The sequence below is a fragment of the Electrophorus electricus genome, chromosome 26, assembly GCF_041902795.1.
Source record: "Electrophorus electricus isolate QZ-2024a chromosome 26, ASM4190279v1, whole genome shotgun sequence".
NCBI classification, from domain to species: Eukaryota; Metazoa; Chordata; class Actinopteri; order Gymnotiformes; family Gymnotidae; genus Electrophorus; species Electrophorus electricus.
This window is the reverse complement of record NC_137522.1, coordinates 8,737,369-8,797,500: the sequence shown is the minus strand read 5'-3', so window position 1 is coordinate 8,797,500 and position 60,132 is coordinate 8,737,369. Positions and strand designations below refer to the sequence as shown.

Sequence of the window (60,132 nt, the reverse complement as noted above, 5' to 3'; positions counted from 1 at the left end):
CGCCCTGGGCACACCACATTGCGGACCGAAGCAACGCTTCAAACCTCATCAGTTGCTGCTACTGCTGCTGTCACAGCCTCTACAGATGTGTGTGTGTGTGTGTGTGTATGTGTGTCTCTGTCTCGGGGAGAGGGCAGTTCTCTTCACTGGCCTCAGCAGGACTTCCTCACTCCTGAGGACGAATGCCAGGCTGATTAAGCACCCAGGTGAGGCTCTCAGTGTTCCATGCCCACCTCACCTCGGGACAGCTGCTCGCCCACTTTGACTCCGATGTACAGGTTCAGGATGTCAGTCTCTTCCTTTCTGAGGACTAAACAGACACTTGGAATCAACCCGTTTTGTGAACTTTTTTTTTTATTGCTACATCTAACATGAGTTAATCTGTAAATAAATCTGCAGAACTCAGTCCTTGTCAGAATGTATATACACATCTTACACCACACATAATAAAGTCTGTATTTTTTGGGCTTGGTCCGAGCCGTGTTCTGTGCTTGACCCGGGCTGAGATCTGGCTGCTTGTCCACGCCTCGCTGCTGTCCTCCGCGTTCCTGCTTGCTTTCAGAACTCCCAGGTACGTGCGGTCCTCCTTCCCCGGCCTACGCACGCTGGTATAGCGCTGCCTCAGGTGTGACCCCCACTCAGAGCCACCGGCGGTCGAGAACGCCGGCGTTAGCGTCTCCGCGGCTCTCGCGTGCCATCGTGTCGGAGTCACGCGAGTCCCAGTTCCGCGCCAACGAGCTCTGACACCGGGGCACTATCTCCTGGCTCGAGCCCACTGAGCACTGTCAGTGCAGCTCCTGTCAGAGATTAGTGAGTGGACACGGTATCAGTGGCTATCTCCCTGCCCAGTGCTCGGAGAGTGGCCCCCTCTCAGCAGGGGCCGGCTGACCTCGCGAGCAGCAGCGGAGGGTTTGCCGGGTGGCAGTAGCCCGGAGCCCGTCACGGGGCCGCCCCCTCGTCCCCGGCACATGCCACTGGGACACCTCACCGTCGGCGCCACTCAACACTGGAGCTGAGAGCCCCGCAGGGAGCCAGACAAGGATGTGGGGGCCCCAGAGCCCAGGCAAGCAGGGAGAGAAAAGGGAGGAATTAGGGCTTCACGCTGGAACCTTTTACTGGTCTGAGGACCCAGGGGAGGGACCCGGGGAAGCTGCTCGAGCACTGAAATACCTCTGGCCATCCGAGCACTGCTGCTGTGGAAACATGGGTCCAGGCTTGTCTCAGCTCAATGCTCAGCTCAATGCTCAGTGCACACTCAGCAGGGTTAGGTCTGCTAACAGTGAGCTCGCTGGCCCCCACTAGCTTTTTACGTTAGCCACATAATCGTTTATGGAAAAATTATTCCTTTTATGAATTCAGATTGAAAACAAAGTAAAAGAGACCCAAGTACTTAGTTTGAGAAGAATCATAGTGCCTAGTACTTGCTTTTAATGCACTCAGATTATTGATTTCTAGCTGATTATAGGACATCTGACCGGGATTCCAGTGTCCCTGAATCTATTGATTACATGTGGCAAAAAATGTAATGAAAACTCAATCCTAACTTGCTTCTGAGGTAAAGAAGGGCCAAGCAATAACTGATGTCATGTTATCTGCAGAAGATAAAAACCACAATCATTGTATGAAACATACTTAATGTTTAAACTGGATGTCTCCGTGTTTGGGCTCATACACTCACCCAGAGATGCCACTAGATATATTGTTGCAGGACTGCAACTTGACACAATACAGACCTAATTCATTTAAACTGCTTTTTAGTAGTATTCAAATATTAATAAGATGTATGCTGAACTATGAATGCATATTAGTTCTTTAAAGATGTCCCTTATCTGCGGAAAGTATTGTGACGCCACAGTTTGAATTTTCAGTTTAAGCAAAATTAATGTCAAAATCAGATCATAAAATAGATATTCAGTTTGAATTCAATCAATCAAACAAGAGATTTTTAAAATTCAGATTCACACCATGGTGGAACATTCACCAATGGAAGGTTCAATAGCATTTTTGGATTGTAAAGTCCTAAAGTACTTTATGAAGAAGTTGTAATTCCATGTACTTCCAAGCTGCTACTTCAACTACACCTGCTACAACTAAAAATGATACATTCAGAACAATGATCGTGTATCGGTGTTTAAAAGCTGTATGGACTAAGTAGGAAGGGTCTTCTGTGGCTGAGAAACTGCACAAGTGTCAGAGGTGTGTTCACTAATCAAACATCTGACTTGGTGTGACTTGGTTGCTCTGGATAAGAGCGTCTGCTAAATGCCGTAAATGTAAACGTGTGACAACACTCACTAACACCCCGTGTGAAGAAGAATGAGCCTCTCTGGCCATCACTCAACATCCACACAAGCATAACATTTTAAGTGTTTTTCATTACGCATGTTCTCACTGTCTCTGAGTCTAATTTACCATTAATGAATACACTGATTTGAAGGCCAGTGCTCCCTCTGATTGTCTGGTGTCAGGTGATCCTATGTCTCGTGTTGTACTGTAGCAAGACAATACATGCAAAGATGTTTCAAATATTAAACATTTAGAGTAAGCACGAAAAACTCTAATTAGAAAGACGCAAACATTAAAAATCAGTATTTTTAAGTGTAACTAGGTAGCTGTTGTCAAGGTCCAGAATGAAAAAACAAACAAACTTGAAGCTCTCAACAAGCTTGTTCTTTCTTTATTCAAAGATGAACTCAAAGTACAGAACAGAAGATATCCCCAGCCTGAATGCATAGCAAAACGTGTGGCACACATTCTTTACAATAACAACTCAGACAATCACCTTTGCCTCCCTTGGGTAAAATGCTCAATGATCATTTTTTATTGCTTCATATATTACTTTGAATTTGGCAAAGTGTAACACTAGATAAGAGCTGAGGACGTAAGTCTCCTAAAGCAGATGTTCTTGTTCTCCTGCAGATTAAGATCATTTGGCCTCTGTGAGATTTTGGGTGCCTGTCACCACAGACTGAAGTAGAAGATACCGGCAAAACTATTTGAGTCTTAACCTTTAACCTTTGCACACAAGGGGGGCACATTGGAATTATTTTAAAAGGTTTGAGTAATAGGACCTCTTAGCCTAATTAAAATCATCCTGTAAAAATAGTACAAATAACCTAAAGCTGATTTTAGCCACGTCTCAGATATTGGCCATTCTCAGAGGTCGCAAGCGAGGAAAAATTGTTCGTCAGGACACCCCCACAATGCTTTGAAAGTATTACATGTCATAGGCTTTCGCCAGCAGTGTAATTACTGATAGTTTGCCTGGTTGAACAACACATTGCAAAAGCAGTAGGGGGGAACGGGGCTACAGAAGAGATTACAGTCAGCCATCGTAAAACAGGGCAGGGATTAAGAAGATCGTGGAGAATCAATGAGGGCTTTTTCGTGGAGTAAGCGACCAAGTCTCCTCATTACGTAGCTACGGCGGATTGGTTAATCGCTGAACCCGCCTGATGGACAGCAGATGCGTGCGTGTGCACTTGCGCATCCTGGTGCGTTTCGTAGAAAATATGTATTTGCCGGGAGCCGATTCCCTCGTACGTGGTTCACGATGTGTATCCCCGCGCGCCCTGTTGAGATACGATGTACTCACTGGGCACAGAGCCATTTCCCAACGTTTTGGAGCACAGGAGGTTTGGGGTTAATGTAGGGACTCAATCTGGACGCTGCTACGTTCTCTTCACATTAGGATGGAAAGTATATGAGTGAATGAGAGTTAGCCAGCGAGAACCACTGAAAATCCACTAGGGGAGTCTGAAACACTTGGAAGCTGCAGACACTGCTAGTGTTGATTAAGTGTTACAGCCACTAATATGTATAAATAAAAATGTATTTACAGTATTCTTCAGTTTCACAAACCATTATTAGCAATAGTCTTCCCTTATATAATTTGTTTCCACTGTAGCTAACCCCAGGGTGTTTTAATATTATTTTTTCCATATATAATAATTTATAATAACTTGGGGTATAAATTCATCATTATGGGTTGTAAATATGGGTGAATAGTTAATTGAATATTTAAAACACACACACAGACACACACAGGCCTGCACAAAGTATATGGCTTCTTAGGAGAAGTCAAGGCAATAAAACTGTATTTGCTGCTGGCTTGTCGTTTCATTTGTTTAGATCCAGCACAGCACTGTTTCGGGCCCAACTTTGGTAAGGAGGGTATAAAAAAAAACAAAGCTCTTCTTATCAGTGAAAATGTGCATATTGTCAATTACACTACCAGCTCTGCCCTCACTTTCTGTAGCAGTTTTAATATTGCTGATGTTATAACATGGTCAGGTTATAAAGAGTAAAGATGTTCATTTTCTTTTTTGTGAAGACTCACCACCCCACCCAACCCTACGGTGCATTGTTCGAACTACAGTATACGATGGGGAGAGTTTCAGCCCCAGTGTTTGAGAGTACAACCACAATAAAGAAAGCAATTATAAAGAGGATAAACTGTGTGGAAAGAAGCTACATTGATGTTTATGGTTGTGGGTACAACAGAAACATCTCAGTGATGTTTAAATCGTCAATTTTACAGACTTTGTATGATTATTAGGATGCTGTCCGGTGGTGCTAGTCACGCCCTCATGTCACCAGGCATTACAAACGTTCTCGGCGTGAGATCCACGTTTTGTCAAAAAGGGGCCAAATGCTGTGGAACAACGGAATCACTCTAAAACCCGGCCGGCATCTCCGCAACCTGCCCAGCTTCATCAAGATCACAAATTAGAAGATAATCTAGATCTGATGTGATGGTCCGTGTCCGGAAGGCTAATTACGGAATCCTTCTTGGGTAGTCCCGAGTCCGGGATGGGCCTCATCTGTGGGAGGGAGGCTGGCGGGAATGCTCCAACTGACATCTGGTGCTGAAGCGTCATCCTGGGAGGAAGCGTGGGTCTCAAGGCTGCGGGAGGGAGGTTCTGAGCAGGTCCAATGGAGGTGGAGGAGACTCGCGTGGAAGGGGCCGGGCTCAGAGCAGCTGGCTGTACCCCCTCTTGGGGCAAAGAGGGCTGGGAGACAGAGAGGGCTCGGGCGTCCTGGGTCATGGCGCTCTTGGGCCCTGCGGCTCTGTAAGTGGGGCTGGGGATGTGCTGCTGCACCAGGGAGAGCTGGGATCCCGAGGGCGCCCCCAAGGAGCTGGAGTTGTACTGGAATGTCCGGCTGCCGGCGGCCAAGGGGCTCTGCATGGGCGTGCCGGCGAGAGCCGAGGCCAGAGCCGCCGTGGAGAACTGGGAGCCTGGAGGAATCTGCTGCGTGCCAGGACTTGACACGTTCTGCACCACCTGAAAGCGGCGCACCATCTGGGGAGACTGGAGACCTCCATGGACCGTCAGAGGATTCGCCATCTGGGGACAGAAGCTCATGGCCACAGCCTGCTGGAGACTGGCAATGGCCGAGCTGGTCGGTGGCTGGCAGGACGCTGGGACCATGGTCCCGTGGACGGAGGGAGTCATGGACATGGCCCGGGGCCTTTGGAGGTCCACCAGCTTCACCATCTCCCGGTCGTACTTCACGATCTCCTGGATCAACTCATTCTCACGGTTGTTGAACACTCCAGAGTTTAGGTCATGTTGGACTTTGTGCATCAGAATGGAGTTCTTTTTGCCTGCAAGAGAGAGAGAAAAGAAGCACAGGGATCATTTTATTACCAATCTTTGCCTTTAGCGGTACACTTATTATATACCACAGATTGGCCATGGCACAGCGTGTAATTATGAAATTGTGTTATTTCAGTTTATGGGAAGCATTGCAAGAGTGTTACCTATTATCACTGCTAGTAACAACTGCTTGAGGTCTTTACCCCACTATTATTACAATTTTACTGGAATCGTTCAATTGCGGTGAATGATCAAACCTATTCTATCCATGGCATTTAAGTTCCAAACACACTGTGTGTACAACAACTAAATTCAAACCTGGTCTTTCTTGAAGTTCGGGGCTTTTTAGCTGTGTGCTCATTACTCTGCAGTACAAATATCACGGATATTCAGGCCTCGACCACCTGCTACATGGTTTCCATCAGCAGCCCGTCCCTGGGCAGCAGGAGAAAACTGAACCCATATTTTCCTATTTTTGGCGGAGTCATTGTGCTGCAGAAATGAAGTGGCAGAGGGCATGTACCCATAGCCTGTCCGTGACTTCTGCTGTTGGTAGAGAGCGTGGCTACCACCCACAGTGAGGGGCCTGACTGTCTCCCTCCTGCCTCGCTCATCTGCCCCGTCTTCCGACTCACCCGGCTGCCTCTCCCCTCCACTGGTGACACTGTCCCGCCACACGTCCACCTTCCTGTCTTGCTAAAGTAAACTTGAACATGTAGTGGCACATTCTGTAGCAAGTGTGTGGCTCCAAGTTGCTGCTTTTTAAAGCGACAGGGCAAACGGTACCTATGGAATACGACCGCTTGTTCGCCTCTCCGAATATCGCCTTACTGTTGGGACCAGTGGGAACGCTGGTGTCCCGTCGTCATTGCTGAGAAAGCTTGAAGACAGCTAACCTTTATTTAGCTCAGTTTATCAACATCTCGCTAACACCTCCACTAGAGTCTAATGCCAAATGTCCAAAGGCAGGTCTAACATGGCAGTGAGCTGTTGCAGTGTCTGGAATCCAAACCCATCCGCTGGCTGAGCTGATCATGTATGGAATGTGGCTGCCATGGCAACAGTGGTGAGGGAAGCTGCTGTGTGGGCCCTGTGTAAACATCTGAGGTGGTCATGTGACAGAGTGACATCAGCAAGCAGCACACTGACCTTGGGAGAGCAACAACGGATGCAGGGAGTACAGTATGGAGGCCCGTAGCGTTCAGCAAATTGAATGTTTGCATACTGTCGCTACTGGAGTTCCATTGTAAAAAAAAAAAAAAAACAAGCAATGCCACAGATGTAACTGAATTAAATCTTATCACTGATTAACAATCAAAGGTCTAATAATAATCGCCTCCCATGTGACCTTTTGCGGTGTGTTGGCTACGCCTCTTGAGTCACGTGTAAACACACATAAATGGGTGGATGCGAGGAAGCAAAGGAATACAGAAGGAAGAAAGACAGAACCCCACCCGTCCTTACCGATCCTGTCTAGTCTGTCGATAGCAACTGTCTCGAAGGCCCTCCTCATCATGGGGTACTCCTCCAGCACCTCGTTGAAGTTGTCCACCGACAGCGAGTAGAGGCGACAGTAGGTGTCTGCTCGCACGCTAGCGGTGCGTCTCCCGCGCGTCAGGAGGCAAATCTCTGACAGACACAGAGGGGCAGGACATGTGCTCCTGATAATCAATGACTGGAGGTAAGTACAGATCACCCATGCCTGCAGGCGATCCGAAACACTTTATTATAGTCCCCTTTTATGCCGTAAACTGGATGGCCAAATCCGCTGCAAATAACATGGGGTCATTTCTCCAGCATGGTAAGACGGCAGAGCAGGAATCGCTTTGAACATTCTGTAGTTTCAGACGAGCTGAACACGAGACGACGTTTCACGACTAGGCTGGACAGCCCGCTCTGCACAGGCACTGGCATCGAACAGCTTGACCGCTCTTACTGCCGTGCATTAATGAAAACGTCCTCTTCTGCCCACCTCAGTGGTGGCCCCAAAGCCCCAGGGAGGAGATCCAGAACTCTGGTGGTGCTGTTGACCTGCTCCGACCGGCTCCTTTTCCCTCTCTGCGCTCCCGGAGAGGAGCCGAGGTCAGTGAGGTGACAGCCTGGTGCTGGGAGGGGCCAGTACAATTATCGCACAGTCAAGAAAGCACTTTACAAGTGGGATCTGGACAGAAAGATACGGGGTCAGGCTTCAAAGCGTGTGCCGGCTCAGCTGCTCTCCACTAGAACTGATACCGATACTGTTACTGTTACTAACAAAGATCTTTGTGCTAGGGAAGAAAAGCTGATGGTGGTGCAGGCTGTCGGGCTCAATAAATGTTTGGTTTCCAACTGCCTTTGAATAAAACCCTCCTGAAATGGTCTGTGTGTATGGGTTTATAATGTTTTCTCATTTAATGCATAGCAGGAAACATCCACTGTTATTACCTGGAAGGTTCACATACTGCAAAGGATTTTATGAACGTAAGGGGGGCATTTCACATGTAACGTCAAGTCGAGGACCGTGTGCCATCAAAACACTTAAGCCTGCTCAAAGCATATATGTAGCACCTTGTGTGAAGTATTATGTCTACATAGAGCCAGAGAGCTCGCTAAAGTGCTTTACACTGCCGCAAACCCCTTTATTCTGTTGAAAGAAATCTAAATGTTGGTTGAGGGGGAGTATTAACGTAGATCCCTGAACATCTGCTTCAGGTAGAGATTAATGTGTGCGTGAGGCACTCCAGCTAGCTTTGGCTTTCCCGTCCTAACCAGAGCATGGTGAAGTGAGGCTGTTCTGGTGCAGGACGCACGTGTGGCTTGTCCCTGAGTTAAATAATGCATTTTAAATTCATGCGTCACCTTAGTTAAATCTATTTTATATTGCTGTTTTGACTTTCAGGATGGGCCACGAGAAAATGATGCCATCAGATGGCTTTGTTTAAAAGCCTCTCTATGGGCTAGTCAGTGTCATTAAGGGAAAACCACGGAATACTGTGCTAGCAATCTTGATAAAGCCCTGCGCAGTCATGCATTGAAAAAGTCGACTACCTAATACTCGAATGGTGTTTGAAATGGGAACCTCCACGGCCGGCGATACAAATTGCACTGTCATCGCCTTGCAACTCAACTAATTAGATGTTATTAATTGACCTTATTAACGCGTGGCACTAGTGCCTTCTTTTGGCTCCTAGCATGTGCACATCTATGGTGAACTCTGCCCCTCCTCCTCAGACTGTGCCGTATGGGTTCAGCTGTTTTCTGAATCACCAACACCAGTTCTGGCAAGCAGGCTCTTGAAGCAGCACAGAGCTAAATGTCAGCGTCATTTTCTCTGAGAGCGTTCGTTAGAAAACAGAGGTGGGAGCCGTGCATTGTTGTGAAAATATTTAGTGTCATTCGAGGTTTTATCAACGCTCTATTTTTACTTGGCCAAGAACATCCACCTTCCTCTGCAAATGTGTTTGACTTAAAACCACAAGCACTAAACGTACAGCCTTCCAGTCATTTTCCCTTCCTTTCTCTTTCCCCTCAAGCTATCCAACTGGACAGTCTGACCATTTCAGTTATTTCAAGAATTAAACAAAAATAATAATAATAATAATAATAAAAATATGAAATCCTGCAAATTTATGCCAACAGTATTCTGTCCTTACCTCCAAAGTAGGATCCATCAGATAGCTTCATGCCAATGTTGCCTTTGGTAAGAACACTCACAACTCCATGCTGAATGAAGTACATCTTCTTGCCAATAGTTCCTTCCCGAATAATGTAATCCCCTGGCTGGAAGACCTCAAATCGGAGCTTTGTCAACATGGCTGTCACAAAGTTCGGGTCAGCATTTGCGAATAGTGGCATGGAGGCTACCAGCTTACGGCAGTTGAAGTTGACGATCTCCTGTGGTGAAGAATCTTTGTTGAGCCAGACGTGCTGCCTAAGGCCATGCTTTGACTAAAGACATGACTTATAGTAGTGAATTAGATTTCCTGATTAGTTTATCATGATTCTTGTAGAGCTTTACCTCTCTCAGTGGTTCATTTAGCTCTTCCAAAATACTCTCTTCGTCAAACATCTTGCCCTGGTACCTGTGCTCGTAGTAATCATGGATCTTTTGTCTGAAGTCGGCTGGAAGTTTGTGGAAGGACATGTACTGCTCCACTTGCTTGTACTTAGGAGATCAAAAGAAAGCGAGACACCACATAAAGGTCAGTCGGCTTGTTTGGAATGGAATGGAATGGAATGGAATGGTGAAATCCCAATTTTCTATTATCATCGGTATCCTGCTAAATAGTTAACCTTGTGACTGAAATTTTCCATTTAACATTTATTATCTGTCATGCACATTAACACATCATACATAGCCAGTGTTTTTAGGCAAATTCTGAGATCCCAAACCACATATGAAATAGTGTCCACATGCTTAAGACAAGTTATACAAGAAGTCTCTCACCTTCAAGTTTATGACAATGTTTAAACGTAAACGTGTCCTAACCTAGCCAAGTTTTGGTGCCCAAATCCTCCCTGCACCCACACGCACAGCGAAGCAGTGGCTTATATAAGCATGCTCCTTCTTCATTGTAGCTAAGCAAAGATGTGTGTCTTTAATATATATATATATATTCACAAACATATATATATATATATATTCACAAACATATATATGTGTGTGTGTGTGTGTGTGGTCAATTATAGCATTATAGACAGAAACATACATGTACACGCATGTACACACACACACACACACACACACTGAGTATTACATCATTCCCTCTGGCGGAGAAGGCGGATGATGGAAGTTGAAGTGATGGAAATCCCTTTTATAAAACAATTCCATGAAACCTTTTGTTACTATAATCCGCATGCAATTCTAATCTAATTTAATCTTAATTAATTACAACTGGATAAGAGCTTTGTTTGACCCAAATAAGCCAAGTCTTCCAAATGCCCTTCTTCCTTATCCACGCGTCAGGATTTGCCCGGGCAGTGATCCAAAGTGGGAAACCCTTTACTTTTTTCCTCCTAAGCATTTCAATTAATGCTTAGTATCACAGGGAAGTGACTTTAATAAGGACAATTTAACCAGAGTCAGTCTGCTCCATTGACACGGAGTCCCAGCACAAGCGGATCCAGGCTAGTTCATTAAGTTGGACAGAGTCTCAGTAATTTACGGTTTGTCTCTCTCAATCAGAAGAACATGTTTTTGCCTCATTTGCTGTGGCTCATTTAATCAGGCCTGAGATAACAAGGGTGGTTTAGACCAAAGAGTCAAACTCAATTATCTAGATTTAGTCACTGCTTTTCTGAGCCTCTTTTAGGAGCCTTCCTGACAAAGTACATGTCAGGATTCGCTTCACGTGGGGCATGCATGAACCTTTCATTCCTGATGGGCCAGACTCCTATCAAACCGAGTCCTCAGATAGCTCAGCGGTTCTGTCCCTTGTGGTGGAATAGCAGTTTAATTTCCTTATAACAGAGAATTTCTGTGAAGCAACTTACAATTATGACTGAATATAACTTAAGTAATTGAGGGTTAAGGGTCTTGCTCAGGGGCCCAACAGTGGTAACCTGGCAGAGGTAGAAATTTAATTGACAACCTTCTGATTACTAGTACAGTACCTTAACCACTGAGCTTATTCTGATTATTAGAGAATAAGGTCATAAAGTGCTGCATTTTGTAGCTTTACTGATGTAAAAATGTTTTAAGCAGGTCTTTAAATTTAAAGAATCTTCATACACATCTCAGTATCACTCCTTATCACAAATATATACTTTAGTTCTGGAATTCTGCCTAGTGAGAACCACATAATTCTCTAGCTAGCACTGCTCACTCTGATACTCAGTGTATGTGAGTTTCAAATCAGGCCAGTCCTAATTCTCAACATCACTCCACATCGTCTCTGGCATGAAACCCATGCCTAAGCACATCAGATTACGCAGTGTGTTATTTGAAATCTCACCAACTAAAATCATCATGGGTGTGTTGCACACAATCCTCTCCACCCTTCCTATCAAGCATCCTATAGCTACGGTTCATCATTCTAGCTACAGCTTTTACTTGTATAACGGTAACACGACTGCCTGCATTAAAGCACACAAAGTTGACTTTTGACAGGGTTCAGGGTTTATGGATGTCATGACTATCTTCGTCTGAAGGGCAGGAAGTGTAATTGCCCTTCATCTAGTGACAATCACACGGGCTTCCACACTGGAAGACAACCGGAGCAAGGCTTTCACAAGGCAGAGCACGGCATTCACCAGGCGGAGCATGGCTTCACCAGCAAAGCGCAGTTTTACCATGCGGAGCACGGCTTTACCAGGTGTAGCACGGCTTTACCAGGTGGAGCACGGCTTCACCAGGCAGAGTACAGCTTTACCAGGCAGAGCACGGCTTTCACCATGTGGGGCACGGCATTCACCAAGTGGAGCATGACTTTCACCAGGTGGAGAGAATTCTGTAGCTCTCTAATGTAGTATCGCTCCATTTCATAGTGGACTGTTCAAATGCGGTATCCGTGTTCCTCGTAGGTCAAGGTAGGTGAGCTAAGATGTAGCTCTGTGGTCTTACTGTATGTCCCTTATGGCTGCTTGAGAGTCCAGTAAATATTATTTTGACTATTATTTGACTTTGGTTAAAATGTTTGTTTTTTTCCTAATACTTGGTATTGATATACAATTAATCACTTTCACATTTATTAGAATAGTTATATACCCTATATCTGTAAGGTTTTTATGACTGCATTTAATATTTTTGCCATATTAAATAACTGCGGTCTATGGAAATTCTGTATACAACAAGAATCACAGGCAGGTTCTTGTCTTGTTCTGGAACACTTGTGCAAGACATCCAAATCTAAATACCTCATTGTATGTCTAAGGGTTGACCGTAATTCCACATGGCTGTTTGATACAGAATCAATAGATCTCAGCCAGATTGCTCAGAGACCTGCACATCCCCTGGGTGCTAGCAGTTGATTGGCCTGATATGAGTCAAGCTAATTTACCTCTAACTAGTAGTATTGTGCAGAGGACACTGTTCCGGTATCACTGTCAGCAGTATGATAGAATAATGCTATTACATAATGGCTGATGTCCCAACCCTGTGACGCCTTCTGGCAGGGCAGGGCAGGGCAGGGGTCAGTCTTCACAAAGACATGGAGGACTCTGGTGTGGCTGGGCAGGAGAGGGGATCTTCTGTGTCATTACACTGCAGTGGCATGCAAAAACAAGGTCTCAAAGATACACTCACATATAGAAGCATGCATGCACACACACGCACGCACGCACGCACGCACGCACGCACGCACGCACGCACGCACGCACACACACACACACACACACTCGCACGCACGCACGCACACACACACACACACACACACACACACACACACTCACACACACACACACACTCACACACACACACACACACACACTCACACACACACACACACACACACACACACACACACACACACACTCACACACTCACACACACACACACTCACACACACACACACACACACTCACACACACACACACACACACACCCTCTCACGCGGAAAATGGTGCCGGCAAGCCAAGAAGAGGCTATAGTGTGTGTGTGTATGTGTGTGTGTGTGTGTGTGCGTGCGTGCGTGCGTGCGTGCGTGCGTGCGTGCGTATGTGTGTGTGTGTGTGTGTGTGTGTGCGTGCGTGCGTGCGTGCGTGCGTGCGTGCGTGCGTGCGTGCGTGTGTGCGTGCGTGCGTGCGTGCGCGCGCGTGCGTGCGTGCGTGCGTGCGTGCGTGCGTGTGTGTGCGTGCGTGCGTGCGTGCGTGCGTGCGTGCGTGCGTGTGTGTGTAGTTTCATAGTGTGGAACATGCGAGTATTAGAACTAGTGTAGAACTTTCTGTTGCTGCTGAACACACTGTTCTTCTGATAAAGCGCAATGGAAATATAAACACTCATGCCCAGTGTCTGTGCCCACACCATCCACTGTGTGTGTGTGTGTGTGTGTGTGTGTGTGTGTGTGTGTGAGACAGCGCACGGTCCACAAGGTCTAAAGTGCTTCTCATCTACTACAGGCTACTACTACTACTTATCAACAATAAGCTTCAACCTTCTACACCTGAGTTCAAGTTGTACTCAGACTTCTTCTACCAGCATGCACTCGTGGTATATTGATATCCAGGTCCCGATATTGATGAATAACGGTGCACCTCCAGCGCTGGCCTAACCGTGAGTCGTCCATGATCTGCCCCTAAACCGGCATGTCCAGCACACTTCTTCTATCCCATTCCTCCTTGGAAACAAAACCATATTTAGTTCAATGAACGCCTCTTGTCCGAGTCCTTACGGCCATTCTGTGGCTGTGCCGCGATAGCCATCCAGGTATCAGATGGATGGCTACATCCTGTTATCAGCTGGCTGGGTATCAGACAGCTGGCCGACAGAGTCCAGGTATCAGACTGCCGGGTATCAGATGGATGGCTGGCGGCGTCCTGGTATCAGCCCATGACGTATCAGACAGTTGCCTGGCTACATGTGTGATGTTTCAGACGGTTGCCTGGCTACACGCGTGAGGTATCAGACGATTGCCTGGCTACATGCGTGAGGTATCAGACGGTTGCCTAGCTGCATGCGTGAGGTATCAGACGGTTGCCTGGCTACACGCGTGACGTATCAGACGATTGCCTAGCTGTATGCGTGAGGTATCAGACGGTTGACTGGTTACACGCGTGTCCAGTTATCAGCCTTCTAGGTCTCATGTGGCTGGCTGTCTTAGAGAAGGGCGTGTGGCCTGGGCAGGTACATCGCTCTGATGAGCTCAGGCGATAAACCCTTCACAGCACACATTTACTCTGTTGGTGAAGATGTTGGGTGGGATTATGGCAGATACTGGGATTATGGGAGCTGGGATTACAGGAAAGGACCTCTTATTTTGTTTATTACACCACAAAGAAACCGAAGGTCGTGTTACTGATTAAGCCTTAAATATAATAATAAATCCAAGGATTTGCACTAGGGAATTCCTGTTAAAAAAAAAAAAAAAAAAAAAAAAAAAAAAAAGAAACCAAGCAAATTCAGGAATCTGGTCTTCAACAAGACTTAATCTGTGACCAGAAAACAACCGTGCTCTGTTGAATATTCATTTAGAAGTGCAAGTTGATTCATTACACCCTTTGTATATTGTACAGTCAAAGCTCACCACCAGTCAGAGTGGCTCATCATATTTGAACACACTTTAATTTCTGATCAAATTAACTATAATTTGTTTACATGGCGACCTGGTTCGACTGTTGTTGTGAAGTATTGCAGCGGGAGATCAGTGATTTGCTAGGGTTGTGCTGGCAACCTCTGGCACAGAGCAATCCCTCCAAATGTATACCATGTCAATTTATCCACTTCAATATTACGCATAGTAATCATAATCTGTTAGTTTAAGAATAATCTATTAGTCACTCTAAAACAGCTGGCTAGCCAATAGTTTACCAAGCAGCACAGATTGGAAGGTCAGTCGTGTAATATTTCCAAACTAAAGTTGTAGCTCCACCTAACACGGGACATATGGGCATGTTTCAGAGAGGTGAAATCTGTGGCTTTGTTTTCTCTGATGGTTAACACATGTGTCTCATTTCCTGGTATTAGGGAAGTGAGAACAGAATCTCTAATATCCGTGCTGTCCGTATCACTGTCCCTTCCCTGGCAGACTCGGAAATGCAGCGTCTTTCTCTGAGGCCACTCTGTGACCCAGAAAGCACAATGATTATATCTCTGCAGGAAAATAGCGGAGTTGGGAGTCCATGCCTGTAAAGAAGCAGGAACCAAACAAACGCAGCAGAGGCCTGACGGGAAGCCAAATCGCAGCTGACGCGAAAAGAGGTGCGGCAAAGCGACCACGCCGCGGTAAACAAACGCCAGGTGCCACCATCAGCATCAAAGGTGCCGCCAATTAGCACGGGAGGAGGAGCTAGCGATGGATCAGACGAGCGGGGCGACAGATTGGAGAGGGGAACCCAGAGTTCTCGGCTGCGCCAGAGGCTGATCCGAACGCGCGTTCCGTGCTAAACAGGCCATGGCCGTCGCCTTTGATCTGCCGAGATCGATTGGACGGCGGGCAACGAAGCGGGAGGCGGGCGGAGACGGCGCAGCAACGCGGGTGCAGGGAGGTGCCCACCTTCTCCTGGTACTGGCGACGGGAGGAGTCCAGCGACTGGATGAGCGCGGTGGCGTGGCCGATGAACATGGCGTAGCAGGTGGCCCCCACGATCATGCTGAGCATGGTGAGCCAGATATCGGACATGCTCTCCGGCGCCTGCCGCCCGTAGCCGATGCACAGCATGTGGCTCATGGCCTTGAAGAGGGCGAAGGAGTACAGCTCACTCCATGAGTCGTTCTAGACACACACACACACAGAGAGAGAGAGAGAGAGAGAGAGAGAGAGAGAGAGAGAGAGAGAAACACAGACAGAGGCAGAAAAGGTGTAGGGGGTATTACTCCATCTGAATCTGCACAAGCTCCACACCAAGCCTTCATCTAAGATGCGAACCCCCACGCATCGTCTTTGTAGGCACTCTACTTGTTTTAATAAAACAAAACAAACCAAAAAAAAAAAAAAAAAGGCTCCGTGGCTAAGAGTCCTAAAGCCTGTGCTTGGATCCTGTGCTCACCTGACTGACGTATTACTCACATTCTTTCGTAGTCTTAAACAGGCAGCCAAACCTTCGGCTCCCACCTTCTCTCATAGACATCTGCATGTTACCTCAGCTGCCACTCCAACACGCTCCCTCGCTGAGAGTGACTCACTTCTCCTGGATCCGCCTGATGAGCTCAGCTCCAAATTTCCTCATCAGAATTTGCATTTAGCGCAAGTGAGGGGGGTTTTAGTAGAGATGATGAGGACACTGTACTGGAAGGACAAAGTCAAGGAGGCAATCGACTTTAAACGGGAACTAGGGATTGGAAGACTGGATGAAGGGCTGATGGGTAATTAGGGGAGCTGCCAGAGTAGGAGGGGGATGCTGAGGTTTGCAGTGAAATTGTCCTCCCGCGCTGCTCGCGTGACTACGCTGGCACACACTAACCCTCTGCAGGGGGCAGGCGTGGGCACACGTCTGAACAAAAGAGTGTTCGCAGCCATTTGGCACGAACCCATAGAGACAACTTCACATTTGCGAAAGACATGCATGAAGAATGAAGGGGAGGAAAAACGTGGAATATTTCACCCGGCTAATGTAGCCGTTAAGACAGACGCCGCAATCAGGAGCAAGAAGGTGGTTTGTTCTTGTCCTTTGTTGAGAGGCTGTTAAGGGTTTAAATGAGGGTTCGCTGAGAAAACACAGAAAGGGACAGAGTGTTCTCTGTCTGTAGCACTTCTTCCTCAGACACAACACTTGTGTAGACACCTTGCTGCTTTAATGTTGCACAAGGCTTTACAGGAAACGCAAAACAAACCGGCATAGATCTGAAGAGGGGAAAAAAAACACCCAAACCAGGCATGTGAGCAAAGCTAATGTAGCTAATGTAATGTATCTGAAACCTCCTTTATTTGTTAAATTCTGAAATTGATCTCAGAAGATTCGTGGCGCTCGGATCCGCTGACCTCATCAATAGGCCAGGTCGATGGGACCGGTACAATTCCCTGGAGCTGTGCGAGAGGCACGGATCGCTCCGCAACCGGACGCGGCCCGCGACACACACATTCAGCCAGTGGTCAGAAGACATTTGAATTTCCTCTTGAGAGCGCAGGAATAAGCGAGTATCTAATAACCACATAAACCGTTCAAGCAGGCAAGGGCCCTGGTGCAGTGTAGCTTCTAGTGGAAATTGTTAAATGGACTATTAGCGCATATTGAAGAGATTATTAGACATAAGGGCTAAAGCGAGTGAAGAACCGAAGTTGTTACTCCAGCTGCTTAACTGTCCCTCAGCAAACCATAACCCCCAGCAGAAACACGACGAGACCCGCGTAGCTGTTCGGAGATGTTCAGCTCTACTGGACTGACACCATACACGAGTTCACTGAAGGTCCTTGAAGGTCTGGCTGGATTGTACAGGAGCTAAAGACAGAAGAAAAGACCGACTATTTTCGGCCAATAACTCTTGTGTTCGAAAGACTCTAATGAAAGGCACGGCAATGGATCCTGTAATCGAATAAATAATTAAGCCTAATTAGTTGTAATGCGGGATGGTTTTTCCGCTGTGCTGTTTGACTGCTAGCTTGTGGGGGGGCATCCATAGTGTACGGAGAACGTACAGTCTTGGTGAATTTGTGTGTGTGTGCATCTGTGTGTATGAAGGAGAGAGAAGGAAGACAGACACAGAAGGGGGTGGGGTGACGAATATTGTGAAACTGCATTTAGGGAGAATAGAATATTTAACCTTTCCTTTATGTTTGGTCCTACAGTGAGTATAGTTAATCAACACCGAGTGGCATTAGCCCTTTAGAGTACTAGACTGTTTATGTTGGATTCTCTACAGATGTATCTCTCTGGATGTATTAGAAAATGCTATGCCAAAGATCACAGGGTACAGATGGATCACAGAGGATCAAAGGGTTTTATCTGATCTGCACTGATTGATCTAAAAGTAAAGTGCCATGCAAATTACACCCAGACCATCACATCATCTAGATTACACTTGAAAATAAATGTGTCTATTTTATGAATGTATTAAATGTATTAATCTCATAGTATTAGATATGAAAAGGCAATCACTTATACTGTTATACAGTCTCACTGTTAGACTTAAATATAATTCTGAATTTAATGAATTAAAAATTATATGCTTTTTTCAGCTTTTTTATGGCTTTTTTATTGTTGTTTAGCAATCATGCTTTCCACTCACTGTAGACGGTAGTGACAACAGTCATCTGTAAATTTACAGATCTTTTCCAGTTTCATAACACCAAACTGCTGAATTTGGCAAAAAATATTATATATGCATCTCCCCTCATTACCACAAATCAACCACTATAACATCTTCATTTAAAACACTACTGGAACCACCTGTCATTTTTATCAACCCGGTATGTCTCTGGCCGTTTCTAGCGGGAGTTAATGTGCGTAAAAACCCTCTGTTCCCCTGCAGTGAAGAGCCAGTGCTGAGAGTAGCCAGGCTCTTGAAACAAGGAAGCAGTGAGAGGCAGAGAGCTGGATCATTTAACGCGGCATCGATGTTCGAGGCGGCTACCACGGGCAGAGTTGCTGGCTGTGACAGCCGCACGATGCCGGAACACGGCACAGCTGTGAAAGGAAGCGGTGAGAGGAGATGGGAATAGCAAGCCGTGTGGGCTCTGAACCCAGCTACCACGCAGAGAACAGCTCCACAGAGTTCGGCACAGACTAGAGGGTTCCAGAGGCAGCTGGGACTGCCAGAGAGAAACGTATAACACACCTGCATGTGAGGCACCTGTCCACGCGAGTGGAAGAGCTCGGTGTTCCACAAGAGGGCAAAGCATTGGCCAACGCTCCGGGGGCGGTGTAGCGGCGGAGACAGCACGAGCTGGAGATTTAGCAGGCAATGATTGTGAGCTGGGAATTGAGCTGGGAATTTGTGCTAATCTGCATAAACCTTCCTGAATTCTAAAGTACTTAAATTAGAAACTACAACTGTCCAACTGCATCCGAGTCTTACTTATAGGGTTTAGGTCCAGCCTCGCAAGAGTGCAATACTGCCAGTGTTGTTTTGTGGGACTGGGAGGAGGTGCAGCAGATGGAGGTTAGCAGCAGGGGTGAGGTTGGTGTGGATGTGTGGGTGGTGGATAGGGGAACTGGCAGGATGAAGTAGGTGAGAGGAGCAGGTGATCATCCCCACCCCACCCAACCACACCACGCGATTAACACTGTCAAGCACAGGTGACATTAGCAACGGGAGGAAAGAGCCTTTGATATTCAGCTAAACTTGCTCTTACATTTTAGTTATTTTCCCTGCATAACTTATACCTGAGTGAAAACTGTAAAAACGAAACAAATATGAATATGTCGGTTCTAACAAGTTCTAGAAAGATGCTCTTTCTACATTTAGGACATTTGTTATCTTTCTTTGTATAATGACGTTTAATTTGAGGCTAAATGATGTCCTGGTGGTGTTTCTCTGTTCACATCAGCAGGAGTGTTAACACAGTCTGGGTTAGACTGCACACAGCGCTTCACTCCCTCCCCACGGAGTGACGGGGGCTTTGAGGTTGAGCCGAGTGTTCTCTACACGAGTGTCAAAGCTCTCATTTCCTGAGATGACAGGGAGGTACGGAGACTAATAAAAACCCAGGTGGGTGAATAAACAAGATTCAAGTAAAAATCACTGTTAGTAAAAAACAAAACCAAACAAAAAAAAACACTGACTCAACTTGACCTAGAGGCATCTCAATCAATCAATTAATCAATAAATCAGTCTATTTAAAAAGGTTGCTGCTTATCTGCAAATAAATATTTAAAGTCACAATTTATGTACTGGTTTGAAAATAGGATTGTATAACTATTTAGTGCAGATATTCCTATAGAAATACTCACAGGATCAACCCAAAACCAGCATAACCCAACAAAAAAAAGTGTGCAGATATCTGCCGTGTGTGCAGTGTGTTAGAGACTGACCATTGTGTTACAGTGTGTCAGAGTCTGTGCAGTGTGTTACAGCATGTTAGAGACTGTGCAGTGTGTTACAGCAGGTTAGAGACTGTGCAGTGTTACAGTGTGTTAGAGACTGTGCAGCGTGTTACAGTGTGTTAGAGCCTCTCAGTGTGTGACAATGTGTTAGAGACTGTGCAGTGTGTTACAGCTTTAGAGACTGTGCAGTGTGTTAAAGCATGTCAGAGACTGTGTAGTGTTACAGCTTGTTAGAGACTGTGTAGTGTGTTACAATGTGTTAGAGACTGTGCAGTGTGTTACAGCTTTAGAGACTGTGCAGTGTGTTACAGCTTGTTAGAGACTGTGCAGTGTGTTACAGTGTGTTAGAGACTGTACCACATGTTACAGCGTGTCAGAGACTGTGTAGCATGTTACAGCGTGTCAGAGACTGCGCAGTGTGTGACTGTGTTAGAGACTGTGCAGCATGTTACAGCGTGTCAGAGACTGTGCAGCATGTTACAGCGTGTCAGAGACTGTACAGCGTGTTACAGCGTGTCAGAGACTGTACAGCGTGTTACAGCGTGTCAGAGACTGCAGCGTGTTACAGCGTGTCAGAGACTGTGCAGCGTGTTACAGCGTGTCAGAGACTGTGCAGTGTGTGACTGTGTTAGAGACTGTGCAGCATGTTACAGCGTGTCAGAGACTGTGCAGTGTGTGACAGTGTATCAGAGACTGTGCAGCGTGTTACAGCGTGTCAGAGACTGTACAGCGTGTTACAGCGTGTCAGAGACTGTGCAGCGTGTTACAGCGTGTCAGAGACTGTGCAGCGTGTTACAGCGTGTCAGAGACTGTGCAGTGTGTGACTGTGTCAGAGACTGTGCAGTGTGTGACAGTGTATCAGAGACTGTGCAGCATGTTACAGCGTGTCAGAGACTGTGCAGTGTGTGACAGTGTATCAGACTACACCTACCACCATCCTGTTGAGGGAGACCCAGCAATCCGAGGGGAAGTCCTGCAGCATGGGCACCAGGAACTGCAGGCAGCCGTCCCAGTGACACAACAGCAGCATCATGCCAATCAGATTGAAGATCCGCATCACGGCACTCGCCAGGTCATAGGTCATGTGGAAGATCTGCCGACGAACCATGACACACCACAATCAAGGCACTGAAGAATTCCCAGGGAAATCTATGAGCTGGAAACCCAAACGGAGGGAACAAATGGAAGCTGGGATGTGGCTATACAGCTGTAGGGATTTTCAGCATATGGAGCCCACAAGTGCAGTGATATCTCAAGCCTGAAAAACCTGTTTTATAAAAGCTGCTTTTATTATTTTGCCTTTTTGTTGTTGTTTGTGGTTGTTTTTATTGCTTTTTAAATTGTTATTATGTTATTATTCATTGTGAGCTAGCCATAGTTTATTTTAGCATAACCTATATAACCTCAATATTTGATGTCACAATTTGATGAAACTCTGATGACTGATTTTAACATGAGTGTGAAGGATCATGGAGTTTCTCAGCAGCCAGTGTTCAGTGTTCAGGCAGTCCATGTTAGACCACTGCTGAGGCCAGACTGAAAGAGAAGGGTGTCCAGGAGACAACAGTGTGTGCGGTTTGTTTGTGGTTACAAAGTGGAGAAGGCTCCTATCTCCTAGACCTCTGGCAACAATCCAGTGTCATGCCTTAGGAGAGTGTTCAAAGTAGTGGAGACCGTTCTCCAGCAAAAGGCTTCGTCACACCTGAGAAAAGTCAAGTGCCCTACATAGCAACCGGGCTAGAAAGTTCTCAGATGGAGAAGAGGTCAAAGTTTTACTGTAAATGGTAAAAGGCTGCACAGCTGTCTGCTGACTCGAGCCCGAGGTCTTTGGTAGAACGGATATGAGATATAGATGGAAACCACAACGGACTGATTGCAGAAGGTAAATAAACACCAGCCAAGCATTTCACTCTATGGGTCCTGAAGAGTTTGTGGTAAAACAGAATCCTGGTCTTCTCCAGTCCTGCACATTTAAAACGACAGTTCCAGCAGGATATAACTAGCACCTCACTGTATAGATGGTGCTGCCATATTACTAATATTAACAGACTGAGGGGCAACAGATTAAACAGACTGTTTTTATTCTGCACTGTAAACTCCCAGTGAGACGTTTCTTCTCCAACAGACTGTTTAACTGTTTATCTGTTGCTGTGTAAGGCCAATTTCCTGATTGTCACTAAAGCAAACACACAGCCTAACATACACCATTAAGAGTTGGGAGGGTTTATGTAGCCACGTCATCTCAACAGTCACTCTCTGCCTGAGCTTCCATGACGGGCTACACCCTGACTGCACTACGCACGCATTCCCAGCCTGCAAAACGTTAGCACCAGCGTGCCATAGCAATCATCGGCACATAGCGGATCCTGGAATATTCTCTGGAGCCAAACACGACATGGATGAACACAGTCACTGGCCAGGTTTGCTGGATTAAAAATAATAAATAAATAAACATTAAAAAAAAAAATTATAATCATTTTTGAATAACATAGAAATAAACAAAAAATAGACCACATCAAAGGAGTAGAGTTTTCCACAGTGTTGTCTAATGGCGGCGGCAGCGCCAAGGCGACTCTGGGGGAATGGGGGAATAGTCATCACTGGGCATGCTCGGACCACGGTGGCACTGTGCAATCAGGAGAGGAACTGTGAAACTATAAGGAATGTTTAAAGGTGAGTCAGCACAACTGGGTCTTCACTGACCCTGCATTCAAATCAAAGGTTGCCATTCGGAGTGGGTATTACATTTATAATAAACATGTTCGTGTTCCAAAAGGTTACCATCTGTTACAAGAGTCTGTGCGACCAACACTGGTGCATTGAGAAGATGTACTCGTGTTTTCAGTGTTTAAGACAAGTCATTATTTCAAGCTATATTAATTAACCCCTAACGCCTAATTAACCACCCGAATCCAGTGTCCAATTAAACCACAACAGAGCCCACTGAATGCCATTACTGATCAAACAGGCAGTCCTTTGAGGGATGTCCACAGAGGAGGAAAGAGAGCTTTAACACAGGTGGCTTTAAATCACCTGCGGATTTAACAAATAGAAACGCGTCTCTGTGAAACTGGTCAATGAGTTTTCATCAATGAAACAGCACAAAGCTTCATAATAAAAATAAGACCCTTACTGGGACTTCAGTGCCGACAGTGGTAATATTAAGAACATTAATCCCACCATCATCTTCCTGAGAGCAAGTATTCTTAATTATCTTTTGTTTCATTTGCTTTCGTTAGGTTTCTCATTTTCATGTGCAGTGGGTATTTTGCCTGGTCCCCATTTTGGAGTGTTTTATACCACACAGCAGAGGAGAGGGAGACGACCTTCTCTGCTCATCTGTCGCTAGCACTGTGGGTGTGGAGTTGACACAATAAGTAGAACTTTCCAGAAAAACTGTTCCACAGAACGTTACATGGCGGTAGAGTTTCACAGCGGAACACAGTCCTAAGAAAGATCTTCCTTTCTTTTGCTGTTTTAGCGTAGTACACAAAACTCTGCTGTGATGTGCTGACTTCACAGAACGGGGCTAAGCGGAATCTCGAGAGAAGTGAACGGAGTTGATCGTTCAGCCATTTTACATGCTGGCATCAGTTTGTGCACACACTGCTGTACTGCTGCTGCGGCCTACCATCAAAACTTTCGCTTTAAAAGAATCAGAGCACGCAGTAGGACAAGTGCTGTCAGTTGTCAAATAATGCAGAGAGGTCTTTATAACTGCTTCAAAAGAAAAAAAAAAAAGATGCCTAAATTTGGTTTTACTGTCAGACTGTTGAATAAGAGCAGGAAGAGTTAAAAACTATGGCAATTTTTTATTGCCAACCTTCACACCGAGCCCCTTTATGCTCTAAAGGTGTGGAAATCGCATTCACTTTGCATTGTGGGTTTACTAAGTGAAAACACCACATTCATTGATTCTGTAAGACAATTGTGATAAAGAACACTTGTCAACAGTGAGTTTGCTTCCTGTATAAAAATACCTGTTTATTGTGTATTTTTGCACAATGAATCCAAATATGTTTTCAGAATGTCTCTATCACCCGTATTTTTATACTCATATGTCATTATGTATAGGAAGTATAGTGGAAAGATGGTACAGAGGAAAGTGGAGCCCCTCTGTGTTCGCAGACTACTGCTGGACACCGAAGAGGGATGTTCCCGAGGCCAAAGACAGGCAAAAATCAGATACTGTATAAGTACAATAAGTTCATTGTATGCATTTTAAGCATAATAACTTATTATGTTTAAGTAATGTATAATTAAGGTATTTTTACACACTTAAAAATCATAAAAACAGATTCAAATTCAGCGCAAAACATATAATATGGTCAAACTATTTTAGTCTGAAAAGCAAAAAAATAAAGTTTTTGTTGCCCAGTGCAGTTTGCCTACTCAGTATTCATTGCAAATCATTTTATCTGTAAAGTAAAAGTCATTTTGTGTGTGTGTGTGTGTGTTTGTGTTTGTTTTTTATTCTACATGGTGACCAAAGAGGAATATTTAGTTGGCTGAGGTATAACAAATAGCATAGATACACCATGGGAATGATGTCACCCCATCTTAGGTTTCTGGATTGGCAGTGGTGTAAAAAGAGCAGGAGACTGAGAAGAATCACTTTAACACCTCTCAGCTTCTGAATGGTAAGTTTGACAACTAACATTAATGTCCTGCTATGAGCAGCAAGCACCGTTTATTAGTCTCATTTGAAAAATGAGATTTCCTCTGACTTTGTGGTTGTTTGCGGCACCCACTTAAACTAGCGCTATGTATTTAAACTGGATTTCACTTTTATGCCTTCCACGCATGTCAAGCTCTTAAGCATTTAAAAAAAAAACAGTTAGCAAATCAAATAAGATGAAAACAACTAGAATTAAATGGAAATACAATGCCCGGTAGTCATGTAGCCGTGGAATGAAGTAGCTAATGTTCTCCATCATACCATAATGCTGGACAAAGCATGAGTTAATACAGACGCCAGACATTATGTGACCAGCCACGCGACTAACATCCAGTGACATTTAAACCATCAAAATGCTGCACACTGCATCTTCGTGTGCGTTAGCAAGGTAGAGGCAACGCTCGAATCCACTCACCTCCTCCCACTGATGGATGTAACGAATGAGTCTGGAAAGTCTCAGAAGTCGCAAAAGGCTGAGGATTTTGGTGAAGCGCACGATGCGCAGCGCCCTGGCCGTCTTGTAAACCTCGGAGTCCATCCCCTTCTCCACGATGAGAAAAATATAATCCACTGGTATAGACGAGATGAAGTCCACTACAAACCAAGTCCGCAAGTACTTCTTCTTGATCTTTTTGGGGTCGAGAATGATCTCGGTGTTGTCCTCGAAGACGATGCCTGTGCGAAAGTTGAGCACCAGGTCCATGAGGAAAAAGGTATCTGACACCACGTTGAAGATGATCCAAGCTGGTGTGGTCTCGTCTTTGAAGAACGTGATGCCCACAGGAATGATAATCAAGTTACCCACCATGAACATCAGCATTGTAAAGTCCCAGTAGAACCTGCAGAGTACAGAGGGAATCAAAAAGGCCTACAAGTGAGTAACAGCCTGAGTAGCTTTACAGTGGCAACCAGAATGCAGCGAGATGGCAAAAAATGAAATGGAGGTCATAATACTCACCTGCTATATAAGGTATATTTGGTATCTTAGTATAGTATAGTATAGTATCTTAGTATAGTATTTCAGTATAGTATAGTATCATAGTATAGTATCTTAGTATAGTATAGTATCTTAGTATCTGAGTATAGTATAGTATCGTATCTTAGTATAGTATAGTATCTTAGTGTAGTATCATAGTATAGTATAGTATAGTATCTTAGTATAGTATTTCAGTATAGTATAGTATCATAGTATAGTATAGTATCTTAGTATCTGAGTATAGTATAGTATCGTATCTTAGTATAGTATAGTATCTTAGTATAGTATAGTATCTTAGTATAGTATAGTATCATAGTATAGTATAGTATCTTAGTATCTGAGTATAGTATAGTATCGTATCTTAGTATAGTACAGTATCTTAGTATAGTATAGTATAGTATAGTATAGTATCTTAGTATAGTATAGTATAGCATAGTATAGTATAGTATCTTAGTATAGTATAGTATCTTAGTATAGTATAGTATAGTATCTTAGTATAGCATCTTACTTGCTGTAGAAGGTATTTTAAAAACATCACTTTCACATCTGAGTTGTTAAATGAGGGGATGTATTCTTGGGTGCAGGAAACAGTTACAGATGCTGCACCCATGGAAGCAGCAAGAAATAAAAAATAAAAAATAAAATGTGCCAAGAAATACCGTGCAAAATGTTAACAGCATGGTTTAAATAAGGAAAGGCGTTGTGACAGGGAAGCGAATGAAAGGTTAAAGTCAGTGGCAGAGACAGGAAGGCAGACAACAGAATAGATTACAAAAATGATCACCCTAAAATCAAAAACTCCGTTTTTGGATTTTTCCCTTAATTTTCTCAACATTCTGTGTGACCTGTGCTTGTCAACGTCGCATGCAGTGAAAAGACATACATGTATTACTATAAAATACATATAAAGACTAAATACTGTCAAATATGCCGGTTTACACGAAGTAGTAAATAATGGGATGAACGTCACAACAACACTGGGCCGCATTCATCACAGCCAGAATAACAAAACGATAATTAACGTTGATAACGTTAAGCGCTTACTGACTGTTCTAATGAAAACGTCAAATTATTTGTCATAGATAAATAGCAATCATTACTTCAGATTTGATGTATGATGGTCATTTTAAGTTATTTTGCGTCACGGTTTAACATAAAAAGCGTTAAAGAACTATATTCTGTCATTGCTAGACAGTCCGCTGTGATTTATGCCAGTTCTGCTCGCCCAGTGTTTTGTTTTCGTTGTTTGGCGGACGTTTATGGTTTTGTTCTGGTCTCTTGGCATTCGGTGCGACTCCAGGGTTACACCCTATAAATAACCCAAACCTTGAAAACACGGACACGCACACCGAAGGCGAGGCGTCACGGAACGTACACCAAAGGCTTCGGGGGCGGAGAGGGGGGTTCATATATATACCAAGTATAGGTCCCGTAATGTGTTATCGCTGTGTGCAAGGTCATCGCAAGGACGCACAGCGACTCGAACGTGAAGAAACGAAGACACTGAGTAGAACAGCCTGGATAGCTGTGATTTCTTTGAAGGGGCGTTCGGTGTTAATCGAGGACGATGGAGCTGTCCCTGGTACTGAAACCCCAAACTTACACACCTTCCTCGGTTACCGTTCATGCGCAATAACAGTCAACACGGTATGTTTTATCATCAGTGGCCACGTCCTCATCATAATACGCTAATTCAAGCACTAGCAGAACGCGAAGTAAAAAGACCAAAGCACAAGTCTCAAACTCCTTGCTTCTGCTATACCTGTATTGCACTTTGATTTATCAAGAGAGTTCAGTTGTGGGTGAAACATATATTAGAAAGCCGCAATCCGTATGCATAGAAGTGATGCAAGTGCGTTTCCTTTGGTCGTAAAGAATAAACTTCATTTTCCAAAATAGCCTGCACCAAAACACATTCCAAAAAGAAATAAATACTACGAGCACTCGACGGGAGATGCTTTAGGGGATCGTACCAAGCTATCTACGGTGTGATGGGTTTTGGATGTTTTGTGTACGACTCAGCTCCCGTTTGGCACGGGCGGCTGAGGAACGCCCTCCTCGCTCCGCGCGCCGAGAGACCAGCACGAGCCTCTAGGCCACGGAGGAGAACTGAACAGAACGCGCGCGCTGTTGGAAAACAAGCGAACCCAACAGAGCGAAACAAACTTCACACGTGTCGTTAAATGGCCTGGTACACTGGCGTGACACCTAGTAAAATAAGGCCCACAATTACACTGGAATGAGAAATACGCAATGTGTACAATAAATATTATGGCGGAGAAAAGGATGCAATCACACGAAACAACTTTTGATGGCTGATATGCTGCCGACTTTGTAGTCTCGTGTGTAATTTTCCAGGTTTTACGGATCTTTCCCAACTTCCGATAGTCTACGCGTGTGGCTAAGATCAAAAAAGTTTAGGTGATGTGTCCTTTAAATTAGGCCAATTCACTCGCAACATCTTTCCAAATCCATTCGAAGCTACAATATTACACTATAGTTGTTACATGAATCTTCTATATAGCCCAAGGCTATTCGGAAAAGAATGGGTTTTAACGCAAACGCCAAAGTACGGAACATTACGCAAATTAACTAACAGTCCGCAAACCTGATGCATAATTCAACACTGGCGAACGTAATCATAGCACGTCTCACATCATGATTTATTTGGCTTCTGCATTCAGCACTAAACTTCTGATAGAGGTCGGACGGAGGTGTAATGACAATGGTAGGCGACGTGGCGTTTTCGACTCTTCATCTGAGCAGCCCGTGTTTTCTTCCGCAGACTGTGCTTATTCACATCTGTAGCACCCACCTGAAGTCACTATAAGGGTGGATAATCCAGTTGCCTGCCGACTTCACGCGCTCTTGCTCCTTTTCCACCGCTTTTTGACTCCCGAACATGCGCAGGGAGAATTTATTAACTCCCGGCTGAAGCATCGAACTAAACTGCTTCTGCATATAAGTTTGACTGTCTCTGGGTTCCCCGTCATCCCCCACGATCTGGCCATCTTCAGATTTGGTAATCGTGACAGGCTGCTGGTTTGGGTTGCACGCGCTGCTCTGCTCAGGCCCGGACGGCTTTCTGCTCGGGGCATTTGAAAAGGAAACTCGAGAGTCCTTTTTCTCCGAGGCGGCGGTGACCCCGGCAGTTGTAGCTCCTATGCTCGCGGTCTCGGCCCCTTGTCCACGGACCGAGGAGCCGACTGAAGTAATCGATCCGTCCATGCTGGCGGCTGTGGAGTGACGTGTAGTTGTTTTTTTTTCGTCGTCAGGTGCGAGCATCCCACCTGTCTGCTTCTCCTGTTTAGACAGAGTTGAAGGCAAGCTCATCGCCGTGTCTCTCCTGCAATCTCCGTTTACTGCACATTTCATGCCGATGTCATCCTCACCTTCCACCCCAGCCGCCGAGGTCCTCAAGCTTGTACCCGCGGTCCTATCTCCCCTGCCCCTGCTAATTGAGTCGCCAAAGCCCTGGGCATCTCCTTGGCAAAGCGGAGCTGCTACTGGGGCGCCTCCACACGAGACAGGCGCGGATTCCTTGTCGTGTGAGAGAGGGAGATCATTGTTGTTGGAGTTCTTGCACACTGCTGCTCCCCCTCCTGGTGTTACGTTCTTCATCTTGGAACAGTCACGGGAGCCTCCGCTGTCGACTCCCCTAACCTGTCCCGCGCCCTGCTGTTGGAAATTGTGGTCCTCGTCGCCGTCCTCCGCTTCGTCCATGACGGTAACTGCTTTCCACTGGCGGAGATGAATCCTGTAGCAGCCAGACTGCGAAGGCGGAGACGTGGGCTGTAGCTTACAGTCCTTGCTAGTCCACCCAATGTCACCAACACGAGCAGACACCACACCAGGCGCGTTGCTATGGCTTCAGTCGCAGCTGCTCTCTGCCTCGCCCGGTAACAGCCCCGTGCAGCCCAGCTCCACTGAACACAGGGCTCGTTTGAAATTAAGAGGTATTTTTGTAATAAAGAAGCAGTGCAAGAGAGTGAGCAGTTGGAATGAATATAGAGTTACAGTAACAGGCTGCATTTTGTTAAGGCAAAGATCGATGATGGTTATAAAGAGCTATTGTTAAAGCCACAGCCTATATTCACTCGAAGGCAGTACAACATTTTATATATATGTGTGTGTGTATGTATTTATATATATATATATATATATATATATATATATATATATATATATATATATATATATATATATATGTACAGAGAGAGAGAGAGAGAGAGAGAGAGAGAGAGAGAAAGAAGCACTTTGCTTGCATATACTTCACTACAATTCTGATTTTATATATATATATATATATATATATGAGGCTGTACTGTAGAATAGTACCTTAGATTTGTACAGTATCATGAGCGTTATAAGTTCTGCATGCCCGTGTGTTCCAGGGAGCAGTAGGCCAGCGGTATATACGCGACATCGAACGGTTGTCCCTCGGGGGAATCTCGCCGCTCCGCCCATTAGGCTTACATGGTGTTAGGGCGCCCCCTTGTGCCGTAGCTGTAGAATGATCGCGCACAACCTTAGCCTAACGCTCTTAAACACACAGAACACGGTGGTTATAGATGACAAAGCACACAGAACACGTTTGATTTTGTCAGAGCTTTGATAAATAATTCGCGTTTATGGGATTTAAAAGATAGTGCATAAATAAGTGTATAAATAAATAGTGTATAAGCGCTGTGATCCTATTTATAAAGGGTAGGTTGTTTAGTTTATTTGGCTAGTGGTCCTTTGGCCAGTAACAGACAAGAGGTGAGGAGAACGACTATGCCTCGCAAAAGCTTGCCTATAGTCTGAAATTGTATACATATAAGCCTATGCATAACTGGAACCCATGTAAAGTAAGCATATCTAATAAACTGGTCAGTGAAAGCAAGCTCACTTGACTGCAAATATGGACTGTTACGGGAAAAGGGACGTAGAAGCATTCGTTCTAGGTCTTCTGTGATTAACACTAAAATCTCAATTCTCTTGCGGAAATAAATCGTAATTCACGTGTGCAATATGCATTTATGTTGTAATTACACACTGTCCTTTATTTGTAAATATATTTCATCTGAAAATGACGGCGTCATAAGTAAGCGGCAGTTCTGGCAAAGCACCGCATGGGATGGCACACAAGCTACTGTGCTGCTGTAGTGTGGCAGGGCTACAACAAAATCGTATCACTTGTCACCACTAGAGGCCGCTGTTAATGCAAGCGAGCATGTTCATGCTGACATGAGTCACTACAGTTGCACAACCCTTATTGGAGTCTAAATGACTGGTTCGTTTTAGCTTTTTGCATGTTCGGAGATGTAGCATAGGATGTGTGCTTGCTGAAGCCTTCTATTCTTGTTCTCATCTCTTGTATCCAGGGCAGAAGTAAACGAGAAATGACCAAAATCAGTAGTTACTGAAATGTCCTCTTGTGAACTACAGGCTGACCTACAATCCACATTCTATTTAACAACTATATTAATGTTACCCTGCTGTATGCATGGATTAGAGCCCAGCATCTTAACTCACCATGTCCCATCCCATCAATACTGGAAAGAATCCCGTCACTATTGGCAACAAACTACTGTTACAAGTTCCTTTATAGTACATGGACAAAATTGAAGAGGATAGCCATACCACAAATGTACAATAAAGAACTTTCATATAGATAAGGTAACCTTGCCAACGGTTGCCTAAATAGAAGAAAGCTTCCTCTAGGTTAGGCAACCACCAAGCTTTGGTCCACAGCTACAGAAGTTTTTCTGGTGATTTTTGTTCGAAGTTAGCTCTCTGGTTTTCCACTTAGATGAGATCACGGTCATTTCCTGTGGGCACAGTGAAGTCTGAGAAGTGGGCGAACATGTCGAATGTAGGTTGGAGGAAAACCTTTAAATATACTCACCGCATGAGGGCAGCAGGTTCTGGCGAGTATATTGTTCGTCTTCTATTTTTTTTTTAAAAAAAGGCCAGTTAAAGTCCAAAAAGAGATACACCACTTGGCTACTGTGCACATCACTGAAACACCTTTACAAGAAAGGACTTGAATAGTCATTAGACAGGATCATTAAGGCTGGGTAGTGGATTCTACTCAGCTAATATACAAGAGCATTAAAGAAAGAAAAAAAAAAAAACCCCACCCGTTTGGAGATCAAACATACACACACACACCCCATTTCCCGTCATCTTAATTAGCAACTGCTTTACCACCAACCTAGTTGTGTTCAAAACAGCAGCACTGTTCTTCTGAACAATGTCTGGAATGGCCCGTTTTACTTTTTTTTTTTTAATAGAGAAATGCACCATAACCAGTATGCACAACATCTGCTGCCTTCATCCTAAGGGCCACCTGTTTGACACCCGTTTTCACAGAATGAACGACCTCGCTAATTGAACATCACACTGCTGTTATTTCGAACATGCCCCTTTTTGTTAATTATTCAGTTACACAGAATAAGCAGCATACATGTGACTGCTGGGTCTGTTGGTTTATTACTCTACCACACCTTCTAGATTTTTTGCCAGTGACTGATCTAGTTAGTGATGTTGGACTGAATTTCGAACAACTGTACAGAATTTATTTTTTCTTTGCAGCAATGTGCTAGAAAATGAGGACTTCAAGGACACCAGCATTACAGGACAGACCAAAAGGTGGAGTTTTACCCCGTCTCTCCAGCACCATGCACCTTAACTTACATGACCAAATCAAAAGATCGTCTATAAATGCAAGTCATGGTTTTAAAAACTGCATAACTGACAACACAGACCAACCTGATGTTAAAATCAAACCAAACTTTATTCAGAGTGTGCAAGTCAGTAGTTAACAGCGTCTGATTTAATATGTTGATCAGGAAAATAATTTATACAAGTCTATCAAGGTTTAATATAACATGCCTCTTAAAGAAATGGCACACACCATCACAATACTAAATAACTGCGTAAAATATGGCGGAAAGTATGGATTCAGAAACAATTTAAATGAGCACTGAGCAAAACAAACCTCCATTAAATGTCACCTTTATTTAACATTAGTCAAATATTTGGGCAATTGCGTGAGTGCCATTTGCTCCTTGGACACGTGTCTCATACTTGGTCTTTTTAAAATGGCCTTATGCCATGTGTGTTAGAAGCTTGATAGCTAATATTACCCCTTAATTGAAAGCATGGCATCAGAACAGCCACATGAACCAACTCTCTGATTTAAGCCTGGTCTTATACTAAGCCTTAGTCAGGAACAAGACTATGTCCAGAAAAAAAAAAAAAGGAAAACAAAACAGAATTGGCATTTTAAAATCTTAATTAAGAGTGCAATTTAATTGGCTGCAAAATGGCATGTGTTCATGTGTAAGCTGCATTAATAATTAACTTAATCTTTCTACAACTAAAATTAAGCACAACAGTGAAGATAATCAACATTAAGGCTTACAGAAAAAGAACTGCCAAAGTGAATGAGTAAATTAACGGCACTGGGAGTCCGACTACTACGCAAAAAAAAAAAAAAATTGAGCGGTTGGCTGAAATTTGAGCAGTTGCACACATCGAGAACACCCAGAGAAACTGAGCTTCAGCAAATCCCACATCATTACACAGTGAACAGATTATAGAGACTTTTGAATACTTCAGAATAGATGCAGAACTACACCAGTCTGGGAACAAAGTTGTTAATAAAACTGCTCCAACTGCCTTTTCAAAAATATAAAAAGGTGAACCTGGACGGAAAAGATGCGTGGTTCCAGACTAGAAAGCAGGTAGTAAAACTGACCAGTACAAACAGTTTAGTACCCAGGCTGGAGTAATGAGGGACTGGAGGAAGCAAAAACCAAAAGCACCAATTGTTCATTCCCACATTATAATGGTTTCACTAAACACTTCTACATCAAGAACAGTCATGCATCCCCCTTACCCCACCCACCCACAAACCCACTTTAAAATATGTTTGCTGGCAGCACAATACAGATTAATTTTGGGAGAAAGGGGGGGGGGGGGGGAAATCAATACTTCAAGACATTTACTCTCAAACAAAGTTATTTGTAAATTGCAGGGCACACCATGTAATGTGCTACTCTGCAACTTTATGCTTTTCTTGTAGCTTGATTAGTAGTCATCAGGATACCTAAAGGTGGAGTTTAAAAGAAAATATGAAATCAGGATTTGTTTTAACAGAGACCTTCTGAGAACACAGGGTGCCTTTTCACTTTGATCCAACTCACCTGCTCCCTTCCCTCAGTTGGAGTTCCTTTGTCGCACGTTCTTGTCTTTGTGGTTTGTAGCGGCGTTGCTCTTCCTGAAACACGTCAGCAGTTAGTTTTTTGCTCAACCATTCTAGAAGAAATTGCTCAAGACTACAAGATGGCAAGAATGTGAATTTAATTATCACTTACAATGGTGCAGATCCTGAGTCATCATCTAGATTCATCAGATATCGAAAACATAGGGAAAAACAATTTAGGGTTGGAAGGAGAATTTTCCCATGCAAGAGCCACATCCATCATCAAGATTCTGACTAAACTCAGCATAAAAGCATTCGGCAGTCACCACTCAACTTCGCGAATAATTTATACAAGGTGAATTTCAGAACACCATAGCCAAACTTCATAACTTCTTGAAAATAACCATTAGCAACTAATCCTAGTAAACGACTATACCATTAGGATCCTTGTGGCATAATCTAAACACTATTATTAAATGGTCCATGCAATATAATGCAGTTAGATTACCATGCAACATGTTTGATCACATATGAAGAAAGTTTTACCCAGTGTAAGTTTTCCATGCAGAGAACAGACACCCTTTAATTCACACAAGTGGCCCACATGAGATCTGAAGAGGCTGCTCCTTCCTTACCCCCACCCACCCCAGGGGCTCACACTCGGCACCTGGACGGTTTGAAGGGCTGAAGTTTCTGAGTTGAAGTCCCTCATGCAATGAGAATATGATGGAGAGCATGCAAAATGGGGGCACTAAACGTCCCAAAGCCCCTCAGATATTACCCTGGTTAATTCACCAAATATTTGGACAAAAGAAAACCAAATCTGGCCTGGGTCAGGTCAGACTTTACCAACCCTTTCACTGGCTATGTATAGAATCACAAGTCACTGACCCCTGTGCTTCTTTTTTGGATTGCAACCAGACACCACCCCCCCCCAAACCAGTGAAAGAGCTGTTCATTTTTTCCAATAAGTCTGGGAGAGACCAACTCTATGCGAGAAGCGTTACTGCAATGTCAAACTTTTGCTCCATGTTCCTAGCCTGAGTAAAACCACTCCAACCCAGCATGCAGTTTTGAGCACTTACCACAACGTAAAAGCAGCAGCAAACAGAGAAATAAACATAAATAATATAAAACAGACCTCACTAAGATCAAGAATGCAAATACTTTAACAAAACAAAAATATGCAAAATGAGACAAATCCTTAACACTTCACTTTAAAAAACAAACAAAAAAAACAAAACAAAAACTTAATATATTGATCATCTATAGTTTGCATACATTGTGTGGTGCAAAAACGGTTTGATAAACTGGCCTCAGCATGTACCGTCATTAATCTCATCAGGCTTTCTCCTCTTCTCATAGATGAAGATGATGGTGATGAGGATGATGACCTCAGCCACGATGCCGAGGAAGGGCCACAGGGCAGCCAGGCGGCTGCGCACACGCAGGTGGATCTTATCCATGTGCCTTCCCAAGTCATTCTCCCCTATGCACTCATATTCACCCATGTCCTCGTTGATGTCCAGGTTCTCGATGTACAGTGTGGAATTGTTGGGTGTGCTTCTGATCCTGTACTTCTCAGTGCCATTAATGATGAACTGATGGTGATTGAAGGAAAAAAAATAAAAATTATTGGTTACCTGACATTAAAAATGCTTGCAATGACCATCTGCAATGTGCTGACTTTGCACAAGAATGCATCAGAACAAAATGAATTTTCTTCTTAGAAACTTGCAACTGGTTACTTTGGGATTTGCAATGCCACTAAAATTCTACAAGTGGAAATGCAAAAAGCCTTTACATATACCTTGCCTACACCCCACCCCGCTTCCATCAGTCTCAGTGTACAGTGCAGATAACATCCATACCATTTTAGCGTCCGTAGGTGTTTTACCAAGCTTGTACCATTTCCAGTCAGTTGGCAAGGGGTAGCCATGGCTTATACACATGAGCGAAGCCATGTCATTCTCATTACTATTCTCAGAGTGCTTGTAGGCCGAAACATGAGGAGGAACTGAGGAAGAGAACAAAATGCTGGTAACTGCAAAAATGTACAGAAATCTATTAAGAAGAAAAAAGAAAAAAAAAAAAAAAAAAAAAAAAAGTTATCGCTGATTTTGACCGACACCGAGTAAAGTTAAATGTTTAGGATTGTTAGATTTAATATGGATTAATTTAATATTCAGTATAATTTTGATCATCAACAAACATTATGCTGTTCTGTGCGATACAAGACAGAACCCCAGTCAAATATTCTTACTCCTGACTTCAATTGTTTCCTCGACAGGTGGGTCAGTCAAAAACACACAGGCGTATATTCCAGCAGAGTGGAAATCAATCTTCGTAATGCTGCAGAGAGGGGAAAAAGTGAAAATTAGAAAAATGAGGACTACAAATCGGCCTACGCCCAGCTGCAGCGGCAGCCTCATCCGGTAACAATCACGCCCCAACACATCAATACATTTAGAGATAGACGAAACAAAATACATTTTCTCTGGCAGAACACGAGTGGGAGGTGGGCCAAAAATAAATAAATGGCTTCCATTTGGCACGCTGCCACGATACTGACAGTCAACCACGGACTTGTTTTGCACCACAGCGCGCGCGCACACCGCTCCTCACTCTAGTGGGGAATTGAGCTTAGAGTAGGTGGGGCTGCTCAGGTGCTTATCCCTGCCACCACTCAAGTCTGTCCTACAGGCAAGACGGCACGTTGGTGCTCACCCTCCCTGGGGATCAGCAGAGATGCCGCGTTCCCAGCCCGACACTCAGCACGGCTTTAGAGCTCGTCCTCCATTGGCCAGCGCTGGTCTCGGCTGAGTTTCGCCTTTCATAGCCCGACAAGAACGACGGAGTGGTCCTGAAATACTGCGCTTCAGGACCCACATTAAAGCGAGAGGGTATGGAGGAAACATACGTGTAGTGGGTGTGGGGAGAACTGCTCGTCGATTTGGTGTCCTGAATTATCTTGCCACTTCTGCTCCAGTAGTGGCCCTTGATGTCGGATGCCGGATTGGTAAGGTTGCAGCTGAGTGTAGCGGAGGTCTGGTTGTTGACCTCGGCTGGCTCGGTCATAATCAGAGCCTCTGTAGGACGAACAAGACCAACAATCATTAAACGCCAGTCTGTGTTATGGGACAAATCAGAAATGGATTTGCAAGCAGGAATGTGCTCAGGTCAGCAAAAAAAAACAAACAAAACCAAACCCTTTGCACATTTTCTAGGGGAAATCAAATTTAAATTAATACTGCGCTAGAACTTAATGATTTGGTTTAATTGTTTGATTACTTGTTCCCCAAATAATTTACTCAGTTGTTAGCTCAACTTTAGCCTGTCAGAGAATAAATAAATAAAGAACAATCTTACTCTTGAATACACTTTATTTCACTTAAGAAAAACCACACTACCATTATCTGGGATGTCAGCCAAGCAGCAATTTCTACAGAGCACAGTTAATAGTTGCCAAACTGATGAGGCCGCGCTGCAGTTGCTGTTTACAGGATTATTACGGTTCAGAGGCAGTGCAAGCCAAGACACAGAATGGGAAGAGACATTCATGCACCAAGAGCACTCGTCTAGTGCAGCACAGGAGGAACATCCAGCTAACGTCATCACGCTTCCACTTCAGATGCATGAAGTGGAGGCTGAGCAAGATCACAGGCAGCCAAACACACATTTCATGTGTTTTCTGGCCAGTGTTAGAAACCAAATCTCCCCCAAGTAAATCATTTCTACAGCACTGGGCAATGAAATACCGAAAAGCAAAGGGGGGGGGGGGGGGGGGGCGCAAATGAGATTTGGAAAAGGATCACTGAGGGCTAACAAACAGCTAGAGGAGAAGGACTGAGGACCATGACGGCAGCCTGTGGAATAAGGAGCACGGGATGGGTATGGCATGGACAGCAACAGGATCTAAGGGGGTCTCCGTCCTATAACGAAGGACAGCGCCAGCCACTTCTCTACACTTCACCACTCACTTTTGAACACAATTATGTTCGCCTGCGTGCGGATCCACTTGACTTTGGGCGGCGTCCTCGGGCGATTGCGGTCGGGGTCGTTGGAGGCACGGCACTCATACGTGCCCGTGTCGTTGAGCACGAGACTGCGGAGGGCAAGGCTGCTGGCAGCGTGGCGGACATAGGTGGTGTTGATGTGGACACGCTCCTCACGCGCCCCATCAAAGAGCTGGGAGGCGGTCTCAACTGGCTCCTCGCCCTCTACGAACCACCACTGTATCTCTGGGATGGGCTCACCTATAGCCTCACAGTGCAACGTGGCACTGTAACCCACCAGTTTCGCCTGAGACATCGGGGACTTTATGAAGCCAGCTGAACAAGTGACCAGGCGTTCCGTTTATTTTAGTTAAAGGGCAGAGAATTTGTTGGGATGATATGAAACGAGTTGTGGTAAGATGAAAGAAGAAAAGGATGGAAAAAAGGGAAAGAAATAAGAGCATTAGAATGGAGGAAATAAAAGTGCGTGGTGCAACTTCAAAGCAGTTTGATTTTGGGCACCACTATGCAAGACCAAATACTTGTCTTACATCGGTAGAAAGACTAAATAAATGTAAAAAAATTTAAAATAAAGTAGGAGCATATGCTGAACAGGAATGGGAACAGCTTAGGAAGGCATTTAGAGTGCTCAACACGATGGAATTTAGCTGAACATGACTTGGAAGGATGAGAACTTTATCAAAACATTGTTATTTTTTTGATAATGGCTCATTTTGAATATAATATTCCCAAGTTTCAACACCATGGTGTAGTTTAGACTCATGTAATTGTTACAGGTTTAAAGAAACTTGAACAACATTCCATCTGTGCTCAAGAGGTGAGGCAATGCTAAACCCCCATAGAGACATTACAATGGACCTCTACTTTAAGAACAATGAGCAGACTGGCTGGGAGCATATGTATCCTCTTTAAAGACAAAAAACAAAACTTTAACATCAAAGAGTCTTTAGGATCGATGCAGAGAACTCTTAGATCTGAAGAGGGTCTGTTTTTTCTTAAAACAAACGGTAACTGTACATTGTCTGAAAACAAGCCACTGGAGCACACCCTAGTTTTCCTTCATCTCTCAGGTGAAATCTGGGCTATATATAAGACATGCTTGATTATATTCAGAGCAGTCCAACAAGTAAAATCAGAACAAGCTTACACACGATTGTTGCTCTAAATATCATTTGCCTTTTAAACCGATACGTGCAGCAGCCATTCAACAGTCACAAAAGGTCACCGTCACAACATTAACTGAATTTGATACCTGACAAACTTACCATCACAATGTTGAGATCCAAGATTTGTGAATCAAAGTGCAAATTGTGTTTGAAACTACAATGGTTAAATTAAAGGGTGACTGGCACCATGGGCTGATGAATTTCCAAGCATGCAGGGTTCAATGTCTGCAAATGAGCAGTTAACTTACTGTTGTACTGAACAAGACAAAGCTTCCCCTCCCCTACAAAGTTAATTTATGACTGACCAAATCATTCCAACACCTCAGTCATGCAAATGAACCCAATCAAGCAAGAAACAAAATGTACGACAATGTACTGTCAGTCTAACAGCCATTTTCACCATGCACACAATGGAGAGATCAAAAATAAGACCAAGGATATAAGACTTGAATCTAAATACATGACACCAAGCTCTCAAAAATGCACCACATAATATGCATTTGTGAAGGCTCTCAATAACGCGCAGCCATAACGAACCCAACAACATAATGAAAAATGTTCCATGGGCATTTTATCCCATTTTGAAAGCAAACTAGCAGTCAGTAGGAAATTGTCAGGCTAACAGAAAATGTATGAAGCTTATTCAACTGTGGACAAATACCTGCATGCTCTTGCTAACCCAATTTTCAAAACTGTGCTGAGCAGAAGACGGAAGGCTCTGGGGAAAATCTAATTTTAATTCAGATTTAGAACCGCTACAGCTCAAGTCAGCACTGGGGCTGGTGCCACGGCCTTCCAGGGTATTCTCCAGGAACATAATCCTGAATGTGGAGACAAATTGGGTAGAATGGGGGCAATTAAAGAACTGCAGCCAAAGATGTTGCTGGTCCGGAAAAAAGTTATAAAATGACAGACCTCAAAGCCACTGGTATCTTACACCAAAACATAGATAAGTGCCATTTAACTGCATTGTTGGTCTGGGTGCAAGTTTACCCAAGATGTCTGGAATAGAACACGACCTCCCCTGCTGTGTTCTGTACTCTATCTTCAAACCTGAAGATGATTAGGTGAGGATTAACAGGAACTGACATTCTTTCAGATGCTACTGGGTAGAAAATAAATTACAGTATGTGATTCCCTTGATGCAAACAGATACATGAAAAATATTTAAGAGCCAAGTTGTTCTTTTTCAAGAATAAGAAACGTTCACGCATTTAATTTCCAAAGATCAATTTACTTAGCGAATTCTGCGCGTTGACGGAATTACACTGCTGGCAACTTGTGTAATAACTTTACAATTTTTCAAAAGTGAAATACACGAGAATTGCGTATACTGTTACACAAGGCGTTTTCAAAGGGCATGTCACAGTCGCCCACAACGCATGGGGCGACGTGCAAAGCAAACTGGTCCGCACCGGTTTAATTGACCGCAAGCCGGCACACGTTAATTAAGAGCACCACGCCAAGATAACTGTGTGTAAAATAAGATGAACATGTTATGTAGCCAGATACCTAAATGTATGATAATCCTCCCCCGTAAACCTCATGAAGGTATGTACTCAGTCACTCGCTCCAACTAGCTTGCTTAGAAAGCCAAGCTATCTAACTAGCATTCTAATAATAAGATTATTATAACTACTACTACTACTAAATCAATTAAACGCCAATTTTGTGTGAATCAAGGCGGTTACCTTTGATTTTTTTCTTACACAGGCTTCGGTGCAACATGTTATAAAAAACAAAAACTACGGCTAGGGCGGATTCGCTAGCAAGCACGCGGAATTACAGTATAAAAAATGAATTCCGAGTGTTACCCAACATACTAGTGTAGGATTAGACGATTAATCCGACTGGCATGGTTTACTAGATTAGAGCTCAGATGGATGGAAACCAGTTACCACTACGTCGCATTTTAACCAACGAACTAACCCAACACATCTAACGCTATTTTAGCTTACAGCTCAGATAGCTGGCGCGCCTAGATAGCTAATTAGCCAATTAAAACGCGAATGTTGTATTCAAGTTCAAAAACATTCATGAAATGAAGTGATTTTCTTTAAAAGGCAGCGTTAGCTAGATAAGTAGATCGCTTGTATGAATAATTGTGCTGTTTAGATAGCTAGGTTAGCATACTAGTTAAAGTTAGCTTCGAAATGTTAGCAAGCAAGCAATATTTTCACGGCCTAGCTAGCTAAAGACTGATAGCGAGGAAGATATTTAGCCATCTTACCATGAAACATCTAACAAAGTCATGACAAATGCGATGTACCTTCATTTAACGCCACCCAACAGAAAATGTCAACGTACTTTAATGTTAGAATCACACGACAGAATAGGAAAGCACAGCCAATATACGATAGCCGACGATGTGGCCCGAAAGATTAGCCAGTCTCACCTGTTCGCGAAGCGGTGCGGTGAAAACAAAAAAGGGCAACAAGCCCCCACACCAACTGCATGTTGGTTCCCATCTACTCTTAATTATTTATTTATTTTTTAAATAAACACTAAAACACCGCTGTCGCCTTCGCAACCGATCCCCGACTTTAGCAGCGACACCGACAGCCGGAACCTCGGCACTGGCACCCAGCCGTTCAGCGTCCTCTATTTGATCCTGACGTGAGCGAGGACGAGCACGTACACACGCGGCGCGTAGGCGTCACCACGTCCGGCGAGTCGCAGCGTGAGTGGGAAAAAAACAAACAAACCAAAAAACCGCTCAGGCAACCTGCTTTGACTGGCTTCTTTCACATTGTTCTGAACATCAGTGTGCAAATGTGAATGATTTCATATGATTCCACACTTATCCGGTCCAAATTAAATTCCAGTGTCGTTGCTCTGGTGAGATGGATTAGTGAGTTCTGGCCTACAGCATGATGTAATCCGTGCAGAGGAAGTGGCTGATGCTTGCTCCATTCCATAGCCAGTATCTGTAGCCATTGAGTATTTCACTGCAGAACAGTAGCTCTCCCTGGTAAATCCCTTTGGTGAATCCCACACTTGAGGGTCGCTCATGCTATTGGCCTGAAGGCGGCCTCTAGGGTCGTCTTCCACAGGTCCACTGACCTCTTGATAAAGGCTCTTAGAGTCCTGTTGATGTTATACAGCTTCAGACATTCCAGGATCCATGTGTGGGGCATTGAGTCATAGGCTTTCTTGTAGTCCATCCAGACAGTGCACAGGTTGGTCTGTCTGGTCTTACAGTCTCAAGTGACTGTTTTATCCCCTGGTAGCTGGTGCTTGGTTCTCCTGCTGTTCTTGCCAGTGCCTTTCTGGACCCCGCTCTTGTATTGAGCCATGTGCCTATTCACCTAACGGATGGTGGGTTCTGTCTATGACCCTCATTTGTGCAACTAAGGTGTTCATGGAGTGCAGTTAGGCAGGGACCATATGAGGACCTGGAGCTGTTCAGCTCTTCATACCTGAGACCCTTTCTTGGAAGTCTGCTAGCATGATGGTCACTGGACCCTGTTCAGAGAGGTTGCTGGGGTCTTCTCAGGTTCTCTAACCACTGGGCGTTGTTGTATGATACCTCCTTCTCCAATATGCTTTTCCAGTATTGTTCAGTCTCCAGTTTTGGCGGGTATGTTCTAACGCAGTTTCCCTGCCACTGAAAGTACTTTCTTGACGGCTCGTGGGAGAAGGTCTTGTTTGTTCTCCTGGCTTCTCCTTCTCATGTGTACCTCTTCTGGCAGGCAGCCAGAGATGTTAACCTTTGCTTGGCAGGCTCCACGGCCTCGGGTATGGACAGCATGTTGTACTTCTCAGGTACCTTCATCACGCCTTTCTACAGTTCTGATAGCTGGCTGACTTCTCTCCATGTTGTCCTTATCTTGGCCTCCAACCTCCTTTTCCACAAAAGATTCTGCTCCTTGATGATGTTCATCTTGTAGCTAAGCACCTCAAGTATTATTGCTGCTGTGGTGTATATCAGCTGGTTTGTTTCAGTGATGGTCACAGTGTCGATCATCCGTAGTGCTGCATTCACATTTTCATTCACATATTATTAAGGGTTGTGGACAATTTCTATAAAAACCTTTTTTTTTTTTTTTTTTTTTTCAGATGTTGAATGGCATATGCTAAAAGAGGGAGGCAGTTAAAATTTTGCAAGAGCTTTCGGCAACATTTCCCCCTGAAAAATGTTTTCAACTCTGTGTTTCTGATCTTTTGTTTGTCTGACTGCTTGAATCACTTAGGATCAAACAAAGGGAAATTGTACAGTCTGGCTATTAATGCCTACTTGCCATTATACCTCACAAAACTGCTTCCAAAATTAAAATAATCATAAGGAATAAAATAAAGCAGTGCTTAAACAAAGAGAAAACGTAATTTTTTATTTTTTATTCTGTAGATGTGTTAAAGATCCACAAAATATGGACCTGCTCTGTGATACAACTAATGTAACATTACATATTGGTTTAACCGAATGGTGTTGCTAGTATAAGTTGTTTGTATGAGTTGTTAAGTTATTTGTATTTGTATAAGTTGTTTGTATTTGTGTGTGTGTGTTTGCTCAGCAGGTTGTAATGCTCGTATTGCAGGAAGGGGGTAGTCAATACTGTAGAAGCAGATTCTTTGTGAATACAAAGTCTCTCTCTCTCACCTGACATTCCAGGGTGCCGACCAACCTTAAAACTGTTACATATCAAGTTGCCATCTCCTGTTTAGCCTGGGCTCATACAGCTTCTCACTGTCATTATGATAGTATTATAATCTTAAATTATAATCTTCTACCTCACAAATTCAGAATGCTCCAAATGGAAAGTTTGAGTGCAATTTGTTTCAGTATTTTTTCGTCCTTTTATTTAAGGATGCTCCCTCTCTGCAGTCCGTGTTGAAAGAGTACATGAGAGCTTAGATTTCTCACGCATGTTTGTGTAGAACTACAGCAGCGGATCTTCCTGTATCACAGAGGCTCTCCCACAGGTCTCTAGTGTCTGGTGACTTTCTCTCACTATACACCCGTCTCTCAGAGGCCAGGAGGGGATGGATTTCATGCAGATTAGAAGGAGGCCATGAGGCATTACAATAGTGGAAAAAGTCAGAGAGGAACCACAAAAAACTCAATGTCAATTTAGCTCATGTTGAGAAAGAGATTAAATAAACAAAGAAGGTTTTGATATGTTTAGACATTTTTAAAAAATCATGTATTTGGTCAGAAGAAATTAAATCATTGAAGTTTACCAAGGTATGTTTTCCAGGTTTTGTTTGACCTCAGTGGTTAAGGTACTCGATTAGTAATCGGAAGGTTGCTAGTTCAGGTCCCTGTTAACCCTCGCAGTTGTATTCAGTCATAATAATAATTCACTGTGGATAAAAGCATTGGGTAAATTACATCATTTAATCAGTCCAACAGACTCTATTCATATCATAACCACAAAGTGAATGTTGTCCATATTGGAAAATATGTGACAGACTCTCACAACAACCATAAAAACATGATCTTCAAGTAAAAAACCTCATAGTGTTAACAGTATAAAGCTATGTGCCTGTCCCAGAATGAACATGACATGCCTTTGGCATTTTGAATCTGCTTTCAAATCATAAAGATTGCTATGATAACTGTATAGGTCATTCTTGATATCTGAGAAGAAATGTAATGCCTACAGATTAGTAGGTCATTACAGTTAGCTAACCTAACTTCCATTGCTTAAAGAAAAGCCTGCATGTTTATGCTTTTCTTTGATTGTATGTTTATTTAGTTTAGTTGGTTGTTATTGGTTGTTACAAATATGATCAAATCTCTGCCATATACCTATGAAGTGTAAGAAATGAAAGAATGTGAATGTGTTTTTAAAAAAGTTAAAATTCAGCAAGCTTGGTGCAAGCATTCCACCAGGTTAAAATCTGTTTTTTGATCATCAAAAAGGTACTTTGTAGCGTTAGTCTAAGAATCATGTTGATTGTTGAATGGTTTGGAACATTAACTTAATGCACACAATGTGGTGATTAATATGGTTTTGGGAAACCTTTTATAGTCAGATTTGTATGACACTTGTAACCTCACAATCAGAAATATAACTTAGGAAACTCTGCTAGATTGCACTACTGAAAACACTATTTACTGCTTCAAAGACGTCATGTTTGAAAAGGACAGCCAGTTTCACACTGTGTAGCCTTGCAGTTGCCCTCTTGGTTACTGGTGTTTTTTTATTTACATATTGGGACGGGTTTTGCTCCTCCAATCTACCCCCTGTGTGTGTGTCTGTTCCTGTGATAAGCTTGCCTTGTTATGCATGTACGTGTTTATCTTTGTCACCAAGTTTTCAAGCAAAATACAATTAAAGGAGTTGTTTGGTCCTTACTTGACTACTCTTCTGGGTACTTTTATTCTGGTGCACAGAACTCCTAGATGCAGCATTCCAGCCTGACAGAACATCTGTGCTGATTCAGCTATATTATAAAAACCTAGTAAGTCATAAAAAATAACGGTTAAAATAATGAAATAATCTTCTATCTGAATGTTTGTCAGTTATGATCAGTCCTCACACTTTTACCATGATTGAAGCCAGGTACCCTCTGGCAGTTGTGGTATCAGTTTGAAAACAGCTTGCATAGAAGGAAGCAGAGAATAAGAGTATGAAACAAGAGTATGAAAATCACTGGCTACTCCACACCCAGAAACTCAACCCGGTCGTATTATATGAGAAGAGCTTAAATGGCCACATGGTGGCGCTTTTGCTTACCTCACTGAAAATAAAACTATTCATTTGCCTTGGGGTCATCTTTCCCTTGTCTGCCTGTCTGTTATATGATTCCAGATGACTTTAATCGCTCTATGTGTTTATTTAGTTATTCACAAGAGAAAGAAACCACATAATCTGTGTTACACCGGGTAGCTATCCTTTCATATTACTTTTATTTGAACATGACAAATCTCCTTTTCACAATAACTGCATTTCATTAGCCTCTTGAATCTTGCCTGGACAGTTAACTGCTTGCAACACCAACAACCCAAGGCTGTTTTGACATAATATGGTCATTTATGTAGATTAGAAAGAGCTATGACACTTCTATATTAGGTCATCCTATATATGCATATTAGGACCTGTATGTCAGTTCATTGCTAGGCCTCACAGTTATTAGAAAAACATTACTTCTCATATTCTGAATGCCTTTTTGGGTGAACAAGAGCAATAAATTACATCTTGATCCTCTCTTGCTTAGGTAACTCATGTGTAGTCCTAGCAGGGCTGTAGACGTGATTTAAAGCTTGGAGAGACATTTGTGTAAGATGTCTGTCCAATCTCCCAGCACACTGAGTTTCTTCTGCCTTCAGAAGAAGCTGGAGAATAAGTAGGAGTTTCCGCATGATGTTCCTGCAGCCAATCCCTGCTTTCTCCTCTGGTGGCGTGTGTGTCGTTTCACATATTGCTTTTTGGGGTGTACTCAAAACAGTTTTGACCTGGAATAACACTGGCAGACATAGAGTCACATATCTGTTCCACTGTTCAAAATGCATGGTATGGCAATTTTATCAAGGGTCTCTAACATTCAGTAAAGGATGTTTCTGTATAAAACATGTACTTTTGAAAATGTGACACTAATTTACTCCAACAGGCTAAGTTAAAAAAAATCTTAAATGTGCAATGTTCCAATCTGGTACACGTTCTGAACAATAGACAATACCCTCTAGAACTGGTGATAAAAAACAGACTAAAAATGTTTACTAGGTTTTAACATTCTGGTTCCAAAATGCATTAATAATGGCCAAAATATTTTTCATAAATGAAACAACGAAACTCTAAAATCTTTTGCTGTGTCCACTTTAATCACTATCACTGCTTGCACGAAAATGCCGTTAAACAATCCTGGTCTTTAATGGGCCTAAACAGTAGGGGTCCTTAATGGCCAATGGTAGCTCAGTGATTACGACCCTCTGCCAGTAGGTGTAAGCTTCCCAGTTCAAGCCCTACCATGGTTGCATGTCTGAGCAATGCCCTCAAGTTGTGTTCAATCATATTCGTAGGTCACCTTGGATAAAAGCATCAGTAAAATGCCATATATGTAATACAATAGTTGCATTGCTTTTTGGTAAGGGGCTTTGGATACACTTGTTTGGTTTGCCATGGTTCTATTTCCCAACTGTTCTTGTGTGTGTGTGTGTGTGTGTGTGTGTGTGTGTGTGTGCAGGAGGTTGCTCTGTCAGCCCATGGACTGTGATTAGAGTGGTCTGATAGTGGAGGCATGTGTCTGCGCATGAAGTCTCTCATTGTACCCTGTGCTCTTCTTGCGTCACCATGCAGGCAGTTTCGCCGCTGGCTGCAGTGTTTGTATCTGGGGGACAGCTCCGACACGGGGAACAGATCTGGGTCATGCGGCTACAGCAGTGTAAGACTGTTATTCCCTTGAAATGTGCCGAAGAACATGTGGATGCTTTCAGATGTCTTCTTCACAAAGCTCTCTGATGAATTTTTGTGCTTTTGTAATCATTTCAGACTGTTCTTCAAACTAATAATAATTTCAGACTGTTCTTCAAACTCTTCAAAAGCTTAGTATTAAATAACTAGGCAATGATCGAAATATATCCAAAGTGAAAGTTGAATCTGGAAACCATGAGGCACCTGTCATCTTCTCGAGATAATCCAGAATAAGGAGGCAAGAGAGAGAACAGCCTCTAGTTCACACATAATACATTGCGCAGTATGTGTGCAACAGCACCAGAGGAGCGCAGAGACTAATCTGATTTAGTTTACACCAAATGGCTCCCATCACTGACACACACTTCCTCACTGTAGCTGCAGTCATGCATCAGGCAAAGCTGGGAAACATCCCGGATATGAGCCAAAGAGCTTTTAACACCAGCTAAGAGAGTTGCTCCACACACGGGAGGAAATGCATGGCCTTCGCCAGGGCTTCAGCACTTGGCAGGTAATTAAGCGCACATTGACATGTTTGAATGACTGCCAGCCCTAACACGAACCCTTTCCTGTTTGTGAGGTGTTCAGAGAGATTACAGGCGCTGCAGCAGTGCAACGTCCAGTAAGCGCAGGTTCCCTCACTATGCAGGCACAAACAGTGGTTCTCTGTGACAGTGTGCCCACATCTGGGCACAATTAGAATATGCAAACCTGCCCATATTCAAAGACCTGCTGCTTATTCACGGCCTAAAACACACAGATGCAGTCTTCCTGTCGAACTTGCAGCTGCTGTGATGAGTTGAATTACTTTGACATATCATATTAGGAGAAGGCAAAGATCCCGATGAGAAAACGATGCCTCCAGATTAGACAGTGTAACCGGATAAAGTGTCTGCATCCAATCGTGCGCAGTCACGAAGTCCCACTGTGCTCCAATGGTGGATAACTCTATTGGTGGCTATTCTGGTGGTTATTCTGTGGTAGACTTACTGAATTAGATTAGGACTCATATCAGCCTTCCTATAAACAAAGCATGTGCTTCTGTGTGGCCGGAAGCATTCAACTTGGATATTATGAGGTCTGGCGGCATGATGCCCTGGCGGAGTCAGATCTTTATCGTCTGCTGGAAGGGATTAGCTGGAACAGAGTTCTCAGATGGATTTAGTCAAGGCCCAGCACATTGAAAACAATACGGTTAGCCCACACCAGACGGGCCGTAGATGGCGGCGATAAGTGGCCCTGTATGAAGCTTCTTTCGTGGTGCTCATGTGCAACTAATGATCATATCAGACCTGAGGTCTGTCCTCCAGAATGCACAGTTTTCTAAGGAAATGGACTCCACATGCGCAAATGCGATCGCCAGAAAAAGCCACACTGAATGTTCCCCCAATCACCTTTTAACTTTAATGCATTCTACATTGTAGGCATGTTCTAGAGAAAGGTTGCTCATGGGTTTAGCACATCAAAATAGGAGGGAAAAAAATGATTCTTTGTCTGGCTTTGATTGTTTGCTTTCTTTGTTGTTTACTTTCTTTGTTTTGGATTGGGTGTGTTTGGATAGGTTCTGGAAGTTAACCGCTGGAAACTTTTACCAAAAGGTATAGCTTCCTCAGGGAGATTTTTCATTAAATGTCTCTTGTCCTGAAAAAACGAATTACGATCAGAAGTTATGTTTTCCAGGACAATTTGTCCTTCTTAATGGACTGAACTCAAGAAACAAATTGATGCAGACAGACCACACAGAGTTGGGGGGTGGGGGGTCATGTCATCCCAGTGGAGTGGTCTGAAGATAGAATCTTGGCTCATTTTTCCATACACTATGGTTAATTGGAACAATTAGAGCTTGCCTAACTTCCGAAATCTGTTTTTGTCTCCCTCCAAAAGTTTTCTCAGTCCCATTTGACCCTCAGGAAAACACCACGTGGTCCTGTTGCCATTGGTGATTTCTAAGTCATGACATCTAAAAAGAAGTTCTTAGGAAGAATGCAGTGCTATATACAACACACACATGGGTCAAGCATTTCATAAGTTAAGTTGAGGGGAAGAAGCAGGGGGAAGATCCAATTTTTCCACATTTCACAGGGTTTGTGCGTTTATCATTTTAAAGTTGAAAATGAACTTTTTTTTTTTTTCCCTCACATCTCTGGTGCTGTTCCTGGTCAGGATGAAACAGCAAAGGAAGTAGAATCTCTCTTACAACTCCACAATGCTTCTTATCAAGCAAACCTTATAGTAATGGCATCCGTATTCCGGTGGGGAGCAATAACAACTTTCCTTACGAAGAAGCGCTGAGAAATAGTGGTTGGCACAAGACCGATGCAAGAATGTAGGCAGAATTAAGTTATAGACCATTCGGGAGAATATAAACAAATCCTCACACAGTTTTAGAGAATCAGCATTTCATATGCTGGGTGAGTTTCTATTTGACATATGACTGGAACATGAGGTTTTGTGTCACCATAGGTGCCCTGAGAGTGGCACGTTGCATCAGAGCTCCCCATCCCCCAGTATTCAGTAAGCATAGGCCTTAATAGACATCAGAACAACAACTGAGAACTTTGTTGTCTCCTGTACATCCAGAGGCCACACTACCACTGGAGAGATCGAAAATACAGAAGGAGCCATTATGAAGCGAGCACTATGACACTCAGACTGGGAAACTATGCGTCATGTGGACTACAGCCAAATGCTGGTATCACTGCGTCACGTCTGTTGATGTTGGAGCTCTAATGTCCCATCATCGGTGAGGTCAACCTTGGAGCTGTCTGGTCAAATGTATATTTGTATAAGGACTGTCATCTTGTGTACTTTAGAGCAAAGACTGCATAAACATGGGCCCTTTAATGAGCATTTTAGCTCTGATCGTGTCTTACCAAAGCTTTGTCTATGTGAGGAGAATGTATTGGGTCATGGTGAAGACTTATAACAGCTGAGCTTGACGTGAAACCTGTTTTTAGTATGACTGTATCCTAGAACAAAAATAATCCATTGTGTCTTGGTCAATGTTGTGGTATGTAATAAACATATTCCATTAGATAATTCCAGGATTCAAGTGTTAATTTTAAGCTTGTTATTTCAGGTACAATTGAGTCTCACATTTAAAGTTACCATTTTGGTGTCCTAAAATTTGCACCTTTGACATGTCTATGGGATCACTATGATGTAATGTATTTTTTTTCCCCTGGTGACTCAGTCGGAGCGTTACATTCATTATTTACACTGAACCAGTGGGTCACTGATTTAACACGGATATTTCAGATCATGCAGCACCAGTTGTCAACCGTGAGCCTAGTTTCTCTCAGATGAACAGCTCTAAGCAATCGTGAGAAGAACAGAGAAATGCAACAGAGCCAGACATGACAGGGAGGCACTACGAGAAAACAACATTTTTTACAGAATTGTAATGGTCTCTTAGAGCAAACATTTAATTCTAGTCCCACCGTAATAAAAGGGCGCTTGGATCAGAATATAAACATCTCTCAAAGTTAAACCAGATGCAGCCTGGAGTGCCTCACTCTGGACTGGGAGAAAAAGGAAACCGTTTCACACAGAGAAATGACTCAACGCTCCCTCCATCTCTCGCCCAGCGCGAGCTAGGCTGGCCGAAACAACGTCGGCTTTTACTGCGTCCTCACAGGCTGTTGCTGGATAGTTTCATTTGGTCCAAGCTTGAGGAAACCTCAGGCTGGATCCTGGGTTTTCTGTGGTTTGCCATTGTTGATGCTGAAAGCCGTATACGACGCATTAGCTCACTGCCGGAGGACTGAGCGTCTCAGACAGCAATCAGCTGGACTGAACTATTCAAGCAAAACATTTTGATAGTTTACTGTGTTCTATACAGGTGTGAGGCAAAATTTTTCCTTTCTTTCTTTGCCAATTATTCTGAAAACTGCATATCTGTTAGTCACATCAAAAGCTATATTAGTTCTTGTCAGGGCACATGATGATGGGTTACAAACAACAAGCCAGTCAACAAATCTTTGTTTTAATCAGAGATAAATGTACGTATTAATATACAAAAATAAGTTGATACATTATGAAATTTCACAGTAGATACACAGGTACTGTAAAACAAGAAATATATTTACAGGGATATAATATCTGTGCTATCAACATAACTTGTACAAAGTTTAAAGATTACACAACAGAAACGCAAACTGTTCTGTCACTTATTCACAAAAAATGCAATAAGCTACTATGTAGAGGTACACTGAATATCAATCAACTTAACAATGCATCTCTTCCTAAAACATCACACTCAAGTAACCCACAAACGCACACACACAATAATGATATCAAAACCTTTAAAACAGTAGAACGTACTTGATATTATTTGGACAGAAACGGCTTGTAACCGATGGTGTTGGACTGTGGCTGGTAAGTTCGTTGCTCGGTGGGTGGCTCAGTTCGTGTTTCCTGCCAGCATTTGCGGCGCTCTGGCGCCGTGCCTGAAAAATCCCGCACCTCCGACAGCCCACGCTCTGCGTTCGGCCTTCCACTCTATCGCGAACAGTCTCCAGAGCCCGGAAGAATTCGGCCTCTTGGCTTTCCGAAGGAGGCGCGTTTGGGGAAGATGGGTGTAGAGCTGCTCTGAGGACATTTTTCTCAAAACACTGAGATTTAATAGTGATACCTCTTTAATAGTGATACCTCTTTAATAGTGATACCTCTTTAATAGTGATTAGTTATCCTACTGTGCACTAATTCTTACACTTGCTCATGTATACAGTGTAATGGAAGTGGTTTCAATCTGTTGGCAACATTTGAGCTTTAGATGATGTTACAAACCCATTATTAGCCTGTATTCAAATCTTCATCTTCACCCAAGTCAAGTCTATTTCAAATTGCATATGAAAAGTTATTTCACTGATATGTGATTACACAATTACACTGTATATATTAAACAGGCTGGAAAATGCCATTTATGAATGCGAGCTACTTTTTCACATGAACCAGTATTGACCTATAATGGTTCTTTACATGAAAACTGACAGTAACAATAAATATCTATGTGAAGACATCGAATCTTTTCTGGAAACATGCAAAACAAATGCAAAAGTAATATAAATTAAACAACCTTTTGGAGAATTAGTTTTCTCCAATAAATAATACTGGTCATGTATTTACAATATGCACATTATCAGGCCCACATCATACAACAGTCTATGACTTCAATTCTTGTAGAAAAACCAGATAGTGAGGCTGGCACCCATTCTTGAAGTATGTACTGCATGCATCTACATAAATCAGTGGTTCATTTAAAAAACTGCAACTCTGCATTGGAAGTTATGACCAGCCCACATACACTGAGCTGTCATTAGATGTACAGGAAACAAGCTGGTCTTACACACAGACAATGTCCCAGTGGTCTTACACACAGACAGTGTTCCTAAAACAGTGAATTCTCCTCACTGCCTTCTGTACCTGCAAGGCAACAAAGAGTAATGAGTGAAACAGTCATGATTAGCATCTGAACATTTTTCCCAAATTTGAACTGTGCCCTCAACAAAACCTAACCCTCATTCAAATCCAAAAGTGGCCTGGGTCATGGATCTGAGACAAGCTGGCTGTTAGCAGATAAGTTATGAATTCCACATCATTTCATATTTACACTGCAAAATCCCCACTGTTCACTCATTTAAAAGCAGATGGACACAAATTAACCAACAAATTAACCGGAATACATTCTGCATACTGGACATTCTGGACATAAATGAATCCTGCAGGTGTTAAATCAACATTGCAGATGTTAGTCCAACGTGAGAGATACTGCAGGTGTGTCTGTGTGAAAGGTGCATGGACCTGGACGTTTGTCCGTGTCTGTGTGGAATGTGATTGGGCAGCACACGTGTCTGTGTGGAAGGTGATTGGGCAGCTCACGTGTCTGTGTGGAATGTGATTGGGCAGCACACGTCTCTGTGTGGAATGTGATTGGGCAGCACACGTGTCTGTGTGGAATGTGATTGGGCAGCACACGTGTCTGTGTGGAAGGTGATTGGGCAGCTCACGTGTCTGTGTGGAAGGTGATTGGGCAGCTCACGTGTCTGTGTGGAAGGTGATTGGGCAGCTCACGTGTCTGTGTGGAAGGTGATTGGGCAGCACACGTGTCTGTGTGGAAGGTGATTGGGCAGCTCACGTGTCTGTGTGGAAGGTGATTGGGCAGCTCACGTGTCTGTGTGGAAGGTGATTGGGCAGCTCACGTGTCTGTGTGGAAGGTGATTGGGCAGCTCACGTGTCTGTGTGTGCAGCACAGAGAAGTAGTCCTTACTTCTACAGTGGCCATAATGGCGCACCCCTATGGAGCGTCCGAAAAAACAGGTGGCCCTGCGCAAATGGCAAGCACTGGCATAGGTGATGTTGTCATTGCCGCAGATGGTCTGGTCGGTGAGCAGGGGCATAGGGCAGAGAGCAGTGCGGCACATGACACAGTGGGCACTGTTGGTCTGGTCCGTCACGCAGGTGTGTGTTCCCGGACACACCACGTTGGAGCACGACTCTGAATGCAAGAGTACAGGGGACAGGCTCGAGCTCACAGACACAAGTATTGTTTATTCCAAAACATTTGTTTGTTTGTTTGTTATTGGCCAAAGTCTCATGTACCAATAAGTGAAAATCGTGTTAGCCACATACAATGAACAAAGGCAGAGCAACGTAACGGGCTTCGAACAGAAGGCTCGTGATGAAACAGACAAGGCTCACTTTTGCACTCTCCCTGGTACATGATCTCCAGGTCAGGATGACCTTTGCACCGAGCCAGCAGGAGAGCGCACTCGTCTTTGTAGGAGTTGCCATCGCTCCCGCAGACCGCGTGCTTCTGGGAGACGTTGGAACAGTCCGGGGAGCACACGCACTGAGGACGTCCACCCTTCATCCTGCACACCTTCCCCGGGCCACACTTCACCCCTTCACACGTCTCTGTGAACATAAAAAACACGTTTGAAAAATCCATTCATCGCCTTTCCTTTAAAAAGAGGAAATGATTATTGTGATTGGCTCTTTGCTGTACATTTTTCCTTAAATGTGTTGAGGACTGATCATGATCTTACTGTAAGTATTGTCACAAAAGTACTATACTGCACTATGCACAGACATGCTATAGCCATATTAGTTAGCTTTACCTCAGGATCTTTATGTCTTTATGATATGAGTGTTGACATGTACCGAGCCCCAGATCCCATTCCCTGTAAAATCCCTTTTATGTGCTGTTTACAGAGGAGTCAGCCACACTAGCACTAACACACTCACAGCATGAAACCTCTGGCTCTTCTAGAGAGCCCATATGTTATGTTTAAGGGGATGATGTAAGGTATTTTATGGTAGCAAGTTTATGATGTGGTCACTCCCATAAAGGAATCCTAAATAGGAATGTACGGAAGTATACAGATTAGTCAGAGTTTGAGCTGGAGCTCCAGGAATGCTCTGAAGCCCCTGTCATGCCGACACCCACGCAGAATATCAATAAGCAAAGTCCAGTAGTCTGTATTATGTTGTGATAGCAGAAGAGAAGCATTCTGGAGCCAGCAGTAAAACAGACCTTCACTTTTCCCGCCCCCGCCCCGCATATCTAACGACGCTGATTGTGTGCTAAGTGTTCAAAGCTTATGAGGACCAGACCTCCCTAGCATGTGGCAGCCATTTCTCTCTGCGGTAAGATGGAATTCAGTCGTTTCTTCGGGAGAAAGGGAAAAACAAGGCCGCGTTCCAATAAGCACTCGGAAAGAGAGAGAAGGGGAGGAAAGGGGAAGAAAAAGAACCGCTATTGTATCGAGCACATTCCGTTTAACTCATATTACGAGTGCCCTGCAAAAGCTGAAGCTTTAGGCTGGTGTCTTGGCTAGTGTCTGTAGGGCTAGTGTCTTAGCCGAATGTCAAGTGTGTTAGCTAGTGTCTTAGCTAATCAATTTTTCCTCAGACTGAAATGTAATCACTCTGACTAATCCTGAATACTTAGAAGCTGGGTTCCTTTATCAGCATGTCATGAACAGTAATGTCTAACACTCTTTCTTTCTGTTCTAAAGCATTTATTTGAAAATTTCCCCATAATGGAATTTCAGATCATGTTGACACCTGGGTAACAAGAGAAGACAAACTTAAAATGTGTGTCCATAGTCCTACTACTCTCGTGTGTGTGTGTGTGTGTGTGTGTGTGTGTGTGTGTGTGTGTGTGTGTGTGTGTGTGTGTGTGTGTGTGTGTGTGTGTATATGTGTGGCACACACACACACACACACACACACATACACAAATGCACGCATGTATGTATCTGAGCAAACCAGCATACATGTTCCAAACTCACAATACTGAACCATACTCAAAACAGCTGGATGGAATTAGAGAGATCGTCTGGCTCAAATCCATACCAAGCTTTTTGCATTTGAAGAAATTTTGAAGAGTCCAGTTATCAACCCCAGATTGGCCCCAAACTGGCGTGTCTTGAGTATGAAAAGACACCATGCATGCTTTCCTCTCAATATCCTTACCCTTTCTTCTCTCATTCCAGCAGTACCTGGATCGATACCGACCCTTCATAACATACATACAACTTACACATACAAATCAGTTACTGTTCCACTCTTTAATAAAAATCTTTGTTGGTGCTGAAAACATGTTGCAACAAGACCTGTGAGCAAAGTTTGTTCCTTACGACAGATCAACCCAAGACAGCTCTACAACCATCCGATCAAAAGTGTAGCTGGTACCTTTCACCATTAGGAAAACCATTAAAAGCCTTCAACTAACGTGAGGAACTGTACATTCACCACAGCACACAAAGTCAAATGTAGCATTCCTCTACTTGATCCAGTGAGTAAAATCTTTCACATTGAGTGAAGTAGTTTACTAGTTACTGGAGAAGGACCTACCTTTGCAGGGTTTACAGGACACAATACCCAGGAAACCCAGTAGGCTGACTTCATTGATGGGCAGGCTGGTGTTGGACCAGGCTGTGTCCAGTCGGCCACCTGCACAACACTCCTCCCTGGTCACTCCACGCATGAGTACCATGTCACAGCGCTGTTCCTGACCCTGCTGCAGCCAACACATGCCCGCTGCATGCACATGCACACACACATAAACATATGCGTACCATCATGGATACATGCACAAATCACTTTCACAGTTTATTCTGTACAAATAAGTGGGCAGTTAACTAGCATCACTGAAACTGATTAAAGGATATTTTAATGTAGACATCAAAACTTCCTTTAGTGTTGCACGTGCTGAGACCATAAGGTTAATGCCATTATTACACCATAGCATAAACGCCCACATGGCCCCAGCAAGAGTATGACACGTGTCAGTCTTCTGATTTTAAGGAGTCCTGTTAACTTTAAAATTATGTTTTTAGACTCAATTTCATCTGTATTCACAGCACAAGAACACATAGTTACATCTTAATAATGAATTAATAAATATTTTGTCATAGTGTTCATAAGTAGGTACTTCAGGGTGAGATGATTATTACAAAGTTATCAGAGGGCAATTCTGCTTCACAAATGTATACCAAATACAACGTTACAATCCTAAACTGTTACCATGGACCTAGATCAAACAAAAGATTGCTTCAGTGATTTTAATGGTTAGCTACTTATAATAATATTGGCTATACTTCGTTGTCTGCTCACATTATAATGCATGGCTGCACCTGTACAATGTGCGTGCCGCATCAGATGAAGTTTTATCTGGCTTCTGTAGTCAAGTTCACCGAGTTCGACATTTCTCATGGTTTTACAATCTGTTATCAAATTAACCTAGCACTGGCAAAGCTGAAGCGACCCAAAAGCAACATTTGAGTATTTTCCCCACGTAAAACACAAGGTCTAAGATATATAGCTATCGAGATTTAAAAAACAAACAAACAAACAAACAAACAAACGGGAAAAGCTTTGAGCCTTTGATCCACTTCCACGAACTTACCGTTTGTGCGGTGTTTTCCAAGTATTTCACACAACGAAATAAGCAGCACAGAGTGGAGCGCAGAGAAAAAGTTCATGATGTTCACAAAAGTTCTTTCCACACAGATGTTCTGTTCGGAGTAATAAACCCCCCCCCCCTTCACAAATATTTACGAGAATAAAAGCTTTGGTCAGACTTAAACGTTTAGCTGTTGCTGCGAAGCGTTGCCCTCGTTTACGTGAATGGATTCGTTGTAAGTGATGTTGGTCCGCCTCTGTATAAATATTTTGCATCGAGTGAATTATGCTGCGGGGTTAGGATGGGCGTCGCTAACATGGACGGTGAGGGGCTGACTGTGTCACTTCTCGGATATGAGGCAGAAAACTCCCACATCTAATCTCATTCACACCAAACCGAAAGGACGGTTAATTGTCACACTGTATTTATTTCGAAATAATACACAGAAAAACGCCTTGAGTTTAGTCTAGTCTGCTTCATTCCTTCCTCCCACGGTATAAGCACCTCTCACAGCTGATTAAATGTACAAATGTGTATTCCGTTCAGGGCACTGCTAGTGATAATAAATAATGCTTCTCAAAGTTTCCAGAATTCGTGTGATTTCACTATATGATGTTCATCCATTTTCAATAAAGTCTAAATAGGTGTTTTAACTAACCGCTTCACAAGAATCTCTGAACTAGTCTGAAGTAAAAGGTTCCTGTTCTAATATGGACATTTACTGTATGGTCGATGGTGGATATAAAACCTAATAGTTTCTCATTCTCTGTGCTGTCAACCTTCATTTGTATAGTTTGTGTCATTACGTTGCCTCTCCTGTTGCGCTATCTGCTCACCAGCTATTTTACTAATCTTGGACAGCTTATTTTACTGACAGGACAGGCGGAACAAGGCGTTAGCAATACCAAAGTCATGGGTTAGAGTGCACACACAGTTATACTGATAAAAATGTACATCTGCTAAATGCTGAAAATGTAACTGAACACATTTCTTTAAAATAATACCATTTACTGCCCTCCAAACATTAAACTGTAAGTGATGTAGACCTGCTGAATCTTGATTAATTATGTATTGCACACAATATGTTACTATACCTATAGTATATGTGACTGTGTGTTTAAAAGAATATAGTCTCTGTTCTTTAACCCATACCTTGTTCAATCGATTGTTTTCCCTTACTGGTGGATTTAGTAATATTCAAAGTGGACGGAGACTGACAAAACAATCGGAAATCCACAGGTAATGTGCTTCTGATAGAATCCATATCACTCTCAGATCACACACAAGACATTTCCCAGGCCAATCAGAAGCTACATTTTAGCAGCTGGTCTCATGCAGCTGGCTGGAAACTGGAGCTAAGCACTTTTCCACAGCCCCTTCAGGGCTCGAGTGAATCTTCTCCTGTGTTTCTTCAGTGCCAAAACCTCAGGCGTGTGGCTCTCTCACTGCTCATCAAGCCATACGTGCGCAAATGAAGAGTCTGACTAGTGGCAGGAGTTATGATCACATCCGCCAGGCATTTGCTTTGTTTTCAACTGACCAATATGTTAGTCATTGCCGCGGTTTGCTGTGTTTATTAACATTTTGGAGAACATTCTAGCCAGTGGAAGAGTGGAGAAAAGCGACTGTAATAAAGAAGCTGTTATGTTAAGTTTCTGGCAGCTACATTTCAGCAGAGATCCTCATGGAGCTTTGTGGTTTGACAGTGGGTTGCACTCAGTAAAAAGTGAACCCTGACTGCAGAAATACGAGCAGAAGTTCCCTCATGGCTTCAGGCAGGTGGCTGACAGGCCTGGCCCAGCTCAGCTCACACTGGTCTTGTTCATCCTGAGCCAAAGGCGCTGTGCATAATTGGCTGCCGCTTCTCACCAGTGTGTTGATTGGATGTAAAAGCTGTGTGTTGATTATGAAGAATGCTTGTGTTCTGAGAAACATGCTTTATAAGTGTAATATCATTCACACAAAGAGACCGTGGTGTGAGTCTAGGCATTGGGTCACACTTCTTATACATAGACAAAGTAAACAGATGCCAGCAGTGATTTCAAGAATTCAAAATTGCAAGTTGTCATCAAATCTCTCTTTAGGCTTACAAATGCATGCAGTTTTAAAGATTATATTGAAGATACAAAACGACATTTTTTTTTCTAAAAAGAACCCTTTTTGATGCCATGTTTTTGTGTATGTTTGATGTGACCTTGTAGATGAGTGACTTTCACTGTAACATAATCAAGCACCTCTGTGCTGTCTGCAGTCACAAGTCTGTGGGGCCACCAAGCAGCCACTGCTGGTGTGAGCATGCCGGTCACTGTGGAGTCATGCTCACAGTTCTGCAGGAAGTTCTCAGTCCCCTTTGGCTTCCATTCCCAGCTTCAGCTTCCCCACTTCCACTGTCTGGGCTGTGCCGTGTTGGGATATTCCATGCTGGTACCCTCCTATCTGGTTTTAGCTATACTGAAGGTCCTTTGATCATGAGGTTGGGTAGGATGCACTGGGGTGTGAACTAGGCTGGGGCAGGACAGGTTGGAGGAGGCCTGGGCTGTGGGGCAGGACGGGTTGGAGGAGGCCTGGGCTGTGGGGCAGGACGGGTTGGAGGAGGCCTGGGCTGTGGGGCAGGACGGGTTGGAGGAGGCCTGGGCTGTGGGGCAGGATGGGTTGGAGGCGGCCTGGGCTGTGGGGCAGGAC

General features: G+C 43.7%; 4 protein-coding genes across 9 annotated transcripts in view; 1 reads left to right on the top strand and 3 right to left on the bottom strand.

Annotated features, from left to right (window-relative positions):
• The window catches only part of polrmt (polymerase (RNA) mitochondrial (DNA directed)), a 29,631-nt gene extending 29,159 nt beyond the window's left edge, over nucleotides 1–472 (top strand). For all 3 annotated transcript variants that reach the window (XR_014120088.1, XM_081708398.1, XM_035523349.2), the window contains one exon: nucleotides 1–472. This exon is cut by the window's left edge. The gene's annotated coding sequence lies outside the window, so the exon portion shown is untranslated.
• Nucleotides 473–2,661: 2,189 nt separating this feature from the next.
• On the bottom strand, nucleotides 2,662–29,670 carry hcn2b (hyperpolarization activated cyclic nucleotide-gated potassium channel 2b). Of its 2 annotated transcripts, none has more exons than XM_027008184.3 (8): nucleotides 28,623–29,670; nucleotides 25,247–25,670; nucleotides 21,085–21,246; nucleotides 15,728–15,946; nucleotides 9,598–9,744; nucleotides 9,233–9,473; nucleotides 7,065–7,229; nucleotides 2,662–5,608 (listed from the first exon to the last, which is right to left on the bottom strand). In XM_027008184.3, exons 1-8 carry the CDS (start codon nucleotides 29,528–29,530, stop codon nucleotides 4,722–4,724), a joined length of 3,153 nt encoding a protein of 1,050 aa, XP_026863985.3. In that variant the 5' UTR covers nucleotides 29,531–29,670; the 3' UTR covers nucleotides 2,662–4,721. The 2 variants fall into 2 exon arrangements, with proteins under 2 accessions (XP_026863985.3, XP_081564527.1); XM_081708401.1 differs by lacking the exon at nucleotides 28,623–29,670 and adding an exon at nucleotides 28,463–28,581.
• Nucleotides 29,671–32,569: 2,899 nt separating this feature from the next.
• Nucleotides 32,570–41,787, bottom strand: bsg (basigin). Of its 3 annotated transcripts, none has more exons than XM_027008160.3 (9): nucleotides 41,579–41,787; nucleotides 37,982–38,332; nucleotides 36,922–37,090; nucleotides 36,265–36,353; nucleotides 35,873–36,018; nucleotides 35,329–35,602; nucleotides 34,174–34,186; nucleotides 34,003–34,076; nucleotides 32,570–33,905 (listed from the first exon to the last, which is right to left on the bottom strand). In XM_027008160.3, the coding sequence occupies exons 1-8, from the start codon at nucleotides 41,649–41,651 to the stop codon at nucleotides 34,016–34,018; spliced, it is 1,176 nt and encodes a 391-aa protein (XP_026863961.1). In that variant the 5' UTR covers nucleotides 41,652–41,787; the 3' UTR covers nucleotides 32,570–33,905; nucleotides 34,003–34,015. The 3 variants fall into 3 exon arrangements, with proteins under 3 accessions (XP_026863961.1, XP_026863960.1, XP_026863962.1); XM_027008159.3 differs by having other exon boundaries at nucleotides 34,174–34,198; nucleotides 41,579–41,786; XM_027008161.3 differs by lacking the exon at nucleotides 37,982–38,332 and having other exon boundaries at nucleotides 34,174–34,198; nucleotides 41,579–41,780.
• Nucleotides 41,788–51,509: 9,722 nt separating this feature from the next.
• Nucleotides 51,510–57,723, bottom strand: fstl3 (follistatin-like 3 (secreted glycoprotein)). The gene is made up of 5 exons (XM_027008183.3): nucleotides 57,454–57,723; nucleotides 56,400–56,585; nucleotides 54,240–54,455; nucleotides 53,809–54,036; nucleotides 51,510–52,964 (listed from the first exon to the last, which is right to left on the bottom strand). Exons 1-5 carry the CDS (start codon nucleotides 57,527–57,529, stop codon nucleotides 52,930–52,932), a joined length of 741 nt encoding a protein of 246 aa, XP_026863984.2. The 5' UTR covers nucleotides 57,530–57,723; the 3' UTR covers nucleotides 51,510–52,929.
• Between the last annotated feature and the right edge of the window lie 2,409 nt (nucleotides 57,724–60,132).

Excerpts from the sequence above, each read along its gene's own strand:
- hcn2b (XM_027008184.3), bottom strand. The coding sequence starts at position 29,530 with ATGGACGAAGCGGAGGACGGCGACGAGGACCACAATTTCCAACAGCAG. Across the intron at positions 25,671-28,622 it reads CACCCTTATAGTGACTTCAG|GTTCTACTGGGACTTTACAA; the intron begins GTGGGTGCTACA and ends TGTACTCTGCAG. Across the intron at positions 21,247-25,246 it reads ACATCCATCAGTGGGAGGAG|ATCTTCCACATGACCTATGA; the intron begins GTGAGTGGATTC and ends GTTCGTCGGCAG.
- bsg (XM_027008159.3), bottom strand. The coding sequence starts at position 41,651 with ATGGGAACCAACATGCAGTTGGTGTGGGGGCTTGTTGCCCTTTTTTGT. Across the intron at positions 38,333-41,578 it reads CCGCACCGCTTCGCGAACAG|CTGGCTTCATAAAGTCCCCG; the intron begins GTGAGACTGGCT and ends TCACTTGTTCAG. Across the intron at positions 36,019-36,264 it reads GGAAACAATTGAAGTCAGGA|TTCCTCCTCATGTTTCGGCC; the intron begins GTAAGAATATTT and ends TCTCTTCCTCAG.
- fstl3 (XM_027008183.3), bottom strand. The coding sequence starts at position 57,529 with ATGAACTTTTTCTCTGCGCTCCACTCTGTGCTGCTTATTTCGTTGTGT. Across the intron at positions 54,456-56,399 it reads GTCCTGTAAACCCTGCAAAG|AGACGTGTGAAGGGGTGAAG; the intron begins GTAGGTCCTTCT and ends TTATGTTCACAG. Across the intron at positions 52,965-53,808 it reads CCATTATGGCCACTGTAGAA|GTACAGAAGGCAGTGAGGAG; the intron begins GTAAGGACTACT and ends GTTGCCTTGCAG.